General features: G+C 42.7%; 2 protein-coding genes across 7 annotated transcripts; both read right to left on the bottom strand.

The window, feature by feature from the left end:
• Positions 1–35283: 35283 nt before the first annotated feature.
• On the bottom strand, positions 35284–41316 carry LOC107147598 (major urinary protein 20-like). Of its 2 annotated transcripts, XM_048783198.1 has the most exons (8): positions 40818–41316; positions 39319–39414; positions 38692–38828; positions 37649–37722; positions 36866–36976; positions 36435–36536; positions 36219–36264; positions 35284–35502 (listed from the first exon to the last, which is right to left on the bottom strand). In XM_048783198.1, exons 1-7 carry the CDS (start codon positions 41169–41171, stop codon positions 36227–36229), a joined length of 912 nt encoding a protein of 303 aa, XP_048639155.1. In that variant the 5' UTR covers positions 41172–41316; the 3' UTR covers positions 35284–35502; positions 36219–36226. The 2 variants fall into 2 exon arrangements, with proteins under 2 accessions (XP_048639155.1, XP_048639156.1); XM_048783199.1 differs by lacking the exon at positions 36866–36976 and having other exon boundaries at positions 35286–35502.
• Positions 41317–51511: 10195 nt separating this feature from the next.
• LOC125610665 (endogenous retrovirus group K member 13-1 Env polyprotein-like) lies at positions 51512–58963 on the bottom strand. Of its 5 annotated transcripts, none has more exons than XM_048783192.1 (3): positions 58809–58963; positions 53630–53953; positions 51512–53093 (listed from the first exon to the last, which is right to left on the bottom strand). In XM_048783192.1, exon 3 carries the CDS (start codon positions 53042–53044, stop codon positions 51938–51940), a length of 1107 nt encoding a protein of 368 aa, XP_048639149.1. In that variant the 5' UTR covers positions 53045–53093; positions 53630–53953; positions 58809–58963; the 3' UTR covers positions 51512–51937. The 5 variants fall into 5 exon arrangements, with proteins under 5 accessions (XP_048639149.1, XP_048639151.1, XP_048639152.1 ...); XM_048783194.1 differs by having other exon boundaries at positions 53717–53953; XM_048783195.1 differs by having other exon boundaries at positions 53816–53953.
• Positions 58964–72089: the final 13126 nt, after the last annotated feature.

Here is a 72089-nt window from a genome sequence, read left to right as displayed (position 1 = left end):
TCCAGAACATTAGCCATCCTAAGATGGAGCCCAAGGGATTCAAGCACAAATACAATCTGTCATTTCCCTGCTTAGATCCCTTCAGTGACTTCCAGCTACTCCTGGAATAAAGACCAAAGTTCTTCTTTTGACCTTGAAGGCTTCCCCGTCTGACCCTCCCGTGTCCCCAGCCTCCTCTCACTGGTCCTCCACCACGCTTACAATGACCCAGCTTCTCTCCGTCCTTCACTTCCTCAAACTCCCTTAGGGCCTTGGAACATATTTTATCTCTGCTCATCACACTCCACTTCCATTGTACCTGGGCCTCTGCTCCCTTCAGATCCTTCAGATGTTAATTTGGCCGTTCTGTCCTCAGAGGACCTTCCTTGAGCTTCTTGGTTAGTAGGTATTCTGGTAGCAGCTTGTACCTCTCATTTCTACGTTTATGATTTAATGTTTTTTGTATGAGTGTTAGTTTAATGGGCAAATGTCCATCCATGGGTACCGAGATAATGTCTTTTTCTTCTTACTCTCACCTCAGACCTCAGCATGGAGCCCAGGAGCTGACACACGATGGGTGTTCAATAAACTTTTGAAGGAATGCATAACAGAATACCTTACATTTTAAAAAATTTTTTAGTTGTATTGGACACAATACCTTTATTTATTTAGTTTTATGTGGTCCTGAGGATTGAACCCAGGGCTTCGCACATGCCAATCGAGTGCTCTATCACTGAGCCACAACTCCAGCCTCAGAATACCTTACAAAATAAGTGGGAATCCTATTTCTTTCACTGCAGATGTTTTAAACTAAGACTATGTAAACTCAAAGCTTTTGTTTTAGAACCTGAGTCTGTAATTCCAAGAACCTGTAATCAAGGTCTCCTTGGCTAAGAAAGTGGTAGTGAGTTCAAAGAACGACCATGTCAACCTTTGAACCATCGAAATATCATGCAGTTGGAAAAAATACCTGAGGGCCACCTAGTGAGCAGAGGAAAGGATTTTTTTTCCACTCATTGCTCATTTATTCTATTATGCACTAATAAAACCGTTCTCACAAACTACAGTGTCAGTGTGCCCTGTGGTGCGTGGGCAAGATGGCATCTTTGGCCTTCAGGGAAGTCACAAGCTTTGGGTGGACATAGGTGAACAAAAGCTCACAGGTATTTGCGATTAAGGTGGCTGGAGGTGTGTTTTCAAGAGGAACATTGCTTAGTGTGGTTTTTGGGAAGGATTTTAGGCTCAGGGAATAGAGCCAAAAAGAAGGAACTGATAGAAGAATTAGGACAGAGAGGGATCTGTGTCAATAATGGATCAAGATCCTCCATGAAGAAGGAGGGATGGTGGGCTGGCCTCCCTTTGAGCTGGAGAAGTCTGCAGGGCAGAAGGTAAGACAGACCAGAAGTAGATGAGATGCAACATGGGAGGAGAACATTCTGGAAGTGAGCATTGTCTTGATGTTTTGAGACAGTTCTGAGCTTTTAAACTACCCAAAGATAAATACTTTCTCCTGCCCCTGTCCCCTGTGGGCAGTGGGAATGGGATTGCCCTAGGAAGAATGGGCTGGCTGAGAAATAAAAGCTAAGGGAAATAAAATGCCAAAAAAATCCCCACAGAACACAAAAAGTTTCAAAGACGGATTGAGCTTCTAGACAAAAATGGAGCCCGTGCCTGCTTTATTTATATTGGGAAACATCAGAGAGATTCTATAGAATGTTCTTCTCCAAAAGAGGTTAAAGGTGGGCCTAGGCCCATCTCCGGAGATACTATGAGGAACCTTCCTGGCAGAGCAGAGGGAAAGATATGGGAATGGGGCAATCTATTGCTGTGGGAGAACCAGGGAAAGTTCCCAAGCCAGGCCTGCCTGTCCCTGGCTACCATGCCCACAGGAGATCCTCATGTATTTCATGGATGGCTTCCGGCACTTTTCTACTGAACATGTCTTGGGAAAATATCTTGCAAGGCAAGTTTTCTCAAACTTCCTGCTTCACCCCAAATGAGATCTGCTCTAGTTGATATCTGGAATAAGTCTTTTTTTTTCCTCTTCCCTTTTACATTTATTTATTTATTTATTTAGATTCTGGGGATGGCACCCAAGCCCTCAGGCATGGGAGGCAAGTTGTGTATCACCAAGCTACTTCCCCAGTCCTGAAGTTAGAGATTCTCGACTCTTTCTCTGACACATAGCAAGCCAGGCATAGAATACTTTTTTGGGTTTTGGGCTCAAAGGAAAAACTAATTTCTCCTTTTCTCCTGTAGTGGATAGTTGAATCCTCTACTCTAAGGTTCCTCCTTTTCCAAAACCCCATCTCCTAGCATCCTGCTTTGATCTTTGGTTCTCGGCCCTTCTTAGCTCAGTTTTTTCTTCACAGGTAAAGGATGGGGCTCCGGAGTCTCTCACTCTCTCAGGGCCTCATCTATTATGTGCTGGGAGAAGGGGCCAGAAACTTGATCCCCCTGGTTCAGGAGTTTGTTATCAGTTGTCTCTTCCATGTCTACCATGAAGTCTTGCCTCAGAAGAGGAGGGGTAATCATTTCTGGGAGACTCAGGGACAACTGGACAGAGAGGGTACCTGCATGCCACTGTGGAGGCCATGGGAAGAACAGTGAGTGTGTGTGTGTGTGTGTGTGTGTGCGCGCGCGGGCACATATATGTGTAGGAGTGACAGAGATGTTGAGTCTAGGATTGGAAAGGGGGTCCAGGTGGGCCTTGGGAGTTTACAATTCCTGCAGGTTAAGGAGCAAGAATCTAGAGTCCTGGAGACTGAGAGATTTGGGGCTGAAAGTAGGCCCAGGGTGTATGTCCACAGTCTAAAGTGTACACGGTCTTGCGGTCGGGAGGTAACATGCCTCCAGGGGAGGTGCCCAGAACGGGGCACAGGTCAAGCTCAGAAAAAGCAGGTGCTGTGTGCATTGAGAACAACCCTTTCATCTACCTCTTGACCAGAGGTTCTTGTAAGTACAGTATGGGGCTTCTCCATTGGCACTCCACGGGCCAGTGCCTAGTAGTCTTAAAATCATCTCATTCCTTACGCTTAGTAAGGAGTGTTAAGTAAATCTCCCAGCACGTGGGGGAAAAGCTGACAGCTTGGCCAAGATTAGGAAGCATTAAGCTGGTTACTCATCCCTTTCTCTATAAGCCACCCTCATGCATATTCCATATTCCTACCTCCTACCTACCCCACTTGGTCTCTTGTTAGCTCTGCTGCCTCACTTAGGTAGCAAAATAGCTTTACTTAACTTGTTCTGTAAAAGATAAAAATGAATTGAGAAAGAATTAACCTACATAGAATTAGGGATAATAAAGTTTTAAGAAATATATCATTAAGAATAAGATAAATATTCCCAGCTTTAAAAAATAGGTGTCTTGGTTGGCTTCCCCAAGAAGTAGACTCAGAGAGAGAGATTTATGTGCAGGAGGTGTGTTGTGGAGACCTCTGGGGATCAACACCCCTAAGGGAACAAGAGAAGCAGTGTCTGTCAGGGAGGAGCCTATTGTGACTCAGTTACAGTAAAGTCCCCCACTGATTTTATGGGGAGCTGAGATGATTCTTCAAAGTTGTTCCACTTGGAGGCAAAAGGGCCAAGCCTTTATGCTCCCTGTCATCACTGGATTCAGGCTGTCTGGGAGAGAGGAGGTGTGACATTGGCCTAGGTCTCTCAGAGAGAGACTCAGACAAGAGCTGTCAGCCGTCAACACAGAGGATAATGCATCAGCCTTCCAGGGTGATCTGGACAGAGCACCACAGCAGCCACTAAACAGGCAAATGAGAAGAGACGGTTTACATAGGAAGAGATCACTGTGACAGAAAGAATGTAAAAACAGATGTCCAACCTCATTAGTAAGGAAAAGTGACAAATTAAATAATATGTCAGTTAGCCTATCAGATTCATGATTTTAAAAAGATACTGGCCATGGATAAAGAAATCAAAACCAGCATACAGTACTTTGAGATTCTGGGGCGGTGATGGGTGATTGAAAATTTGGACTAATCGTGGTTGAAGCCATGGGAAAAAACACAGCAGCCAAGAAAAAAGTGTATGTGAAGAAAACAAATAACTCCTCCAGCTCAGAGAAAAATTAAGACGGGAGACATAGTACTAAATGTATAAAAGTGCCCAGAAGGCTTTATCCCATGGAAATTTACAGAGGTTACCTTTCTATCTATCAATAACAAAAGACTGGGGTTATTCAACCCCAATAACTTCTGGGGTTAAAATATAATTTATTCTAGAGATAGAAGTAATATGAACTTTTGTTATCTTGCCCAAATTCTCAGTCCCATAAAGGATAACCGTACTGGGTAATGTGCTTACTGGAGACTGCTTATGCCAGTCAGAGCAGAGAGCTATCAACTATTCAGAAACCAGGTTCTGATGTGCTGTTCAGCCCTTGTAGAGATGGGACATCAGCCCAAGAACCATCAGATGACCACAGAGTCAGGATTATCCATTATGCATTGTTCTTTTTTTCCAGACTACTTAATTTTAAGAATGGGTAGACCCAGTAGTAATGATTCCTTCGTGTGATACAGGGAACAAGTAGGGTCAGAGGGCACCAGCAAGCTGTAAGAGCAGGTAGCCCTCATCCCATGCCATTCAGTGCCTCTCCCTCAGCACCAGTCACACAGGGGATCTCTTATGATCACTGATGGAGTGGGGAAAAGGTTGAGGCTGGTTCACAAGTGGGTCAACTCAATATGTCAGCCCAAGCCAAAGGACTGCTGTTACACCACAATCCCACTCAAGGATGGCATTGAAAGGTAGCCGTGAGAAATCCTCCTGCTAGGGACCTCTGTCCTGATGGAGAGGTGCACCTTGTCATGTAAGTTTACCAAGGATTGCATGGGTTCATGAGCAGTAGCAAATGGTCTGGCTTGTGAGTTAGGGGTCTAGAGGATGTAGATTAGAAGATCAGGAACAAGGTGGTCTGGGGAAGAGGCATGTGGGTGGACTGACAGGAGATGTGAAGACCTTTGTTTTCCATATGCATTGGCTCATGAAAGCATCCATTATTGAAGAGGTCTTACCCAACCATGTAGCTCAGGTGACTCAGCCAATTGACATCATTACCTACCTGGGTGTTGGCATAATGAGTTCATTAACAGAGTAGCCATGGTAGTTGTAGTGGAGGCTACATATGGTCCAACAGCTGATCTAGCTATTGCTTCTGCTGAAAATCCAACCTATCAGCAGCACCAACTAACAAGGAACTCTGATATAGGATCATGCTCTAAGGAAATGAACCAGCCACTTGGTGGCCACTTGACTATATCAGATCTTTTGCAAAAATAGAAAGAGGAGCTGTCATCTTGACTGGGATCAAGTGGGGCTTCAACCAGCACCAAAATTGGATTCCTGGAGATCATCAAGAGATCAAAGCTAAAGATCCTACCTCAGACAAAAGAGGAAGGGTAATTGGCACATGACCATGGGAGTCACTAAGTCTATCACATTCTTCATCACCCAGAACCTACCAGACCATTAGAATAGCAAACAGCCTCTCTAAGAGCAGCCAAGATCTCATTTTAGAGTTAACACCCATGAGGATAAGCTACCACCCTTCTAGGCAACCTAAGTCAAGGTCCCAGGGTCTGGAAATTAAGGAATAGAAGTAGATGTGGTTCCACTTTCCAACATTCTCAGCAAACCTCCTAGGGATTTACACTTCCCTTCCCTATAGTGTATTAACTCTGCAGGTCTAGAAGGAGACACTTCCATCCAGGGACACAGTGAAGATCCCATTGAATCAGCTACGGCCATTGCTGGGGCACTTCTGGTTCCACATGTCAACAAAACAGCAGGCAAAAAAATGAAACACAGTGGGGTGTGGTGGAGCACCCTGTAATCCCAGCAGCTTGGGAGGCTGAGGCAGGAGGATTGCGAGTTCAAAGCCAGCCTCAGCTAAAACGAGTCGCTAAGCAACTCAGTGAGACCCTGTCTCTAAATAAAATACTAAATAGGGCTGGGGATTAGCTCAGTGGTTGAGCCCCTGAGTTCAATCCCCAGTACCCCCCTGCCAGTGAAACACAGGAATAATTAGAGCTAAGGCCACTCAATGGGGGTAGGAAAGAATATGTTTGGTGCCTAGGAGATTCATGGTGACTTTTTGGTGTTCTTGTGCACAATTTTAATGGCAAATGGACAAGGACAGCGGCCACAGCCTCTGAAAGACAAGGTTAGTTGGAGTTTGGATCCTTAGGGTATCTAAGTGTCCAGTACCTTAGACTCATCTAAGTGTCCAGTACCTTACACAAGCACAGTATCCAAAACAGTTTTCCTTCAAGGGATTGGGAATTTGGGCAGGTTAACAATGGTTTATATTATTTGTTTCTTTGGCAGAAGTTATATTGTAACCCCAGAAGTTATTCTCCAGTCTTTTGTTATTGGTAGATATGAACGACAACTGGTGGTTGCACACCTTACCTCATCATTAACTTCATCACTACTATTACGCCTTTAAGCTCCCAACTCCTAGTCTAAAGAGCTGAATTTCCTTACCCTGCAGTTAGGAATTTCCACTAAAGTGCCCGATGCCTTTAGCACTGTTCTCTCTTCTTCATTTTTCCCTGAGCTGGCGGGGTTATTTGGTTCTTTCCATATGCTTTTTCTGAGTGGTCATGTTTATTATGTTCCCAACTACAAGTATTCCAAAACTTCATCCATGGCCAATATTTTTTTTTTAAATTTTTTATTGTTGGTTGTTCAAAACATTACATAGTTCTTGATATATCATGTTTCACACTTTGATTCAAGTGGGTTATGAGCTCCCATTTTTACCCCATATACAGATTGCAGAATCACATCTGATAGGCTGAGTGATATATTGTTTAATTTTTCACTTTTCGTTACTAATGATATTGAACACATAGTGTCAAAATAGCTCTTTGTGAAATGGAGAAAACCATTAGGAGAGTTTATCCGAGATTTTCTTTCAGGGAGAGAACTGTCTTTTGGTACCAAGGATTGAATGCAGGGACGCTCAACCACTGAGCCACATCCCCAGCTCTTTTTTATATTTTATTTAGAGACAGGGTCTCGATGAGTTGCTTAGTGCCTCACTATTGAGGCTGGCCTCAAACTTGCAGTCCTCCTGCCTCAGCCTCTTGAGGCACTGGGATCATAGGCATGTGCCACCATGCTCAGTGAGAACTGTCTTTTGGTTAAGGGCTTACATCGGTAAACTGAAAGAGGATGGGATGCAAACTATGGCTTCAAAATTGAATGAATTGCTCTGCTACAATGGAGAATACTTGGTAGGGAAGGATAGAGAGGAAGTGATGGAGAGAATATGATGAGATGGGATGTTTTACACAGGAGAATCAACCAGTAGCTCGTGGTTAAAGGATATTTTTAAAAAACAGGGATATCTCAAGGTCAACATCAGGTTGTTTCCATTACTGAACTTGCTTTGAACTTTTGAGGAAACATAACATACTCAAATGGATTGTGTAAATTGGATTTTTGGTATAAATTGTGGAAGGAGCTGGAGGCATCCCACAAGGAGGCTAAAACGTGGAAGCCAAGCAAACATGAGAATATATTCCCGGGGAATTTGAGAAATGTTGATAAAAGTTTGATTTTCCAGACTGTGGAATAAGTCCAACCTACCGTTGTCTCAGACTTACAGGTCTGGGCTACGAGGCCCTGCCTAATGGCTGGATTACACTACTGCAGAATTGACCTAGCAGGGAAGTTTGAAAATAGAAGTTGATTTTAAACTTTGGGGATTGGGAAGAGAATACTTATAGCTTCAGCAAATTTTTGCAATGCTTGAGGCTATCGAATCAAAATGGCATCATTCTGTTGGGGACTAACAGGGTGAAGGGCAATGATCCCAGGTCTGGATAGTGAAGTCAGTATTTCTCTGGTGATTTCTGAAGTCAGAATTTCCTCCTAGGAGGAAACCCAGTTACAGATCGTCAAGAAGCTGAAATACATCAGGGATATGAAGTTCTTTTCCAGTGTAGTCTCATTGTGACACTGACGCTCTGTTCTCTGCTAATGATCCTGTGACAACTGCCTCACAGCAATTCCTCTGGCAATGGGGAATTAACTGTCCCTGAGTTCAAAGGTACAAAAAGGGACAGAGAAAAACATTTCTTGGTATCTCAGGGATGGGGCGAGGGCCTTGAAGTCATATCCATGGACTTTATCCTTCTTTGGGGTCATCAATAGCATGATCTGGTATAAAGAGGAGACCTTATTTTGTCTGGTAGCTAAGAGAGTACTATTGGGTCCCTGAGGTTTCTTGGAGTGGTCATTTCTGATTGTGTGAAGTTTTGCCAACTGTGGATGGAGGGCGTGTCTCTCTTGTGACCCCCTTACCAGGCGGGGTATCCTAAGGACTTGGAGAGCCCCCTCCCAGTAACTGAGGGCAAAGTCCAGACTTCCTTTTGGGTAAGGTTAATTTTTAGCTACACAGAATGTTCTAGGTTCTGGGGATACAGCATCCAGAAAAACAGACACAAATTCCTGTCTTCCTGGAGTCCACTGTCATATTTAAAATGATCTCAAAGTTGCAACTCCAAGCCCCACACTGGCTTATTAGCTTGAAATACGTTATTTTCCCAGAAACAGCATTGCAAATAGTCCTCGACATTTCCAGGGACACTTGCAAATGGAACTCACATGAGGACCACTTATTGTCCTGATATCCTGAGTTAAAGAGGAGAGAAGAGATGTTTTCCTCATAGGTGAACAGAATGCCTGCCTGCCGTCCCTTCCATTGGGGCTCCCTCTTGCTGCTCGGCTGGGCTACCAGTGACACAATCTGTTCTTTTGCTTCATAGTGGCCTAACCCTGGATCCCATGCTCTGTGCTTGGAGTGACTGCTCACTCCAGGCTCCAGGTTTGTGGTTCCATCTGGTTTGTCCTGCCCGTCTTCTTATCTGTGGTTACTCTCTTTTCCAGTTTGGAACCTATTATTCCAGACTCTCTAACCCACGTCCTGCGTGGGCTACAGAACCAGAGTCACTCAGGTGTACTGAGCTGGCATGAATGAATCACACAGACACAGAGGATACCTTTCTCGGGGTGTTTCAGTTCAGCTCCTCTGTGTCAGCTGTAAGGTCCCACAAGGGGGGACGGCAAGAGAAAAACTCAAGAGGCAGCCAGGGGTGGGGAGGAACATCCCAAACCCTGGTTTTTATTGAGGAGCCATTCGATAGAACATTTCTTCCAAAAAAGGTCAGAGGGTAGTATTACAGGGGGGCAGCTCACTCCCATTGGGTAACACCCACCCCCTGAGCTGCACTCCCCTGCTGAGCGGAGGTGAGATCCACCTGCTTTGGGCTGCAGCGGAAGCCAGTCTCACGCATCCAGCGCTCAAGGCCAAGGGTGCTCAGCTCCCTTGTGGCAGCTCCTGAGGAGATCCAGTCCATGACAGGTCAACACATGTTCTCTGACACTGGGGGACCAGACGACCAGCCCCCTCTTCAAAGCTGGGAAAGCCTCGGTGGCCCTGGAATGGAGCAGAGCCTGCAGTTGGAATAGCAGTGTGCTCCCTTGAAGGGCAGCACACAGCCAGGAGGTCTCAGAAGTGTCAGCAGGAATGTCAGCTGCACTGACCAAGGGTCCTGTGAAGGAGAATGGCTGCCAGGGGTGATTATGGGATGTACTACTGGTCAAAGGAGCCGGCTTATAGCACAGGAGTGGTTGTCAGGGCTGCCTTTCAGGGGATCCGTGTGAGACAGGGTCAGCTTTCAACAGCGGCCAAGTCCAGCACAAAGCCATCTTGCAGTAGCGTCAACTCAGCGGGAACACTTTTGCTTCTTTTGGTCCTTCCCTCTCCTGTGGTCACTCCATCCCAGAGAGGCCAGAAGCTGCTGTTAGAAATCTGAGAGGACAGCGATGGGGGCAAGAGAAAAGGACACTCCCCAGAAGCCTGCAGTTTGCCTGCAGTGACCTTAGCCTGAGCAGCAGGGAAACATCGTGAGGACAAGCGTAGAGACATGGATTCCTTATTACAGAGGACATGCTAATTTCAGAGTCACGGTTACCTATGTGACGTAAAGTAAACCTGGCATATGAAGATATTTTATTAAATGATCTGGTATCTATGAGGCCACTGTGTACAGACAAGGGGGGGGGATATTTATGTCTGCTTCTCTTCCTTCTGGCAAAACATTTGATCTTACTTCCTTGGCCTGCAGCACCCCCCTCACTCACAGGCTTTTGAGCTTTGGACCAGTGGGTTCAGCATGATCCCCCAGCAGTATCTCCCAGCCTCGTCTGCTTCCAGCTTGGACAATGTCCACCAGAACCACTTTAGTGGTGGTGGGGGTGGGGGGATGTACTTAAAGTGGAAAATATGTTAATTAACACTCATCTGCCCTTATGCAAGGCTGTATAAATATGTCTCAGTGTTTAGATGTTGTCTATAAAGTTAAAATGGTATAAAATTAACTTTCTCATAATCCATTATTACATATCATGAATTCTGCTCATTTTATAATCAAATATTTGGAAAGTATAATTTTTGGATTTGTACCTTTAAGGGGAACTGGTATAAAGACTTCTTATTTAAAATCATGATTGGGCTGGGCACAGTGGTGCAGGACTATAATTCCAGCAGCTTGGGGGGCTGAGACAGGAGAATCAAGAGTTCAGAGCCAGCCTCAGCAATGGCGAGGCACCAAGCAACTCAGTGAGACCCTGTCTCTAAATAAAATACAAAAATAGGGCGAGGGAGGGTATGGCTCAGTGGTCAAGTGTCCCTGAGTTCAATCCCTGGTACCTCAAAATAAAACAAAACAAAAAGAACATAATTGGGACTCAGGGTGTAGCTTAGGGGTAGAGTGTCTGCTTTGCAAGTGTGAGGTCCTGGGTTGAATCCCCAGCTCCAGCCTCAAATCAACAACAAAGTAAAAGAAAAGAAACCCAAACATAATCTGAGAATCAACAAAATAGGTGCCCAATTTCAACATTTCTATGTAAGAACCCCATATTTTCCCACCAATTCCAAACCTGTAAGGATTTCAGAATTTGTGTTTTTTTTTTTGTTTTCTGTACTAGGAATTGAACTCAGGGGCACTGGACCACTGAGCCCCATCCCCAGCCCTATTTTGTATTTTAATTAGTGACAGGGCCTCACTGAGTTGCTTAGCGCCCCACAGTTGCTGAGGCTGTCTCAGCCTCCCGAGCCTCTGGGATTACAGGCGAGCGCCATAGCACCCGGCAAGGGTTTCAGCATTTGGTAAACAAAGTCCAGAGACATATTAATCTAGCTGTTCAATCAAATTAATGCATAATACTAGGATATAATGAAAAACTCTATTGAAGCAATTACTGTATAATCCACACCACCCCAGACCGTTTCTGTCAGGGCAAGTCTGTTTGGTAAACACAAGAGAAAAGATGGCTATTAAAGGTATTTGCTCCTCTTTATTTGAGGCAATCACTAAATGAATTATCTTTCTCACACAGATGGTGGCAATTTGGAGAAATCTCAGAACAAATGGGCATTCCAAATCAATGATGCCACATGAATTTTTGTCTTCTTTTTAATATATATTTTTTTTAGTTGTAATTGGACACAATACCTTTATTTTATTTATTTATTTTCATGTGGTGCTGAGGATGGAACCCAGTGCCCCATACTTGCAAGGCAAGTGCTCTACCACTGAGCCACATTCCCAGCCCCAATTTTTTGTTCGAAGAAGGGACTTGGCTCAGGTTGACTGTGGTGGCAGCAGTACTGGGGCTCTAATTTGCATATGGTGATCTAATTTGATTTACAAGCTAGACTGAGAATTTTTTTTAAATTATGCTATATTTTATGCCTAAAGGTGATCTGCTGCTGAGGGATGGCCCCTTTAAAATATTGCCCATGTGTGACAGGAAGTGTGCCCCCTGCCCGCCCCGTGTAAAACCCATTAAGAAACTATGTGGGCAAATTGCAGAACTGTGTAATAAATTGTTTCTACAGACATATCTAAAGGGAACAGAAAGGCAAAGTGTGTGCCTAAATAAACAGTTTAAAGGCAAGGATCCTGATTACTGGGTTTGGGGCCACCTTCCTGGCCACACTCACTTAAGAGTGGACAAGCTCGTGGCTGGACCCTCAGGCACTGAAAATCTGTTTTTCTCCTTTTAAAAAAGTCTTTATTTTATTGTGGTAAGAGCACAGCCTGAGATCTCCCTCTGAACAAAACCCTGAGAGTGCACTCTCTCCTTGGTGGCTACAGGTACAAGCAGAGGGCTGATCAGCCTTGGAGACCTGTCCTCGTCCTCTCTACCTGGACTCCTGCATCAGGTGGCTGTAGGTCCCTGGCTCAGTGCTGTCCTGCTAGAGCCCCCTCTCCAGTGCCCACAGGGTACCTGCCCAGGCAGAGCTCCGACCACCTACTCCCCCGCCTAAAACCCTTCTTGGCTCCCCATTTTCTGCCAGAAAGAAGCGCCCACATCCCTCAGCATCAAGACCTCTGGTGGTTTAGCTTCTGTAGGGGTCTGTTTTCCTTTACTGTGTCCCCGAGGCTGGGCTCTTCACAAAGAAAAAGAGTGTTATTTAGCTCACGGTTGTGGAGTAAAAAGTCCAAAAAAACATGGTGATGAGATCCATGTCAACATTTTGGAGGCCAACCTGTCCATTTCCTTGTTGGGTAGCTTATAAAAGAGCTTTTTCAAAAAAGTTTATGCTCTTTCGCATCCACTTCTACTCCAAGAAGTATATTCTATAGAACCATGCATTTGAATGTATATACACACATTATTCATATTCTTATAAAACAAATATTACAAGCTTCTATTTATTGATAGGAACACCACTCTACAATGATAAAACTGTTAGCAATATGTTTTGGCCGTTTTTAAAAATATTTTTAGGGAAAATTTAATTGTGGCAAAGTATATGTAGCATACAAATTTTCCATTTTAGCCAATTGAAGTATGCTATTCATTGGAAATAATTACATTCACAATTTTGTGCAACCATCACCTCTGTTTACCAAATATTTTCATCAACTTAAATAGAAAATGTAATCATAAAGCTATGGCTCTTCATTTCCTCCTTGTCCCCAGACTCTGGTAACCTCTCATCTACTTTCTGTCTCTATGAATGTGCACATTCTAGATATTTCATGTGATTGGAATCATGCAATATTTGTCTTTTAGTGTCTGGCTTATGTCACTTAACATGCTTTCCAAGTCCATGTATTTTGTAGTAGTATTGGCACTTTGTTCCTTTTAAGGGCTGAATAGTATTTCATTGCATGTATATACTACATTTTATTCATCTGTTGATGGACACTTGGGTTGCCTCCATATTTTGGCTGTTGTGCACGATGCTGCAGTGAACATTAGCATTCAAGTATCTCCATGAATTCCTGTTTTCAATTCTTCTATTTATTGCCTAGGAGTAGAATCGTTAGGTCATATGGAAATTCTATGTGGAGCATTTTGAGGAATTGCCAGTTGTTTTCCATCTTGGTTTACCATTTCATTCCCTCCAGTGATGCGAAAGGTTTCAATTTCTCTACATTCTCACCACTTGCTATTTTTGAAAAATTATTGGAGCCATCCTAATTAGTGTGGAGTCATGTTTTGTGCTAGGTTATAAAATAAAAATAAAAAATCATATTTAAGGTAAGGTACAATGGTATATCCTTCCAGAGATTATATACCACCAGAGGTGAACTTTCTGGATCCTTCTCTTCATCAATTTTTTAGTCCAATAAGTAATTCTATTCCTTGGACTTATTAAAGGCAGCCTAGAAGGAGAAAGATCCTTTAGAATTACTTAGGGTGGCTTCCTCAGTAGGTTGGAGAGGGTTCCCTTCGAGTCTCTGAGTGAAGTTGCCTGTGTGTGTGTGTGTGTGTGTGTGTGTGTGTGTGTGGTGAGTGGTGTCTACTCTTATTGTCTGGGGAAAGGAAAACAACCTGACTCTGTGTTTTGAGGGCTTAAGAGAAAAAGTGGAGTGGATATTAGGAAAGAAGGCAGTTTGTGAGGTGAGGGACATTTTCTTTTTTTCTTTCTTTCTTTTGTTTTTTCCTTCTTCTCCTCCTGCTATTTTATTTATTTTTTGCAGTACTGGGGATTTAATACAGGGGTGCTCTACCATTGAGCTACATCCCCAGTCTTTTTAAATTTTTTTGAGACAGGGTCTTGCTAAGTTTCCCAGGCTGGCCACCAACTTGTGATCCTCCTGCCTCAGCCGCTGGTGTCAATGGGATTACAGATGTATGCCACTGAGTTAGGTGGGAGACACTTGACCTAGATCTGATTCTGGACTTCTAGGGCCCACTAGGATGTGGGAGGTTGGCTGGGGTTGGGAGAAGGTAAGGTGACCATTCAATACTGTGCCATTGGGAGCACGGAGCTATTTTGCAATTGGCTCTTCTCAATCTTCTCCAAATCACAAGCTAATGCAGTTGTTTTGTAGATTAAGATATTAAATCAAAGAGAAGTTGATTATGCTTTACCACTGGAGAGATTGCTTTTTTTTTTTTTGGTACCAGGGATTGAACCTTGGTGCACTTAACCACTGAGCTACATCCCCAGCACCCCCAACCCCCTTTTTGTGTTGTATTTAGACACACGGTCGCACTGAGTTGCTTAGGGCCTTGATAAATTGCTGAGGCTGGCTTTGAACTAATCCTCCTGCCTCAGCCTCCTGAGCTGCTGGGATTACAGGCTTGCACCACATGCCCAGCTGGAGACACTGCTTTTTAGCTGAAGTTACTGCAGGAAGCAATAAAAGAAAAAGTATCTTGCAGTTCTCCATCTCATCTTAAAAAAAAAAAAAAATGCAACCCTATCAGCCATAGTAACTTTCATTAGAAACTTCAAGTAACAGATCAGCAGCCAACCATGCCCTGAGAACAGACTTCCCACATTTATTCCTACATCACTGACTTTCTCCTCCATGGTATAAACTTTTGAGGAGACAGTTGTTTTTTCAAATGCCCCATCTCTGGGTTTTTCTGAGTATTTCCTCATACTGCTATGTAACCTTTCCGAATCTCTCGAATCTCCTGTAGATTGAAGACAAGTGACAAAGGCTTCACTTTGACTTAACCTTTATTTATTTATTTATTTATTTATTTGAGCAGGCATTCATCACAGGTGATGCAGTGTACCTCACACAGCACCTCAGAAGCAGATGATGTGAGATTGTCCTAGTCCTGGTGATGCTTAATCACGCCATTCAGACGGCGACCGCCAGAGGTCGCCATTGTCACACAGCTCTTTCCTTCTGCAATTATCCAACGACCTTTGGAGTTGCTTGAGAAACATTCTTGTTGACTAACATTATTGTTTAGAGTTTTAAGGTACTGCCACCCATGCTTTCGTGAATCTGGGACTGTCTTTGCCATCTTGATGCAGCGCTCCGGAATTTATCTTTAAGTAGCTCAACGTAGGAAAATCCAAATGCCAAGCCCTGACTTCAAGGAGCGCATCTACTTGATGGAGGAAGGATCACCTTAGCGTGAGAATTCAGTAAGCTGGGCTGGTCCTCCAAAGTGGAGGCGTCAGAGACCCTCTGATCTGCAGGACACAGAAATAAGACCAAGTAGGAGGGAGGATTTTCTTTTTCTCTTTTTAGTTAGGGTCTATTTGGTTCTCCCTGGGCTGTCCACTACAAAGATGAGGTCTAATCTTCCTGAAATGTAAGCTTCAACCTCAAAAGATAAAGTTTTGTATTATTTGGTTGATGCCTCTATAGCCACGCCTCTCAACATGTTTTGGGTCATGAACATTCATAGAAAGTGATAATATTGGCATGAAGCACTGGGCTGTACTAGAGTGTATTTCGGGGCATCCAGGTGGGATTTGATGAAAATATTTATCAGTTATTTTTATTATACAATTATGATAAAATATGAAATAAAATATTAGAAATATTAAATATACAATTTATATAAAAACTTCAAAGACAATCTTGTAAATTTTTTTTCAAATGAAAACCTCCAACATTTTTACTATCAATTTTTATACTTGGAAATGCCCACATGAAAGCCATAAAATTCTGAGTAAAAATCTCTTGAAATTGTTGCTAGTTCTCATTAATGAAACACTGCATCAATAAGTGATAAAATATTTAACTACTTCTCCTTGTAACCATTCAAAATTTCCCCAAAGTTGAAGTTGTATTTAGCATCGCTTCTTTCATTGACCAATGTAATACTGAAATTTTACGGGAAATCAATTTCAAGTCCAATGGAACTTCTTTTATATCTGGTATATCAAAGTTGTAAAGTTCTTATTAGCATATAATACACGCAAGGTTAGAATGGTGGTTCTCAAGCTAGCCTGGGCCACACTGAAGACATTTCAGCTACAATGTCTCATCTACATTTGAAGGTGGATTTGGGGTCCCACTGCTTAGAATTTCAAAGAAAAGCAGAAGGAGTAATTTACCAAACCTCTCCCTGCTGTTCATCCAGCTTCGGTAATTAGCATTTGCCAATCTTCTGTTATGTATTCCTGCTCCATGTTTTAAAATATTTATCAGAGTAGTGTAAAGCAGGTCCTGCCATTGCAAACACCTCGCCATCATTACATTTGACAGAAATCAACACAATTCCTTTATATTAGGTAATATTCAAATTTCTCATTGTCTCACGAGAAGCATTTTATTCTGCTGAATTATTTGAATCCCAAGTCCACCCAACGGCGTCTGAACATTGCTTTGTAACTTTCTCTCTCTCTTTATTTCTCTCTCTCTCTTTTTTGTATCCCTACAATAGTGCCCCCCCTCCATCTTTCATTAATGGGGAACTGAGGCATTTGTACTGTAGAATGTCCAATGTGACATTTTGAATCTGCTGGCTGCTTCCTCGGCCTCCTGACATGTTTGCTAGAGCTGGAGTAGATTCAGACTCAATTCCTCTTCAGGCATGAAGGCTTCGTGGCTTGAGCCTTTCTGGAGGCACCACGTCAGGAGGCAGAGTGTCCAGTTGTGCCACTTTGGCAGATGCAAAAACTAATAATTCCATTCACCAGGTGACGGTCTGATCCGTCCACTACAAAGGCCTTGGCACCTCTTCTCCTATGGTTTCAGCATCCCTTGATGACTGTTTATTAGATGCAGGATTCACTGGGAGATGCAAAATACCAATTTCTCACTCTGTCCTTCCCTTTTCATTTATTAGCTGGAATGTTTCTGTAAGTAGGAACTTCTTCTCCTCAACTCCAATACAGATTTTACAGAAAGGGAAGATGAATATTTGATTCCTTCCCCTTATTTATTGTTTTTCATGGTATTGACTTGTCCTACCATCCTCCAGCAATAAGGTTTAAAAATTTTTTTGGAAGTGCCATTTCATAATGACACTTATGTTCATGCACTTCAATCTGTTGCCATCATCTTTCCCTTTGGTGCTGACATTGTCCTGTTTAAGCCAGTGGGATCCTCCTCTGTTCGTTCCTGAGTGCTTGTTGACAAGTGGTCTTTACAGTTTCCTTGCTTTTTGGTGTCCCAGTGTGTAGTCTGTCTTATTGAACAGCTGTTTCTCCAAAGAGTCTTGATTGCGTAAAGACGATATTCATTTAACAGTCCCACCCCATTATATTTGGATTATTAATAATAATTACTTAAACTTTAAATATTCTCATTTTTTGTTTATCTGATCTGTCATTTTCTGGGTGAAAAAATTCCATTATGATTATAATTTCACTCATTTCCATTTATTATTCCAGAGATTTATTAAGATGAAAATAACTATGGAAGTGAAGAAACATATGCAATAGATGTATGAAAAACATAAACTAAAAGGTTGATTTCCCAGGGAAGACTAGTTTTTTGAGAGGGTTGGGGGCATGCAGGAGACTTGAGGATGGTGAACACTAGATTGTGAGGATTATTCATCTTTCCAGGATCAATTAAATATTTAAGTCACTGAAAAAGTGTAAACGAGGTTTTCCATGGAATGCTGTAGAGGAAATATATTTTGACAGGTGGCTAAAACCAGACACTGAGACTCTGCTTGAGGGATTTCAGCAGGTTAAAGAACTAGTGAGTCGTTTCTCTGCTAATCCTTTGCAATCTTCCACGTAGGTCCTGGACCAGCCTCGTCTAATTCCCTACACAAGAGTCATTCCTTATCAGAACCACATGACAAAGCTGCTGTTGATCAAGTAGAGTCTGGATTTCAGCTGTCCAGCCTGAGCCATGAGATCTGAGATTGCACTGAGAAGTGGGAGGTGGAGCTGTAGGAACTGGGGCAGTGGTCCCTTTATTATGGGACTACTGATTCACCAGGATTCAGCTCATTTTATGTCACTGAAAACTAGTTTTTTGCCTGAAAATTCTTGAAGATGCCTCGATGGGTGGCCAAAATCAGACATATTTTTTTTGCCAGTAGCTGCTTTCAGTGATTAGGGTTTCCTAAGATTGGGGTTCTTCAGTTATGATGGAGCTACTCTGCAGCATCTAAGCCTGCTCCATGGTGCTGCCATGGGACTTGGGATGGGGGAAAGGAACACCTGCAGACTAGAAGCTCATGCTGCCTGCCAAGCAGTAAGTAACAGTCTTTTATCTCTGACCCAGGAGGGTCGTGTTCTCTGTCTAGCACCCATGAAACAGTGACAGGCTAATTTGTCATTTTGTAAGTAGATACTCAGATATTTCATAGGTCTCAAGTTTTAACATCGAGACTGGGATGTTGACAGACGGCTTTCTGGTAGAGAAGAGACAAAGAACTTTTGTAACCTGGGTTAGGGGATATGAGAAGCAAGTACCCTAGGACATTTGCTCTATCTGGGAGTGGATGTTTTGCCCATTTGATAGGGTAAGTGTCTCTACTGTGCTGCCTGTTAAGATGGAGGAGTGGGAGATAGGATTGAGACAAGCAGCCCCAATAGTGTTTTGGGTTGTTCACACTCTTCCCAGTGGGAGGGAGAAGGGTCAAGGGGTCCCCTAAAGGGATACAGAGTGTAAGGTGAACAACAAAAAAAAAATAAGTCAGTTTAAGTTATGAGCAGAAACAGACAATAAATGAACCTTGTTTCCCAGTGGAGGGCCATTCTCTCTACATGCCCTGGGCCCTCCCTTCTCTCCACTTGCAGGGCAGCCATTTAAATGAAAAGGCCAAGTATGCTGGGGAACTCTGGGTAAGGAAAGGACAATGACCCTGTTGAACACAGGCACCAAATCACCCTACTACTTGACCTTGTGCTGAAAAGGGTGTCTGGGTGTTTATCAAGAGTGATGGGTTTTATCAAGGTTACACTGTGATCTGTGGAAGGGCCCTTGGTGTTCACACTGTAGATGGTTTTTATTGTGTCCACATGTGAACGTACAGTATGAATCAATTTGTTATGTGTATGTATCTCCTCATCCCAGAAGGGACTGTCCTGATTGGGGAAGAGTTACATATAAATGAGAGCTAGGGGGACAAAGTCCACGGCCATTGCCACTATAAGGGCATCAGGACTTAGCCCAAGAACCCGTACCCTTTGACGTTCACTATATAGATATCCTGTTGGCTGGCAAGTCAAATATCAATGACCCTGACAGCCATGTGATCACACCTGTGTCAGCAGGTGAGGCTGGCAAACCTGTATTTCAGGGTGCTATGTAAAGTTTCTTAGGTCTATGTGGGTGGGCTCACGGTTTTTAATGTCTGTGGAAGTCAAGAGAAAAAACATACTCTGTCTCTAGTCCATCTCTCCAAAGGAGCCACATGCCTTATTGGATTCACTGGGCATTGGAGACAGAACAAGTCTCTGATTTTTTTTTTGGTACCAGGGATTGAACCCCAGGGCACTTAACCACTGAGCCACATCCCCAACCCTTTTTGTATTTTATTTAGAGACAGAGTCTCACTGAGTTGCTCAGGTCCTTGCTTAATTGCTGAGGCTGGCTTTGAACTTGTGAACCTTCTGCCTCAGCCTCTGGTGCCATTGGGATTACAGACATGTGCCACCTCACCTGGCTGTATGTCTCTGATTTTCCTCAGTTGGAGCCTCTAACAAAGGGAAGCAGTCTCCCTTGGGAGGTACCATTGGGGTTTGGGGCTTGTAGTCCCTCTGACATGGCTACCTGGGTAGACTCTTTTTGGAAAGCAGCTCTTGGTCGTTACTAAGTTCTTGTTGAAATGGAACACCTGATTCATGGCCTTGTGACTATTGTCTAGAAATTTCCATTGGGGATGGTTCAACTTGAGTTCATAGATGAACAAGGTGGTAGAGCTGTGGTTGTAGCTCAGGGGTAAAGCACTTGCCTTGCATGTGTGAGGAAGTGGGTTTGATTCTCAGCACTACATAAAAAAATAAATAAAATAAAATAAAGGTTTAAAAAAAGTGTATTTTTTTTAATCATGAACAAAGTGGGATGGTTCCAGAAGCCTCCTTAAATATGGACACGGTGTATTCAAGAATGTGGCTGTCCTGACTCAGTGGCATCTTCATTTTTCATGGGAAAATTCCTCCAGGGTAACGTTATTCCCCTGCTACTGTGCTACCTGAATCACGGCTGCTGGCCCAGTGTGTCCTCCATTGGGCTTGCCTGGGCCTGGCTCAGTGAGGTCTGGTTTAGTTGAAACCCAACAGAGTCTAATGAGCTGATGTGAGTGCTTGGCCCAAGCCAGCCATGCAGAGTGGAGGGTGGATATGGTCTTCCCACTCAAGGAGCATGAAATTGGTCTAGTGGGCTGTTGCCAATGGGGTTTTGTTCTGCCACCTGGAAAAGTACAGATCGGCAGACCAAAGAGGCCCTTAAACCTGGAAACAAACACTGTTTGCACACTGAATGATCTGGGTTCCTCACTCTGATTCTATGGCTGGTTCTGAGGCTGATCAGAATCAGGCTGCTGATTGAACCTGCTGATTGAACCTGTTTTTGGTGCAGAGTCTGTGACTACAAGCCCGATTGCTAATTCTGCCCAAAGTTGACCCAATTGCCTCTTGTTGGTGGGGGGGCACATCATGAGGGTGTCTCCCTCTCCTCTGCCCAGCACACTGACTCTATTAGCTCTTGGAGCCCCTCAGGGGCTAAACGTGCTGTCTTACCATTGTCAATACCTCTGCAGATTATTGATGAACTTGGACTACAACAAACACAGATGCCGAGCGGGTGAAACTTGTTAAGTTTTATAAGAATGTCCTCCTCTCTTTCTCCTTCCCAGGCAGAAGGTGTGGGTGTGAGAAGGGAATGACTGAATAAAGGGTGAGACTGAAGCCCCTGGAATGGGACTGCAGACTCAGTGCAGGAGAGGGACAGCCACCAATCAGCCCCAGCACAGGGAGTGCCTGAGACTGGGAAGTGAGCAGGGAGGAGGGGCCTTTCCCAACTGTCCTGGACTCTTGACAGGAGGAAGACAAAGGGTCCTGCAGTTTTCTTTACAACTGATGTCAACTCCTTTTTAAAATTTTGCCCAGTTGCTGGGGCCAGAGAGCAAAGACAGCATTCTTTGTCCTTTCTCACGTTGCACGTCTTACCCACTGTGACAGCCTGTTTCTTCTCTTTCCAAGTGTGTCCAGAAACTCGCTGCTGCTCCTGTTTCCTGCTTCCACCCTGGAGCCAGCGTGGACTGCGGCAGGGATGGTGCTAACGTGCACTTCTGACCCAGCCTTCCTGATGTCCCCTTTGCCAGCCTCTCTCCTGGGCTGGAGCCTTTGTCCCAAGGATCTCTGCTCTTCTGGGTGTCCCCTGCACATGTGAGCTTCAGTTTTCTCTGCTTGCTCTCGGCCCTGGGGCATCTGCTGACCATGTTCTAAGGTTAGAGTCATCTGCTCTGCTTTTATTTCCTCTTTCATGTTTTTCATCTTTGAATGCTTCTGCTGCAACCTCATTTCCCTCCCACAGACCTTTTAATTCATGGTGTTTTAATAGGGTTTCAGCGAGGAGCACAGACAATCATATACCCCCCACCCCCAACTTGGAGTCCTAGTGGTAATTTCTTAATTATAACCAGATTTAGCACACAGCTAATTATACTATTCCCTTAACATTACTTCCAAACATTTTAGGTATAAAAAGCCATGTCTCAAAAGCACTAGAAACACTGCTAGAATGTTAAGCTTCAAACGAATGTTGAATACACTCAGAGAGTGGCCTGAGGAAGTGGAAGTCCCTTGAAGATGGAGCTAATGGTTCTGACATGGAGAATATGAAGAATCCTTTGGACACAGAACTCAATTGCCTGGGAAACTTGCACCTTGTTCTGTTTGTATCTGTGTACTCTGATAATATTACTCAGCAGTGAAAAGAAATGGACTATTGATAAACACACAATGAAAGTGAATGTCAATGACGGCAGAGTGGAAGTAGCCACCTCTCAGAGAGTACCTGTGATGATTCCATTTGTATAAATCTACAAAATGCAAATGATAATGACTATATGACTCAGATTTTTGTCGCTGTGGCACAACACCTAAGAAAAACTAAGACAGGAAAGATTTATTGTGGCTCACAGTTTCAGAGGTCTCAGTCCACGGTTACTTTGGGCTTGAAGTGAGGCAGGACATGGTGGAAGGGTGTGGCAGAGGCTCAGGAAGCAGAGAGAGGAGGGGGAGGGGAGAAGGAGGGGAAGGGGGAGAAGGCAGCTGGGGAACCCCTTCAGCAGGGACTAGGGAAAGAAATAGTCCCCAAGGGCAGGCCCTCCCAAGGACCCACACCCTTCAATTTAGGCTCCATCTCTACAGTTTCCACCACCTCTCAACAGTCCCTTCAGTTATGATCCCACCAATGTATTAATCCATCAATGAGGTTAAGGCCCTCATGATCTAGTCACTTCCCCCAAGCCCTGTTTTTTAAAATGGCCGCATTAAGGACCAAGGCTTTAACACAGAAACGTTTGTGGGACATTCCAGATCCAGAGCATAAGAGTGATAGAAGACAGATCCCTTGTTGTCTGGGGTTCAGGTGGCACTGCAGGGGGACGAGATCACAAAGGGACATGAGAAAACTTCTGAGGATGGCAGCTACACTCCTGATCTTGACTGTGGTGAGGGTCTCAGGGGGACAATTCATATGTATTTATTTATTGTTTTTTTTTAAATTTCACAGTAGGATGCATTTTGACATATTGTACACAAATGGAGCACAACTTCTCAGTCCTCTGGCTGTACACGGTGCAGAGTCACTCCAGTAGTGTAATCAAACATGTATAGAAGGTAATAATATCTGTCTCATTCTACCATCCTTCCCATCCCCACAACCCTTCCCCTCACTCCCCTCTACACGAGCCAAAGTTCTTTCATTCTTCCCTATCCCCCCACTCCACTATGGATCAGCATCTGCTTATCAGAGAAAATATCCAGCTTTTGGTTTTTTGGGATTGGCTTATTTCACTTAGCATGATATTCTCTGGTTCCATCCATTCACCTGCAAATGTCATAATTTCATTCTTCTTTAAGGCTGTAATATTCCATTGTATATTCATCTGTTGAAGGGAATCTAGGTTGGTTCCATAGTTTAACTATTGTGAATTGAGCTGCTATAAACATTGATGTGGCTGTGTCACTATAGTATGCTGATTTTAAATCCTTCCGGTATAAATGGAGGAGTGGGATAGCTAGGTCAAATGGTGGATCCACTCCAAGTTTTCTGAGGTATCCCCATACTGCTTTCCATAGTGGTTGCACCAATTTGTATTCCCACCACCAATGGATTAGTCAATACATATTTAAACTAATGAAAGTTGACACTTCATGTACAGTCCATTGTGCACTTCAAAAAGTTATTTCAAGGGGTTGGGGTTGTGGTTAAACAGTACAGTGCTCGCCTAATGTGGGTGAGGCACTGGGTTAGATCCACAGCACCACATACAAATAAATGAATAAATAAAATAAAGGCATCGTGTCCACCTACAACTACATAAAGTTATTTCAAAAAATAGCACATAGCCTTTCAAATAGCATTTTCACAAAGAACCTCTGATTTTCATGAACAAATTTCTGATGTGAAGCAGGAAATTCCTATATTTGGAAGACAGAATTCATGACTTCCCCACACTGCATTGACTCCCTTAGAGGGGCTGCTGGGATGAGGCCCTGGGCTCTTACAGAGGATGGCCCTTGGTTCCTCAAGGCAGTTCTGAGGGAAGCATCTGTATCTGCCTTTCCTCCCCGGCCCTGGAGCCTGATCGGTCTCTGCATCCCTGTAGCCCCCTTGGGCTGCATTTTACTCCATGCTCGCGCCGGCCTGGCTTTTCAAGTCAGTAGAGAATCTGAGAAGGCCAGCGTGAACCCTACCTAGGGCTTCTTAAAAATGCCTGGCCAAGGGACACCGGCTCAGTTTCTGAGCAGCGCGAGGCAGCAGCGGGGAGGAGCCTGCAATGCTCGCAGTTGGCCGAAAGAGGGCGCCAGCCCCCCGTGGACGCCCTAGGAGCGCGGCGCTGGTCACCGACGTCGGTCTATCTGCAGGAGCATCCGGCTGTAGCATAGGAGAAACCTGAGCCAGGGGCGGCATGGAGGCCACCTGTGAGCCCGCCTAAGGTCTTTGTATTTTGGACCCGGGATTGAACCCAGGGGCACTTAACCACTTAACCCCAGCTCGCCCGTCCTCCTTACCTCCCTCCCTCCCTCCCTCCCTCCCTCCCTCCCTCCCTTCCTTCCTCCCTCCCTCCCTCCCTTCCTTCCTTCCTTCCTTCCTTCCTTCCTTCCTTCCTTCCTTCCATTTTGAGACAGAGTCTCCCTAAATTACTTAGGGCCTCGCTGAGTTGCTGAGGCTGGCTTTGAACTTGCGATCCTCCTGAGCCATGATACAGAGATTCCTTCCGCAGAGGTCAAGCTCTGCTGGCGGTGTCTTTCTGGACACCCCCATCCGGGCTTAGAGTCTTGTAGTGTAACCAACTCATTCCATCCTTACCTAAGAGTCTTTCACCTTTGGCTGCACTGTTGAGTCGCCTGGGAAGCTGTTAAAAATCATGATGCTCAGGGGCTGGGGTTGTGGCTCAGTGGTAGAGTGCTTGCCTCCCACGACTGGGGCACTGGGTTTGATCCTCAGCACCACATAAAAATAAATAAATACAATAAGGACATTATGTCCACACACACACGCGCGCGCGCACACACACACACACACACACACACACAAAATCCTGATGCCCAGACATAAGTACTTTCCACTCACTCTTCACTGATTAAAGCAAGTGATAGGACCACATCGGACTTCAACGTTTATTATAGCATATTGTTTTTATCTATTTTATTAGTTATTATTGTTAATCTCTTACTGTGCCTAATTTATGAATTAAACTATCATATGCACATAGGAAAAACACAAGGCGTTCTGTACTATGATTTCAGATGCACCCTGGGGTCAAGGGCTGTAACCCATTTAGATAATAGGGGAATATGTAGTTGTGTTAGGATGTGGGAATCCTGACAGCTGGGTGATGGGCCTTGGTGCTGCTGACCAGCTCGAAAGACAACATCCACATTCTCTGCCTCAACCTGGCATACCAATTCTCTTGGCCAAGTGGTTGGCCAGTAATTTTCTATTATCCTCCTAACTGAAATCATCTACCATAAACTTTTGAAAACCCATAGAATGATGTTTCTGAAATACTAATTTTCAAGAACAATAGCCCTGTTTCTTGGGACTCAGTTCCTAAAGTTCTGTCTCAGGATGACAAAGTCCTCTAAGCCAAGATCACAGACTTGGAGTCTTCCCCATTGTCCTTGAAACTCCAAAATAACCCCAGAGTGTTCTTGTTTTATATTTACTATGAAAGTTTACTTGACATTTCTTGATTTTCTTCCACTCAGGCTAAGGATATTTGTGATATTTAAAGGGGAACAGTAAGAAGACTACTTTTAAAAACTCAAGTCACACAATCACATGATTTAATAACCATTATATTCAAGGCATTCTAAAGGGCTCTGCTTGACAGATTTGTTTATTTAGGGGAAAATGTAGCACAAACAGCTACCATAAGCAAAGGAAAGGCCAGCATATAGAAAAGAAATCAGCAAACATTATTTTCCCTAAATGGCTAAATAGTAAATATTTTAGGCTTTGCAAGTCAAGAGGGGAAACTGAGGATATTATGTAGGTATTTACCTAGCAATATGAATTTGGGGTCTACCAGGATAATATCACAGGGCTGTGATATTGATGTAAGAATGTACCAGTTGATCAAGGGGGCATGTTGAGAAATTAGTGGCATCCTATGTATGTTTGTATATGGATTATTATATGATAAAGGGAGCAGTAAAAATGATTGAGCAAAGACAAATTATTTAGTAACAATGGAAGGGAAACTAGATTTTTAATGAATCTGACACACAGAGGTGGATTTCAGATAGACTAAAGACTTCACTGTCCTTTGAAAGAATGTCACTGAAAGGTCCGGATATTAAAAGCTTGGTCCTGCCAGGTGCTGTGGTGCACACCTGTAATCCTGGCAGCTGAAGAGGCTGAGGCAGGAGGATTTAGAGTTCAAAGTCAGCCTCAGCTACAGTGAGGGGCTAAGCAACTCAGTGAGGCCCTGTCTCTAAATAAAATACAAAACAGGGCTGGGGATGTGGCTCAGTGGTCGAGAGCCCTTGAGTTCAATCCCTGGTAATACCCCCTCCCCAAATAAAAGATTGATCCCGAAATGGCCCTACTGGGAGATAGTAGAACTTTCAGGAGATAGGACCTCATGGGAGATCCTTAGGTCATTAAAGGTGTGCCCCCACAGGGGATTTGGGGACACTCCATCTTCTTGTATTCTCTCTCTGTTTCCTGTCTGATGAGGGGAGTGGTTTGCTCTGCCACACACCGCTGCCATGATGCGCTGGAGTGATCCTGGACTGAAGCCTTCAGAACTGACAGTCAAAACAAACCATATCTCTTTATAAGTTAATTATCTCAGGTATTTGTTATAGTAACAAAGCCAACTAATACAGTCATAAATATGAAAGATGAGCTCTGAAGTTAATTGGAGAACATATAGGAGGATATTTTGCATTTTAGCAAAGAACTTCCAAAACAAAATTTTAAAAGCACAAAACATAAACAACCTCTTCCCCACTAAAAATGATGGATCTGGTTACATCAAAATTTGTAATGGTATCAAAGACATTAGAGTTAATAAACAGTGGCAATTGGGAGAAGACTAAACTATAATATTCCAGGCCATCCAATATACTCTCAAAAAAATAAAGACAGAAATTTCAATAGAAATATGAATTGGCAGGTTACAGAAGAGGACACACCAAAGGCGAATGAATGGAGGAAGAGACTCTCCAACCCTCCAACTCCCTAGTATCCAGAGAAATAGAAATTCAGTCCACTTGGAGACACCCATTTATGCCCATTACACTAGCAGGAATGAGAGAGCTGGCTAAAACCAGGTTGGCAGAGAGAGGGGACTAGAGGAACACTCATGTGCCATTGGTGGAGGTGGATGGGAGCAGGTCTACAGTTCTTATCAAATACTCTTTGCACATATGCCCTCATGCAGACTTCCCTCCGACCCGGGGTTTATTATATCCAGAGAAATTCTGATGGAGACGCTTAAGGGGCAAACATATAACCACCCACTGCAGCTTTGTTGTGTTAGCAGGGAGTTGGAGGATCTGACTTTCCCTGCTGGAGTGTGTGTATACGGAGCAAGAGCATCACGACAGTCTTCTTCCACTTCTCCCCTCCCAGCCCTGGTGTTCTTTTGGTCCCACAGTTTACACTGACCTGTTAAAACTGCACACTACATTGTTATTACGTTGTGTGGAGTCAATTATTTTTTAAATAATTAAAAAAATATGCATATGTAATTACTGTTTCTGGTCTCCTCGCTACTTTGTGCAGATTTCCTAACTTTATCTGGTATCATTATTCTTGAACCTTAAGAATTTCCTTTAATATTCTGGTAGTAGTATATGTTTTATCTCACAATTGTTAGTTTTTATCTGAGGAGTTGAGTTATAATTAGGATCTTAATGTCCCCGTTGAACCTAATCTCTGTGTCAATTTTAATTAATTTATACATTTTTCCTCATTGGGATCATATTTTCCTGCTTTTTATGTGCCTCATAACTTTTTAAATTGAATACCAGACATTGTGATTGGATCATCTTTATTTTTATACATATTTTGGAGGGTACTGGGGATTGAACTCAGGGACACTCAACCACTGAGCCACATCCCCAGCCCTATTTTGTATTTATTTAGAGACAGGCTTTCACTGAGCTGCTTAGTGCCTCATTGTTGCTAAGGCTGGCTTTGAACATGTCAACCTCCTGAGCCACTGATATTACAGAAATGCACCACTGTGCCCAGCTCTATAAATATTTTTGAGCTTTGTTCTGAGACATTGTTAAATTACTTGAAAACAATTTGATCCTTTTGGATCTTGCTTTTAATATTTGTCAGAATGAACTAATTGTTCATTCTGCTGAGAGGAAATTTCTGAGCACTCTGCCCAGGGCCCTGTGGATTCTGAGGCTTCCCACAGGCTTTCCCCAACTGTGTCTTGTGAGTACTCTCTGTACCTAGACTTGAATTGGTCTGTCATGTTCTAGTTGTCTTTTAATTGTGCCTTTTTGTTATAAGGAGGAGAAAAAGAAAGAAGAGGAGGAGGAGGAAAGGAGGAGAAGGATGTTACTTTCTAGAAAATAGTGGGAGAAATAACCTGAATCAGAAGAACAAAGACAAGCCGAGGCAGGAGAACACGGGGGCTGGGTTGGAGGCTGGAGCAGGGCAGGGAAGACTCCCTAGCAGAATGAGGTTCCCCCAGACATGTGCATGTGCTAGCACCCTGTGAGCATGTTAGGCTCCATGGCAGAGGAGGATTCCATTCCCCATCAGCTGAATTTGAGGTGCAGATCATCCTGTGCTATCTGGATGGGCTTGGCAAAATCCAAAAATCATTCCAAGTGGAAGAGGGAGATGGAGGAAAGAAGCAGAGAGAGGGTCATGCCAGAAGGACTTGGCCTGGTGCTGGCTCTGAAGACAGAGGAAGAGCCACGAGCCAAAGAACTTCAGTCTCTGGAAGTGCTAAGAGGGAAGAGGTTGTTCTAGAGCCTCCGAGAGCATGCAGCTTAAAACTCTGCTTTCTTTACTCCTTTCTTTTATTCTTTTCTCTCATTTTTTGGAGAAATTTGAAAAACACAAAACACAGGAAGCAGAAAATAATAATTACTGCTACAGTTTGGATCTGAAATGCCCCCAAAGGCCCGTGTGTTGAAGGCTGGGTCCCCAACATCTGGTGCTGTGAGGTGGGGAATTGTCAAGAGCCAGGCCTAGTGAGGGGTCTTCAGGTCACTGGAGAAGTGCCTTTGAGTGGCCCCAGCCTGTGCCCCCACTTTTGTCTCCCAAGCAGGAGGCAAGCAGTTTGCCCCACTGTATACTTCTGCCATTCTGTGCTGCCTCGACACAGGCCCATCCAATTCTGGGCTGAAAAATCAAAAGCTTGGACCAAAATAAACGTTTTCACTTCATGAGCTGATTTTTCTCAGGTATTTGCTTTAGTAATGGAGAACTGACTAACAGTTACCCACACATCTACCACCCAGAAAACAACATGGCATCTTGTCTTTTATCCCTACTTAGTTTATGTAGGGATAAAAGACAAGAAAACCACCAGTAGTAAAAATCACTGATATGGATGGTCCCCTCTGATTACCACCCCCAACTCAGGAGTTAACTCTATGGAGAGCTCGTATTATTGTTCTAATCCATTTTCATAATTGAATGCCTTGCTGTTCAAAATGTGGACCATAGAGCAGCAGTTCTGGTATCACCTGGGCGTCTGGGAGAAAGCCGAATGTCAGGCTCCACACCAGACCTACTGAATCTGAGTCCAGGTCTCCATGAATAATGAATTGCATTGTCGTCTGTTCTGGCCTGCGACCTGCACAGGTGGTGGAATTAGGGTTTCTTCAGCGGGCAAGGGGCTGGCTGCGAAATAAAGCACAGAAAGAGAAAATGGTGAAGAAACCACAGGACCCAGGAAGTAATTTTAGAAAGTGGGTGTGGGACAGCTCTTCTATCACCCACGTCCCGCATGGGCCATGGAGTCAGGGTCACTCAAAGTGAATTGGCCTGGCCACAAAAGGACCACATAAACACAGAAATACCTTTTCCAGGGTTCAAGGAGGGCTCTGAGGCCTCAGCTCCCACGCTGGAGGGCAAGGGGAACAAGGGAGGCAAGAGGCTGAGAGCAAGCACACCCCAAACCCCTGTTTTTACTAAGGGAGGGACATTCCATAGAAAATTCCACCCAAATAAGGGAAGGGGATTGTGTTACAGCAAACAGGGGGTGTGGCCCTGTCGCATTGGGTGATGCCCACTCCCAGAGCTGCACTCCCTAGTGAAGGTGAGGCCCTGCCTCACACTTCAGGGGATGCCAGTTGCACACCCCATTACTCAAGGCTAAGGGGCGTGCTCAGCTCCTGTTCAGGGCAGCCCCAGACACTCTTCCACCTTAAGGGTCCAGCTTCCAAACTGGAAAAAGAGAGTCTGTGTTTGCTTTATTTATATGGGGGAAGCATCAAAGATTTTTCCATGGAACGTTCTTTTGCCAAATAAGGTAGGAGGCGAGCTATCCAGTTCCCAGTGGATTACGCCCAAGTCCAGAGAGAGCTGACCCACTAGTAGAGCAAAGGCAGAGATCTCACGCTTTGGGCAGTCTACACATGGAAAAGCTGGAATCATTCCTCAAGGGAGACCTAAGTCCCCCATGGCTCAGTACTGAGTAAAAGACCACTCAGGTAGCTTCATGGGTGGCATCTCACACTGTGTGTCATGTAAATTTTATATATGATATTGTACTACACTTACTCATTCAGATGTTTTCGAGATTTAATTATGTTAATAGAGAACAACAACTTTAACTTGTTGAAGAAAATATACATTATCTTGCTGATAATGAAATCTGTTATCAGTATGTTAGTGACGTTGATCTATTGCATTTGGGTACAAATACTCCCTCGTTTTTTAAATTTCTTTTTAGATGTTGATGGACCTGTATTTTATTCATTGATTTATATGTGGTGCTGAGAATCTAACCCAGTTCCTCACACATCCTAGGTAAGTGCTCTACCACTGAGGCACAAACTCAGCCCCAAATACCCTTTCTTTAAAAAAAAAGTAAAGAAAGAAAGAAAGAAAGAACTCATTCTCCAGAGACATCACAGTCACCAGGAGCCCGCATTCCCCAAAGAAAAGCCATTACTGTTTATGGCCATAAGACTAATTGCTGTGGACCTGGGGCAGGAGGAGATGCTGAGTTTATAAAGTCCTGAAGTCTCAGTGTCATGGGAATGTTCAAAGTAAATTAAACAAGCAAAATGTACATAATAAGGGTTATCTATCTCATTTGGATTAAGATTCATGTCCTTAATATCTTTAAGGAAACTAACCAACAAACACAATTTGTGTTCTTTATAGAACACAAATTGCTCCATGTTTTTGAACCCCTCTACTGACCTAGACCTTCATCTTCATTTGTAAGTGCAGTGTCTGGCTTTATCATGATCCTTATTAGCCACGTGTAGCTGCAAGTCTAGCTCAAAGAATATGCCACAAGGTGGAGACTGACTAGTTAAGGCAATTGATCAACTTCAAAATGCATGGCCAGTAGACTCTCAGAAGGTAGGTATTGGGTATCAAAAATTCAGGTGTCACCGAGCACCATGGTGCACACCTGTAATCCCAGCAGCTCAGGAGGCTGAGACAGAAGGATAGTGAGTTCAAAGCCAGCCTCAGCAACAGCGAGGCACTAAGCAACTCAGTGAGACTGTGTCTCAAAATAAAATACAAAATAGGGCTGGGGTTGTGGCTCAGTGGTTGAGGGCCCCTGAGTTCAATCTCTGGTACCAAAGATAGATAGAGAGAAAGAAGAAGAGGAGGAGGAGGAGGAGGAGGAGGAGGAGGAGGAGGAGGAGGATTAAGGAGAGGAAGAGGAGGAGNAGGAGGAGGAGGAGGAGGAGGAGGAGGAGGAGGAGGATTAAGGAGGAGGAGGGGGGGATATGAATTCAGGTATAACAGCCTGGAAACCTGCTACCTCTAGTTATATGTTGGCAAAACCTTTGGTCAAATATTTGCTTGCTGTTCTATGGAAGATGCAGTGTGTGCCGACAAAGGCACTGGGAACTAGATTAAAAAAAAAGGGTGTTGAAAGTCTGGTGTGGTGTTGGCAGGTTCTTGTGCTTTCAGCAAAACTCACAAGAGGGAGGGGCTGGGGCTAGAGGCAGCCAAGCTGCAAGTGAAGAGGCACAGTAGCAGAGCATCACTAAAAGATGCCTTCCCTACCTGCAGCCTCACTGGAAGTTGACTGAGTGCCACTGCTTTGGGATCCCAAAGTGAAGCATTGTAAGCAGTGACAGGAAGTGGGTGTCCAGGCTTAGTAAGAGATAAAGCTGCTGCTGTGACAGGTAGGGAGACCGCTGGTGAAGACGAGATTGAAGGACCCATCCTACCCAAATCTCTTGCTTTAGATGTTGTCAAACCACTGTTAAAGGAAAGGAAAGGGTGGGCAGATCATAGAGGCTGACCTAGACCATGGCAGAGTTTTCAGGCTTAAATATTTTCTAAGAGTACAGTTATCTGTCCATGGGAGAAATCAAGAGGTTAGTGCACCAGAAATCTATTAAGCTTTTGAGGAATTTATATTGCCAAAAGAAACTTGGGCCTAACCAATAGCAAATTATATGGTATTTTAATTCTGAAAGTAATCTCTCTAAACCTGTGCAAGCAGGAAGTGGGTAGTGGCCATGAAGGAGGATGAACTTGGAAGAACCTCCCAGGGCGGAGTGGAGGGAAGTCCATGCTTCCCCACCATCTATTTTTGCTTACCTCTTACAACTCAGCTTTAACCCCTGCGGATGAGGACATTGTCCTAGGGAGTAGTGTATAGAAAGAAGTGAGTTCCTGAATGACTGCAGGGAATATTCACTTCAGATGTTCATAGGGGAGAAATAAATCCCATCTTCATTAAACCATACTGGATTACACCTGCATCTCTTTCTGATAGCAGCCCACCTAGATAGACTAATGGTATGTTCAACAGAGATATGTAGCTTTCCCCACTAAATTCATCCCCCCAACTGACTGGATTAAATGGCAGTTCCAGCTTTCCATTGCTCAGGCCAAAATCCTTGAAGGCATTCTGTGTTCTGGCCCCTGATGGGTATACAGTGTCAAACCGAGCCTTGCATTTGTGATTCAGCCTGGTGCTTCCCCTGCATGGAGGACACCTGTGTTCTTGTCCTAAAAATGTTAATATCCTTCCACCAAAGACCACTAGGAACACATGTGTAAGTCAAGAAGTTGGCTAGTAAAGCCAACTTTACTGCTAGAAAGAACAATTACCAAGGGGAACTGGGCATCTCAGAAAGAGTCATAGGAAGAACCTTCTATAGGATTTGGGGAGGTCCAGAGGAGCTCTAAGTTGGGTGCAATCAGAATTGCAGGGACAATTCAATGGTTGGAGAGCTCAATAAAGCTTTCTAACAAGAAATGGAGATAGACAGACATAAATCTGCAATTGATAGAGAAGTAGCTGTGACTCAATTTAGCCAGGAGAGAATCGTGTTAGTGGATTGCAAAAGTATTTTGTTTTTCTGATCTCAGAGTGCCCTTATTTCATGTTGCTGTTTTATGAGATGGTTCATGTCCACCAGAACAATCTAGAGCCCAGCCAGGATAGTCAGGCCAGCTGTGAAAACACTGAAGCCTAAATGTGAGAGTCGGGCCAGTCCCAGGAGATTAAGGGGTGCTTTGCCTAAAGTTTGGAATTTGTCACTTCTGCAACCACAGGCCCACAGCCTCTTTCTGTGACTCCAGGTAGGGGAGAGGAGCTGTCAACTCCCTTGGAGTTAGGGGTGGGTCTCTCTGGCTCAGCTCCTGGACCTTGGAGGTGCATCTTCAGCCCACACCCTTGCCTAGCTTTTGTGACACTTGCCCCCAACCATGGATCATTGTCTCAGATCTGTCCTCAGATCCCAGAGGACAGCATTGCTCCGTTTACTCTCTGGTTCCCACGTGGTTTCCCCTTTTCTTTCTTTAGAAAGGGCTTGCTCTGCTTCTGATCTGTAGACATTCCCCTCTGTCTTTGAGTGTTCTGAATATTTCGTGTCTCATTTGCACAAAGTATTTGGAGTTGAAGGGATGGGTCTAGGTGTGAGCTGTCTTGATCTGGGGATAGACACGGGTTTTCATGACTTTCTCTGGGCTGTATTTTTTTTCTTTCTTTTTTTTTATTGGTTGCTCAAAACATTACAATGATTTGACATATCATACATTTGGTTCAAATGGGGTATGAATTCTTATTTTTCCCACGTGTATAGATTGCAGGATCACATTGGTTATACAGCCACGTTTATACATACTGCCATACTAGTGTCTGTTGTATTCTGCTGCCTTTTCTATCCCCTTCCTATCCCCCTTCTCCTCCCCTCCTATCATCTCTCTCTACCCCATCTACTGTAACTCATTTCTCTTTTTTTCCCCCCTTCCCCCTCACATCCTCTTATATGTATTTTTGTATAACAATGAGGGTCTCCTTCCATCTTCTGTGCAATACCCTTCTCTTTGGGCTGTATTTTCTCTGCATGTGGTACGGCCCACTATTTCCCATCATCAATGTGGCTCTTGCTACTGTTATTTATTTTCTAAGTATTCTCTGGGAGATTGGATCATGCAGTCTGGGCCTCAGCTTTCCTGTCCCTTAAATGCCATCATTAAGGAATGGCAAGTCAGCTGTGGTGGCATGTGCCTGTACTGAGGAGGCTGAGGTAGGAGGATGGCTTGGGCAAGGAACTTTGAGGCTAGCCTGGACAACATTGTGAAACCCATTTCAAAAAAGGAGGTGGGCAGGATCCTACCATAACTGGTGGGCTTTCTACATAGCCTTTTGCCATATATTGGCAACCAGACCAAGTATTTGAGGAGGAATACACCTGAACCTGATTTAGTTTTCTGATCTGGAGACATAGAGAGATACAGGGAGCTTCAAATGTGTTGATAGTGTTCTCTCATTAATCTTTGAGCCTATGATGACAGAGCCTTTATTTTTGCACAAGACATGCCCAAACCACATTGAGCTGGTGTCTGTCACAGCACTGCCACTCTTGCAGTGTTACACTGAAAAAGAGAATTCTAGGATAAAGAAACTATGGAGCAAGTCTTATATTCTTACAGTACACAAAAGGGTCTTATGGGGTCACTAAAATATGCAAATAAAAGGGCAAGCAGCCTTCTGGGGACTTGGGATGATGGTCTAAGGATTACTGCAGGAGACGGGAGAATCCTGAAACACAGAGTAGACTCTGAGACACTGGAGGAGGACTTCTGGTGCTGGGACCAGGAGGTCCTCTCATCCTCCCACTTTAGCCTCCCATTCTCCCAGAACAAGGACAAGTCACAGGACTCCAGGGCTGATCATTTATTGAAGGGGTAGAGAAAGACCTTCTTCATGTAGAGTTGACCTGGGTGTGGCAAAGAGAGAAATTTAGAGAAAGCCTATGATTCTTGGTGAATGGATGAATCTTCCTCAGCAATCTGAGAAGATCCTCGAGATCCAGGATGACACATTCGTATGTGACAGTGGTGGAAATCAGGTGACAGAACTTGTCATAAGATGGCGTAGCAGTGAGGAAGGAGATAGATGATGCTGGAGCCCAGGTGGGGAAACTTTCTCTCTGCCCTGGAGAGAACACAGAAACTCATCACTCATTCCTGGGATTGAACTGAGGACAAAGGGAAGTTCTTATTTTTTTAAACCCAATTCTGTTCTTCAGGTTGGAGGACAATGGAAAGATCAGTCAGTTCCATTCTGGAGTGAGAAGTCAAGGATGTGCAGAGTCAGAGAAGATATTCTGATCCTAACTGGAAGGTGAGATGGCTTCCTGGGCTTGGAAGATGGACCACAAACACAGATTCATATTTATATGGGTTTCATACTCACACCCTATTATTGTTATTCCATTTCAACCTTCACGTCCTGATAACCTTAAACTCATTATCAGTAACTGAGCCTTTTCCACCTGCATCCCCTGCTCGCAGCACTCTGTAAGGAGCACGTCACTGCTTCCTTTTTTGGTTGCTTAGGCCATTTGTGCAAATGTTGATGGTCAACCAACTCAAAATTTTGTACAATTTGGTCATGTGTGCCTCCTCTGCAACAAAGATAGTTGGAAGGGGAAAAAGTATATTAGGTAGGAGAGCTTCTCATTGCCTGCCATCTGTGTGACATTGCCACAGCACATTGCCCAGGGCAGAGCACCAGTGGGCTTATAGAGAGTACAGAAAGCCCTCGATGTTGTTTTCCTTCATGCAATCGTTGGGCACAAGTCCCTAATGGTTTTGGAAGGCACTGTTCCCTGGTCCACCCCCTCTGCATGAGGGTCAGAGATCACCTACCTGGAGACTCAGGACTGTGTTCCACCTCGGGCCTGGATACAGCGGTCTGCAGAGGCACAACAGAAGACATTCAGAGAGACCATCCCTATTATTTTTCCCTAGAAGAAATTGGATGCTTCTCCATGTTGGCACAAAGGAGGCTGATTATCTTCCCTTGGATTTTCCTTTTCTGTGGACATGAAGTTCAGGAGGAGAAAGCCAGCTAGCTAGACTTACCAACAGTGGTCAGGTCCAATATGTTTTCCTTAACAATTCCATATTTTTCAGAAACATTCACAAATTTCTGCTTGAGTTCTGAGCTCACATCTGGTGCTCGACCTGTGAGAGTAGTGACATTACTGCTGTGACTTATGTCTTGAGGATAGAGGAGAATGAGAGGACAGGGCTCCAGGAGAACAGGAAAATGGATGGTGACAATTGTATGTCAGGACCTGTTCTGAATCTGACATCAATAAGACATCTTTCTGGCACAATGAGAGATCTCCTGATCTTCCCTTCAGTGAGCCTGAGGACTCCCAAAGGTATACATCTGTCTTCAGTGGGGAAGAGAGGGTCCAGGATAACCTCGGTGAGATCATTTTGTGTCTAGGCTTCCTTCCTTCCCTTTCCTCCCACCCAAGATGAGTGTCCGAATGAAAATACTCTACCATAAAGCTCCATCAGTTGGAATGTATTCCCATTATTTTTATTTATGAGGTGAAAAATAATGTAGTCATCATAGTCCGTTTCGAGTACTTTAAATGTATTATGTCCATCATCTGTGAAGGAAACAGAATACAGCTCAGAACCTCTTTGGTTTTTGGGAGGCAATGAAAACTTTTTACCTATTCTTTCCCATGAAAAAATACAATGCATCTTCTAGAAGACACAGTGAAGATGGCTAATGCCTTCCTTTTGTAACTCCCCGGGCGTCATGAAGGACTTCTAAAAAGGACACTGGTAAATAGACCATGAGTGTAGAACATTCAGTCTCAGCAGCAACTCACCCTGTATCGTCCTGAGACCTGTCCACCTCCCTCACCATCTCTGTCAATAATGCTCTCTGTCTTCCCAATAAGCCCTCTGGAATTACATATCTGGTGCTACATCCTGGGCTATATGTGTGGCAATGCCCCCAGGCATCATCACACAGATGGCAGAAAACGAGCAGTTATCCTACCCAGTTTACCTTTCTCCCTCCTGCCAATTACCTTTATTGCAGAAGGAGCTACGTCTGACCAGACTGCATTCTTTCTTTGATGGTATTATAGGAATTGGCTTTTGCACATACGTTTTTCCTATATTCAGGACATTGGCTATTAGATGGCCCCTATTATATTACTTTAATAAGAATTAATGAGTCATTGATAAATATCCTGATGATATTGGAGTTCAGTGAATTCCTTGCAGTTGGAAATATAATTTAGAAAGAACATTTGTGGTCTACTTACATTCAACAGAATATACACCATCCTCTTCTGTTTTGTCACAAACAAACGCAATTTCAGCACATACTCCATTTATACTGTAAAAAAGAACGAGTTGATGCCAGGACATATTGTTGAGGCTGGCTTCCTCATCCTCTATTTTACCTATAACCTGGGTTTCGGATTCCACCTAACTTTTGAATATTTTTTGTACAATTACCAAACAGATTTTCTTCATAATTGTTTCATTTACTTTGATACTTGGGAAATGACTTAAAAAGTGCTTGAACTGTTTGTCACCGTTGTTACTACTAATTACCATACTTACTACTAATATACCACCACCACTCGTTAAGATCATTAGCTAAGTATGCACTAATGGTGCCTCTCAGCTGAGTTCTTTATGAACATCACCTGACTCAGCCCTCGCAAGAAATCAAGAGGGAGAATCTTTATCACCAGCTTTTGTCCATGGAAAATGAAGGTGGGAAGGGATGAATTTTCTTTTAATGGTACTGGGGATTAACCAAGGGGTGCTTAACCACTGAGATACATCCCCAGACATTTTTTATATTTTATTTAGTGACAGGGTCTCACTAAGTTGCTAAAGCTGGCTTTGAATCCATGATACTCCTGCCTCAGCCTCTGAGCCACTGGGATTAAAGTTGTGCACCACCACACCTGGTCAGGGATGGGTTTTCTTGGTCAACAGGTGGTAAAAATCAAATTCAGTCTGTTGATTCTAAATCCCATGCTCTTGAACTATTCCATATTGTCATGCTAACCTTGATTCTGATACTCCTCTGCCCTCTGCATCCCCCACTTCTAATCAACTTACTCCTGTAACCAACTCTTTATCCATGAATCTTGAAAAGTCCCAGGTCCATCAAGTCCTGGGTCAGTTCAAATGAGGGACTGTGATTTTGGATGCAGGCTCAGTATGTATGTGCACATGTCTGTGTGCATGTGTTGGTGTGTGTGTGTGTGTGTGTGTGTGTGTGTGTTTAGGTTTAAGATAATACCTACTCTTTCATTTTCCCTTTCCCAAGTAAAAAAGCCATACTTACATTATATGGAATTTAAAGCCTAAGGAAGATTTATTCAAGGCATGGATATATTCCACAAAAACCCTCATGCTACCGTTTTCTTCTATCTTTTCCTTTTGATCAGAGGCCAGGAGAATGGAATACCACTCCCCTGAATACTGTAATAAATAAGAAAAATGGTTAAGTGAGAAAAGGGGAGAGGGAATGCCACACAGACACTCTTCCCCTTGAACTCTTGGCCTATGGGGCAGGGCTCAGGATGAGAAGAGGGAATTAGAACTCAGATCATTTGGCAGGACACCTAGGACATTTCCACTGTCTCTTCAGTGAAAATGGAAGTCCCCGGCACTGTTGCATTTTTTTTTTGAAAGAGAGAGAGAGAGAGAGAGAGAGAGAGAGAGAGAGAGAGAGAGAATTTTAATATTTATTTTTTAGTTTTTGGCGGACACAACATCTTTGTTTGTATGTGGTGCTGAGGATCGAACCTGGGCCACATGCATGCCAGGTGAGCGCGCTACCGCTTGAGCCACATCCCCAGCCCTTTTGTTGCATTTTAATACGGCACAGTTGCTCTTAGTTCAGGTCTGAACCCACTCCTTTAACATGCCACCCTTCAACATCAAAAGTTGTAATGCTCCACAGTTTTACCTTGGACGGATCAAAGTCGCTTGTCACAGCATCATGGGTTCCTTCTGTGTGAGCCCAGATCAGGGTCAGTCCCAGACTCAGCAGCAGGAGCTTCATCTTGGTAAGGAATAAAACTGTCTCCTCACAGTCCCCAGGAGTGAGCACTCCCCACTGTAGCTCCACCCCAGCTCTTCTACCTTTTTATCTAAACGCATTGGGTTTTTTTTTTTTTTTTTCTCTGTCCAGGTGCCTCCACCTTTCCTCCTTCCTGTCCTTGGAATGGTCTTTCATTCCCTGGGGTGAAGCCAAGGATTGTTCCTGCCCTTTTGAAACTTGGCAGTCCTCCCTCTTTTAAATTTACTTAGTGACCTTACATTTCTCAAAACACAGTCCCATGAAGAGTCATGGATGCTCTACAGAGCTTCCAGTTGGAACCAGATTTAACTGTAGGTCTGGCTTGTTGAAATCAGAAAGCTCATTGTAAGTTGTGGGAATGAGCATCATTGGGAAATGAAATGTATGGAGGGTCTCTGCTCTGCTGTTCTCCTGGGGTATGGCGTTAGGTGAATTAGTCAATTTTCCACAAACTTCAGAAACAATGAGACTGTCTCTACCAAAGATGCTGCATAGGATCTTTGTTTATCACAAGCATTAAAACAGGGTTGAATAAAACAATGTCCTTAATGTTTGGTATCTTGTATTGAGAACATTAAATTCCTTTTCCTTGTTCTCTGAACCCAACCACAGCAACCTTCTGTCTCCCCACAAGAAATCACAAGTATTTAATTCTGAGTAACACTATGCCATTGCCCACATGAGAATAGAAGCACTAGAGAGATCTTTTCCCTCAGAGAACCTTCAATGAAGTTGAAGGAGTGCTTCATGAGCTCAGATGCTTAGTTCTATGAGCACATGAAATGACCCAACTGAGTGACCCCAAGTCCTGACTAAAGTACTGAATGATGCTGGCACCATACAGAAGGGGCTTACAACCACAGGCTTTGGAATCATGCAGACCTGAGTGTCAATCCCATCTCTGCCATACCAAAGCCATAGGAAATACTTCAGCCTCTCTGAGCCTTAGTTCCCTCTTTATAGAGACAGTCATTCCTGACAGATTACTGGAGGTCCAATGGGACAATGCCTGTAAACCCCTCAGCATAGTGTCTGGCAGAGGTGGAGCTGGTGGGGTCAGAGCATACTTCTGGGAAAGGTGGGGCTTGGGGTAGGTTTCTGAATGTTGGGGAGGGGGATTTGCAGATGTGGAGAGCATGCGGGAACCACATTCCAAGTGAGAAAAATACTGTGAATCAGATCCTATGCTGCCAGCGAGGTTGTTAAAAGCTCTGGTTCATTCCTGCCCCATGCTATTGGGCCCCCCAAACAGAAAGAGGCTGGCATCCTGGGAGAAGGTGGCACAAGGCAATATACCTTGTAGCTGTGGCTTTTTACTTGTGGGACAGTTTAAAAGTCATCCCCCCCACCAAAAACAAAAAACAAAAAACAAAAAAACAAATCACCCCAGCCTCCTGTGTGATCATTCTTCCTTTGTGCTCCACTGACATCCACTCACTGGTATTTTGAAGCCTATGTAACTTCAGCCACGATAGGTGTCTCTGTGTTGTTCTGGCCCCATAATGGAAGGACTGAATTTGACAAATGGTGACAGAAGGCATGCCGTTTATTTCCACCAGTTTGTTCTCTGCAAATAGATCACAGACCGTGAGCCAACAGGTTTTGAAAGTGAGCCCCACTGTTCTAGGTGTCTGATGCTGGGCGGAGAGCTGACTACCCTCGCTGCATACACCACTGCTTACTCGGTCTTGTCTCACTTCCCCACCGCTCCTAACTGACTCTGCACTCCCCAGTGCCATGTTATACCCCTCTGTTTTTATTTGGTGTGAGAAAGCAAACTCCCTTCTGAAGATTTTTCTTGTTCACCTTTATACCTGTGACGTAGTGTCACCTTTGGCATGTTTGTCCACAAAACCCTATTTTTAAAGCACTAAGGATTCTTGTTACTAGAAAGAAACTTCTAGAAAATGCTTTTGTAAATAGGAATATTACCATCAGGTAATGTTCAATGACTCCTAATTTATATTATTGGCCACAATTCCTGGCCAGTGTAATGGAGTGATTTGAATGCAACCCAACTACAAGATAAAGAGTGAAAAAAAATGGTATGGGGAAAATGGGAGCCAATATAGAGGAAAAAGAGGAGAAGAGAGAAAACATGATTAGGTCCAATTAAACGTGGATCCCCCAATGCCTGGTACAGAGCAGGAAGATGAGCAGACCTTTACCTAAGGAGCACAGATTCCCAAGCAAGCTGCAGTAGACTCTGGCTCTCTCCTCCCACATCAGAGAGGGAAATGGGTGATCTCTGGGAAGGGAAGAGTCTGTGCTCCTGGTAGGGGCTAAGGGATGGGATTTAAGCCCCCGAATAGAGCACTTCTTCCTTCAGCCATGTGAAGATCATGCTCTGGTGAGCACGTCTCTGTGGGCACAGTAGTAGCAGAGGGACAGAATGTATAACTATCATCTGTCACCACCCCAGAGAGCTAGTCTTCAGAACTTCTCTTTCATGGGTCCAACTAATTATGGGCCTTACTCTTCTCAAGAGTCATTCCAGGGCTGGATTCCATAATGTATACATATATCAAAATATCATGTTGTATACCATAGACATATACGATTCTTACTTGCTAATTAAAAAAAAATGTAAAGATTACCAGAAAAAAGTCATCGCAGCCTCTTAGGAACAAAATATTGACACCTGAATCCAAACTACTATATTAACAGTCAAGTTACAGCAACTAGTTTGAGGTCTTTAGAATTCCACAGACTTGAAGCCATCTGGTACTCAAAAGAATGATCTTGTTCAAAGTCATATTTGCTGAGGGAGCTCCGAGCATAGCCTTATGTCAGAGTCCTTGTTCAAAGACAAATAGGTATAATGGGAAAATACAAAAGTAGCAGTACCGATTCCATCTGTCCTGGGGCCAGAAATATAAAAATAATACTGTGACGCTGGAAATAAAGTAGGAATTCAAGGAAGAGGTAGATAAGTGCTTTACAAATATTACTTCATTGAATCCTCATAAGGACTCTTCACGGTCTGTGCATTATCCTGTTTTACAGTGATGTAGATTAAAACTCAGAAAGGTTAAGTAATCATACCAAGGTCTATCAGATCCTAAAGCTCCTCCTCTTATTATTAATTCCAGTACACGGATTAGAGCTCCTTGTTGCTAACATGAAGGGGAGAGTGTCATGCAGAAGGAACAGGAGTAAGTAATACTGTAGACCCTGAGAGGCCACTGCCTGGTAGTTGCTACTAAAGAAACCCCTTGGAGACTTCTTTAACATGCAGTACCATGGTTGTCACTGTGAAAGTCTGATAAAGTGAAATGTGAGTAACGACTCTCTTGGTTCACAAGCATTTGATGTGTGGGTGGATAATTTGGGGGTTATTGCTTTTCTAATAAGGACTTAGAAGTTAGTTACATAGCAAAAAGCAAGAACTATTCCCTTCCATTCATGACTTTGAATAAAGTACCTGCTCACCAACCGTATTAAAACTCTTCTAGCAAACACCACAAATAGGGCATTTTATGTGACCCAAAGGGATGATGACAGTTTTCCAGGTAGCTGAGAAATGACTGGCCCAATTAATGACTGACCCAGCACAGGGTGAGGAATTTATAGAGCTCAGATATGACCAGATAACAATCCATCTGTAACCAAGTAACTTGACTGACCAAGTAACTTGACTGAAACTAACACTAACTAGCTAATTGGAAATGAACTTAGTGACCTTGTCCTCAATCACACCCTTTCTTAAACAAATCATTCATTGAGATATACCAGTGGAAACATTTAAGTCATGTTACATGATGACAAGGCAAGAAGAATAACAATGCACACAAGCTTGTTTGATTTGGGTGTAAAATGGAAGTATATCATTGGTCCCCTCAGGGCCAGGATGATCATACAGTCTGCTGGCGCTGCCTCAAGACCAGTTCTAACTACGTGCTCTCATCAGGGACAGAAGGAGGCATGGTGCTATCGACATCCACCTAGGTCAGTTGGATCCTCTAAAAAGACAGACCTAGGAGCACAAAGAGTACCAGGGAGTAACTCTAGTGAAAGGAGCAAAAAGGAAGCAGAATTAGCAAAGCAGCTGGAGGTAGATATAACAATATTTCTGTCAGCCCAGGAAAATTCTGGAGCATGTTAGAGTGGTACCACAGTTTTGTTCAGGCACTTGCTGGGGCCACCCTCAGAAAGGCCTCAACTCTAAAGTTGAGGTGGATCTGGGTGAGTTCACAGTGGAGGCCATCAGCTAACCACACTCCTCACAACTAAGCCACAGGTCTCTTCTTGGAAAGGGAATCAAAGTGATGCATCTACGTTTGACAAACCATCCTATTATCTCAAAACAGGTCATTTTTCCTAAGATGTTCAGACTCCTCTCTGGGGAGAGGGAGAGGTGGAAGGATCCCCTTTCCTCCTTTCTGGTTGGAAATTTTTGCTACAGTGAGGGTTCGTGTATATAAGAGAACCAGGAATCCCAGTTCGTGTTGTCTCCAGGTCCCCTCATTAATAACCATTAAGTGCTTACTTATATGCAGCCCCAGGTACCCAGAGTAACATCCTGAAGTCTCTCAATAGTTGATCATTTAAGACTAATTTAGTCTAATGGCCCCAACACCACCAGGTTTGGGGAGGGAGAGAGAATACAGCAGGGGAAGAACCAGTCTTGCATATTGAACCCTGGAGGAAAAAGGTCAAGGATTCCCAAATATAGTCACCAGTGTTACAATTTTACCACAGGGGGACTTGATTTTAAAAATAAGAAAATTTTGCTTCATACTATCATTGTGAGGGTTTGATGCAATTAGTTACCTAAAGAGGTTGGGACAGAACCGGTACAAATGTGTGATCCATTAATGAAAGCTAATCGTATCCTTTTGTTTTGATTAATTTATTTATTCAACAAATGCCTACTATGTGAACCTACAATGTCTAAGCACTGGGAATACACTACTGATCAAAATAGCTTGTATCCCAATAGTTTCACACTTCTAGAAGCCAAGCTGTGCAAAAGCTGAAATTGTACATTCCACGTGAACCCTTCCCTGAGCTGGGCCCCTCAGAGAAAAGCTGTGCCCAGGCCAACACCAATAGCTTGGTCACAGTTAGATATGGAAAACCCCAAGATAGTGTGACCTGGGAAAAGGGAGTAAAAAAGAAAGACACACATTGAGAGCTTTCATCTCTCCCCAAGGTAAATCCTTTTCAGAGGCTGGCCACTGGTGGGGAGAAAGCATTTCATCAAACCTAGAATGACAATCTCTAGGAGACACTAATCTTTTCCAAGATAAGTCCTCCCCAGGTTCTGGCCACTGACTCTCAAAATTTCCAAACCCCAAATTTCTAAGTCCCTAAATTGACCTGCTCACTAAATCACCTCTTAGTATAACCTGTATAAGCCCAAACTCTTCCTTTGGCCAGTGGCTCATTTTCCACCAGGAGAGTGGGTCCATTCCTGTGGGTGTAATCTCTTTCCTGAATAAAAGGCTGAAATGATCCATGAAGGTTGCGTCTGGCCTGGTCCTTTTGTGCTAACAGTCACCAGCAGCAGCCCCACCTGCTGCTGCACCAAGGCAGCCAGGTCTGATGGGCCAGATGACAACTGTGGCTGTGGGCTCTGCTGTTGAGCACAAACTGGGTCATACCATCCTTGGGTCTTTAGTGGGGAAGTAAAGCTGAGCCCTCAAAGCCTGATATCACTTACCTGTAGCCTCGGGGAACGCAGCCAGCACAGCAGCAGCAGCTTGGTGACCCTTAGCTTTTAAAAGATAAAACAATTTTTGTAGTGTGTCCAGAACCAGGGTGACATTAAGTTTTGTGAGGGATTCAGTGAGATGCCGAGACAGTGCAGCATTGCAAAAGGATTCATCTACTTAAGAAGTTCAATTGAAGAAGTGGAAAATCGGCTCTGATGACCAAGTTACTTTAGATTAAAAATGTAATTGATAGTGAAAGTATGAAATGTAAAACCTCTTAATAGCTTCATTGTTTCTGAATGGCAATGCAAGAGAGTATTCTAATGGCATAGAAGCTCACTGAGTTGGTACAGAATTGGAGTTATTTGTGTGGCTTCTTTAAACCAGCAGTTTTGATGCAGTTCTTTGTGAGTTAATTAGAAAAGGGATTTTCTTAAAATAAAATAAAAACTCCAATCCTTGCCTTTGTGAGTTTCTACAGTAGTCTTTTTTTCAGGTGGTGGTGGGGTCTCACCCATGTTTCAGGCAGGTGATGTAATTGGGGTCCCTCTTCAGGGAATGGGCTGGCTGTGGAATTAAAGCTAATAAAGAGAAAATGGCAAAGAACCCCCACAGTACATGAGAAGTAATTTTGCAGAGTGGGAGTAGGACAATTCTTTGCTCTTAGGGATAGAGCTTCCACATTGGAAAGAGAGCGATGGAGCCTGTGCTTGCTTTATTTATATGGGGGGACATCAAAGAACATGGAATGTTCTTTGCCAAATAAGGTAGGAGGTGGGCTGTCCAGTTCCCAATGGGTATGCCCCACTCCGGAGTTATGGAGTTGTCTCATTAGTAAAGCAAAGACAGAGATCTCATGCCTTGGGCAGTCTGATACACATGGGAAACCTGGAATAGTTCCCAAGGAAAAAACCTAAGTCTCCTTGGCTCAGTACTGAGTAAAGACCCCTCAAGTAGCTCACGGGTGGCTTCCACACATTCCCCCTTTTTACTTTGCAAATGTAATGTGCTAAGAGCCATAGCCAAGTAGTATGATGCATGGCATTTTTGGTTGAGGGGTGGCGCCAGCAAGCCATTGAGATGATATGATTATGTTAAGATCTGCATTCATGTGGATATTGGACTCCTGCTGTCCATCTCGGACTGCTAAGGGACTCCTGGAGAGTTCCCATTGGTTGGGGAGGTGCGGTAGGAGGGAATTCCGGAGGAGGGACTTCCTGTCCGGTCCAGGAGAACGCCGCGTGTGTTGGTCGGCAATTTTTCCTGGGAGCCTCCGGGGCATTGGCGGCAGTTTCAAAAATAAAGTTTTGTTCCTGCTTGAGTGGCTCGTGATTTTGTGCCCAGCCAGACTGCGGCAGTAATGATGAGCTGTTATTTCAAGTTCCCAGATTCTTGTTCTGAGCAAGTGACAACCTATTATCACAGTACAAAAGAGAATTAATAGCATACATATTATTCCAATCATATACCATGCAGAATGTTTCAGCATGTTTCCAGGATTAAAGCCTTTTAATTCTTGAAGTATTTGATTACCTAGAGCCACAGGATCCAAAAGATCAATTTTTTTTAATATCCTGGATGTGGCCTTGTAACTCAATAAGATCCAGGCTATAATTATTGCTCTGCCAAATACCCCTAGATGACTTTAAATCTTTTCTCAATCCCATTGGGAAGCATTATATTTAGCCACAGTAACACAGAAATGTTTATAATTAGCAGAGCATTTAAGCCTTCCTTAAATGTGGTAGAAAGCTCATTACCAACATCTATGACAGTAGCTTCCAAGGCATCCAATTTAGTTTCAATATTTTCAACAATATTTATCTGATCATGGAGGGCTTTGGAAGTATTTTGAGTCAGATTTTTAGGAAAATTTGCATGCTGAATGTTTTGAGATATAGCCACTGAGGATGTAACTGTAGAAGCAATAAATGAAATTAAAGCAGCCACTACAAGAATTATGAGACCAAGAGCTCACTTAAGTCTGGCTAACTGAGCACGCATCCATTGTAAAACCTGAACACCAGCATCTGCATACCTTGGTTTTGAGATACTGGCTGGTAATATGACAAAGGAAGGTTGGTAAAGGATTAATGTTCCTTAGCCTCTGTTATATCTAGTGATGAAACTAGTTAAATTGCATTTTTTACAGGCTATAAGATATTTATCATCCCTTTTCTTCACTCTTACATGTCCAGTAATTAAAGCATAAGGAGATTGAACACAGGCCCCGCAGGCCAAAGCAGGATGCCTCTTTGCAATTCCTGCCTACAAAGTCAGGCAAAGGACTATCTGTATAATGTAGATAATCTGAGGCTGCAATTAAGTGCCAAACATCTTTTTGGTTATTGCCTTTGCTAAAGGCTAGGATATTATCAATGAAACTTTCAGGAGTCATAGCATCATGAGAGAATGGCTTATGTCCAGAAATATAGTCAATATGGAGACAGACATAAGCCTGAAAGAATACATTAAAATATGTAGAACCCAAATTATCATTAAATAAGAAATGACTGTTATAAATCCAAATGTGAGTTATTGGCCTTTCAAAAGTAGCATCAATCAGGTTGCCAGGTTTAATTTGGCCTTTATCATATGGCTGTAAATAATACCCAAACAATAAGGAATCATTTAAATCTTATGGATTTTTAAAGAGTTAAAATGTGTGGGAGGCCAACATAGCATATGACCAGGGTTTGCTTCCTCTCCTGATCTGTGTGGCCCTGTCGGTCACCCCATGATCTGGTTGCTTAAGTAACCGAAGATGGTAGCCCCTATCTTGAGGTAGACAAAATGCAAATGTGTCTTCGTGCATGGGCGTGCCTTCCTACATCCCCAGAGATGGAGCTATGCTCACCTGTTCCTTTGTGATATTACCCCTTGCCCTGTTTGGGATAGAATGTTCCATGGAGACGCCCTTTGTGTGTCCCCTTCTCTTGCTCTGCTCTGGGTGTGGCCTTCCTAGATGTCATTCAACCTGCTGACAGCAGACATCATGAAGCTAGACTCAGCCCCTTGAAACCTGACCCCCTACCTCATTTGTATGGCTTCTCCTCAATACAAGAGACCAGCATGTGGGGGCTTTCTCTCTCTCTCTCTCTCTCTCTCTCTCTCTCTCTCTGCAGACCCTTAAGGTCAGAGGAGCTGTCACAGCTCCCCCAAAGAAAAAGGTATTTCTGTCTCTTGTGCAGTTATTTTGTGCAGCCCAGTTCCCCTGGAGTGACCCTTGAGTGTTTTAGTCACATGCAATGCAGCAAATGGCATCTCTGGGTGAGCAGGTTTGAGTGTTTAAGTTGCCAGGAACGTGAAAAAAAATGATCATATATCTAATCTTATTTTTGTATTCTGAAAATAGTTTTAGATAACTCAATCATATTTTTAGCTTCATAGATCTTTTGATAAGTTAAGAATCCAAATTAAACATTATCGATTGCAAGTTTCCTTTAAGAAGTAGAAGTGAAGCATTCAGTGGCAGTGCTTTCACACCAAGTCCTCCTGGCTTTGGACTTTCTATAGGAAGTGGCATCTTGATATGACTGTCTTTTATCAATTTTTGGAAGATCAATCCAAAAACATGTATGTGCAAAGAGCATAGGAAAAACATTTTATGTAATGTTAATAATAAAAAAATGAAATAGAAGATTGAATGGCCTTTTATTCACCAATCTAGGAAAATTACTATTATCATTAAATCTAATGTTGATCTAAGCTTGGGGAATCAGTACCTTAAATATTGATGGGTAAAATCAAGTCAGTAGTATTATTTAGGACAGTGATGTAATGAATTATTTGGGAAAATTTAGAATTTGATATGACATTGACCCAGCAATGACAGTCTCAAGGGACTTACACGTCAAAATAATCTCTATGTATGAAGATATAGTTGTATGAATATGTTTAATAAAATTAAGGTAGTAAGATCACTTCAAATTAATAATGTACAACTTATAATGATTTTACAAATTGAGAAAATGTCAACATGTCCTGTAGGGCCTAACCTTACACCCACATGGAGGAAAGTTCATCTTGCTCTTTTTGCAACAGGGAAGTCCTAACATGGAATATTTCGTTTTGGGGCAAAGTGCTGTCAGAACACTAGCAAGTGCAATTTCCCTGACTCAGCCAATAGACTTCATTAGCAACCTGAGTGTTGGCATAATGAGTTCATCAACAGAGAAGCCATGGTAGTTGGAATGGAGGCTACATATGGTCCAACAGCTGATCTAGCTATTGCTTCTGCTGAAAATCCAACGTATCAGCAGCACCAACTAACAAGGAACCCTGATACAGGATCATGCTCTAAGGAAATGAACCAGCCACTTGGTGGCCACTTGACTGTATCAGATCTCTTACAAAATAGATCAACTCATATTCTATATGTGGGTTTGTGGGGCTTCAGCCAACACACACAAAAAATTGGATTCCTGGAGATCAGCAAGGGATCAAAGCTAAAGATCCTACCTCAGACAAAAGAGGAAGGGTAATTGGCACATGACCATGGGAGTCACTAAGTCTATCACATTCTTCATCACCCAGAACCTACCAGACCATTAGAATAGCAAACAGCCTCTCTAAGAGCAGCCAAGATCTCATTTTAGAGTTAACACCCATGAGGATAAGCTACCACCCTTCTAGGCAACCTAAGTCAAGGTCCAAGTGTCTGGAAATTAAGGAATAGAAGTAGATGAGGTTCCACTTTCCATCACTCTCAGCAAACCTCCTAGGGATTTACCCTTTCCTTCCCTATAGTGTATTAACTCTGCAGGTCTAGAAGGGGACACTTCCATCCAGGGACACAGTGAAGATCCCATTGAATCAGCTATGGCCATTGCTGGGGCACTTCTGGTTCCACGTGTCAACAGAAGAGCAGGCATATGACCATGGGAGTCACTAAGTCTATCAAAAAAAATGAGACACAGGGGGGTGTGGTGCAGCATGCCTGTACTCCCAGCGGCTTGGGAGGGTGAGGCAGGAGGATTGCGAGTTCAAAGCAGCCTCAGCAAAAATGAGGCGCTAAGCAACTCGATAAAACCCTGTCTCTAAACAAAATACCTAATAGGGCTGGGGATTAGCTCCCCAATGTTTGGGTGTCCCTGAGTTCAATCCCCCAGTAGCCCCCTGCCAATGAAACACAGGAATAATTAGAGCTGATGCCACTCAATGGTTGCAGAATGGATATTTTGGTGCCCAGGAGATTCTAGACTTCTTGGTGTTCTTGTGCCTAATTTCAATGGCAAATGGACAAGGACAGCAGCCACAGCCTCTGAAAGACAAGATTAATTGGAGTTTGGATACCTTAGGATATCTAAATGTCCAGTACCTTTGACTCATCTAAGTGTCCAGTACCTTACACAAGCACAGTATCCAAAACAGTTTCCCTTTAAGGGACTGGGAATTTGAGCGGGTTAACAACAGTTTATATTATTTGTTTCTTTGGCAGAAGTTATATTGTAACCCCAGAAGTTATTCTCCAGTCTTTTGTTTTTGGTAGATATAAACTGACAACTGGTGGTTGCACACCTTACCTCATCATTAACTTCATCACTACTGTTATGCCTTCAAGCTCCCCACTCCTAGTCTAAAGAGCTGAATTTCCTTACCCTGAAGTTAGGAATTTCCACTAAAGTGCCCGATGCCTTTGGCACTTTTCTGTCTTTTTCATTTTTCCCTGAGCTGGCGGGGTTATTTGGTTCTTTCCATATGCTTTTTCTGAGTGGTCATGTTTATTCCGATGTTCCAACTATAAATCTTCCAAAACTTTTCCATGGCCAATATTTTTAAAATCATGAATCTGATAGACTGAGTGATATATTGTTTAATTTTTCACTTTGTGTTACTATTGAAGTTGAAGAAAATAGTGTCAAAATAGGTCTTTATGAAATGGAGAAAACCATTAGGAGATTTTATCTGAGATTTCCTTTCAGGGAGAGAACTGTCTTCTTCAGTGTCACTCGGGTGAATTGGGCTGGCACGAACGAATCACACGGACACAGAAAATACCTTTCTCAGAGTGTTTTAGTATGGCTCCTGGGCCTCAGGGTAAGCTGCCACAAGGGAGCAAGAGAAAAACATGGGAGACGGAGGGGAGAGAAAGAGAGAGAGAGAGAGAGAGAGAGAGAGAGAGAGGAGGGAGGTGAGAAAATGCCCAAACCTTGGTTTTTATTGAGGAGAGTGGTTGGATGGAACATTCCAATCAAAACAGGTCAGAGGGTAGTATTACAGGGGGGCAGCTCACTCCCATTGGGTAGCACCCACTCCCAGAGCTTCACTCCCTGCCAAGTGGAGGTGAGATCCACCTGCTTTCCCACACAGCGGGGGCCAGTCTCAGGCATCCAGCACTCAAGGCCAAGGGTGCTCAGTGTGAACGTCTAGAGCGTTCGGGTCCCTGGGTAAGGGTCGCGAAATAACCAGGACACAGGGGATGCAGAGCCAAGGCAGCAATTGCTACTGCATGCTGAGGTTTATTTGCAAGTTCCTTTTATACACTTCTTCTAACAAAGCAAGCACTTCTTTAATATCACGTTGCCCACATTGCCCAAATATCATGCCTCAGCGGATACACAGAGCTAGATTCAGATTGTTCCTGTTTGTTTGATAAGTACCCTCCTAAAGTTCTTTGTAGACATTATCTAGTCCCCTGAGGATGCATTTGTTTCTTTAGAATGTACTGTTCCCAGGATAAGTATGCAGGAAGCTTCTTCCTCTTGGCCAAACCATGCAGAACTTGTGCCTTGCGATAAGGGGAAGAGAACGTTTCCTCCTCCTAGCTGAGGTTTGCCTCAGCTGACCTAAATCACAGCCACAGCTCTTGCAAAAAGTCAGGCCTGAGGGAGCTAAACTCTGCACACTTAAACCCCAACAATTTCTTCTTTTTTCTTTTGTTTTTCTAAAACAGCTTTCCACAAAGTTAATATAGAGTTTTGAGATGGTCTTATGCACATGCAATATATAATTATAAACAGGATAATAACTAAGCATAACACTATTCCCATTCCTCCAGCCGTATGGGTAAGACTTTGAGCAATTCCTTTGGGATTTAATCCTTCTAACTGTTTTAAAAATAATTCAGCTATTTGTGCAGCATCATCATGTTGAAACCCTTTTCCAAAAATTTCAAATATATCTTTTTGTAAAGAATCGATCATTAATTGAGCTGTTTCATTACCATCGAGATAATTTTGTATGATACTCCATTCGTGTAAGCTTTGATTATATTGTATATTAGTTATACAGAAAGAAGTTGAATTCCAGTCACATTTTAATCTAATTTTTTGTTCTAAGGTGAGTATCTTTTTTCCTAACCAATTAACTGTCTGTCTTAAAATATCTATTTGAGTTTGAAGTCTAGAATCAATTTGAGTCTGGGATAGCCATAACTCATGCGAATCTTTATGCCATTCCTCAACAAAATGTTTTGTTTGTAAAGAAGTATGTAAAGCTATCCCTGAAACTGTAGCAACTGTAGTCACTGCAATAAGACTTAGAATTACAGCAACAACAACTCCTACAAACCGTTTAGTACGTTTTAACAATTGTCTAAAAAATTCCAGAACCAAAGTATTTACAGGATCTTGGGACCATGTTCTTTGTAAATTTACAGGAAGCCAAATGTGAGAGCGCTGTTGTAACAGCATAATGGAATAACCAGGAGGAATAGAAACAGATGTATTAATACAGGTATACAATTTACAATTAAAGCATAAAATTCCCTCATCAAAAGTAACATTTCCAATTAAGAACAGGTATGGCATGGGCACACATGTGGTTATATTATATTCTTTAAATACAGTAAAATTATAAGAAGCAGCAGATTGACTAGTCCCAGAAAAAGAGCCATTAGATAAAGTTACAGGTTTAGTTGCAGCAGCAATTTTCCATAAATGTGTTTGTAAATGATGAGGGTACTGCACTGAAGCCAAGCGTGGATCAGCAATTCCGCCATCACCCCAGGCCATCAATTTGTCGTTCCGAATGGTTTCATTCCATCTCTCTTTCGGCGGGATTCTGTATGTAGAAGATAAATCACAAGCAGTAATATTCCATTCTGAACAATCTTTTAAGAACATCCCGTAAGGACCCCACATGATAATATTCTGAAATATCTTCCCAAATTTGCCTAAACATTCCTGCCATATGAAAGGGGAGTATCTCAAGTCCTGATAAGTAAAATCGGGGCACTCGGGGAACATAGGGTATTTTTGTTCAGTTATATTATCCCAGGTCATATTGACGGACCATGCAGATAACCGTTGTAAACGTGTTCGAGAACTATTACTCCAATTTCCAACTAGTATCCAATGTTGCCAATCTAATTGTAAGCAAGGAGGAACGCCCAAGCATATAGGTTTACTGTTATTATTCTTATAAGTAAAATTAAATGGTGTTCCATCATTAATATTCATATATGTTAAATTGTTCCAAGGGGGAGATAAAAGAGCAGGAGAAGTATATAAGGTAATATCCATGTCATCCCAAGTAACAGGTTCCAGCAAAGGTGGATTGGGAATATAGGCCCAATAGTGAGTATTATTATTTTGTACCTCAGAAGTGGAAGACACTGTTAATAATGCACACATAGCCAGAAATAAATTTTCTGGGGTGCAATTTTTCCCTGTTCGTTGCAGCACCTTCTGCTTTTCCCCACTCAGCTTTTTAATTTGACCCCACGTAGGTAAGGGAGAAAAATTAGGATGTCGACGACGTCGGGCCCCAAGATGAAGACGCGCCATTGCTGCCACCGGAACATCAAGCTCAGGATCTTGATTCCTTGGCTGGGGTAATGGATAGGGTGCCCCCCTTGGTGCCATTCTGATTGTGACGGGTCTGGATCCACCGCCCTGGGAGCCACTGCCGGTGTCCATTTTCTGTTGAAACATAAGTATAGCCCTTTCCTCTATAAAGTAAAATCCCTGGCTGCCATTCAGCATCTGCCGCAATTTTTATCCAAATTGGTTCATGAACTGTTTCTAAGGTTTTTTGCTCAAAATGTCGTTCTGCTCTTGTCAATATTTCTCCTTGTGGAAGATTAAGAAAATTTAAAATAAATAAGGCTTGATGTAACAATGCTTTAGGTTGATTTTGTAAATGTCTAAACAAGTGCATATTTAAATCTGTCATTTTCCTCCTTTTTAATTTTTTAATTTGTGTTTTAAGCGTAGCATGTACACGTTCTACTAAAGCTTGTCCTTGTGGATTATATTCTATTCCAGTTAGATGAACAATATCATATAATTTGCAAAAATCTTTAAAATTTTTACTAGTATAAGCCGGACCATTATCAGTTTTAATCATAGCGGGAATTCCCATAATAGCAAATGTTTCCACTAAGTGTTGAATAACATGATGGGTGGTTTTTCCAATTTGAGCCGTAGCCCACAAAAATTTAGAGTATGTGTCAATAGTAACATGAACACAAGAATAACGTCCAAACAAGGGAACATGTGTAACATCCATTTGCCATAATTCATTAGGTTGAATCCCTCTAGGATTTACTCCGGAAGGTACAATCCTAAGATGTAAAGGTCGACAAACTGGGCAATTTTTAATAATTTGTTTTGCTTGTTTATATGGAATCTTATATTTAATGTGTAAATGTCCGGCATTAGAATGAAACAGATTATGTTCTTCTTGAGGAGTTTTGAACATCACTAATTTGTCTACCTGAGCATTACCATATGTCAAAAATCCTGGTAATTTAGAGTGTGATCTAATATGATCTATAAATATGCGAGCATTACGAGCTTGTAAAAGTTTTTGTAAAGTAAGAAAAAGATTTTGTAGAGTAGGTTTATTAGAATAGGCTACTGCAGTAAATATATTTTTAACTACTCCCATCGTGTATGCAGAGTCAGTAAGAATGTTAATGTCTTGACTATCAAAATCATTTAAAACTTGAATGACTGCAAATAATTCATTTTGTTGAACAGATTGATAGTTTGTTATTTGAACCCAATATTGATTCTCTGTCCAATAAGCACTTTTAGTTTTTGATCCATCAGTAAACACAGTAACAACATTGTCTAAAGGATATTCACTAATAATATTATTGATTACAAATTGTTGACGTTTTAACATGTCCCATAATTTGCCCTTGGGGAAATGATAGGAAATACTTCCGGTATATTCAGCCAACGCTATTTGTAGCATTTCAGTCATTTGTACCAAGTAAGTCCATTGGTCTTTAGGTAATGGGGTAATTATGTGAGAAATGTCATTGCCCGTCAAAGTTATACTTCTCTGTCTTCCTTGTTCAATTAATAATGCGATCTGGTCAGCATATGGCATAATATTTTTGGAGAATCTATGTTTTGTATAAATCCATTCTAAAGGAAGCTCATGCTGTCCCAGAACTGCAGTAGGATATTGAAATGTATTTAAGATATAAAGAGAAATAGGGGCTTGTAGATCTATTCTCTGAAGGAATGCATTTTTAATGCGTTGTTCTACAAAGGTCAATTCATCAGAGGCTTCTTTAGTAATTATACGAGAGCTATTAAGTGCAGAATCTCCTTGTAACAATGAAAACAGATGACTTAATTGATAAGTAGGTATCCCCAAAGAAGGTCGTAACCAATTAATATCCCCTAATAATTTTTGAAAATCATTAAGTGTTTTTAAATTATCTCTCCTGATTGATAATTTTTGAGGAATTATCTTTTGTCTAGTAACTGTATATCCCAAGTAATTGATGACATCCTCCTTCTGTATCTTTTCAGGGGCAATTATTAACCCATAAGGTTGAAAATAAATTGGCAATTTTTGTAATAAGTCATCAAGTTCCCGTGTATCAGGTCCTGAAAAGAGAATATCATCCATATAATGAGAAATATATAACTGAGGCCAATTTTTACGGATAGGTTTTAATGCTGCATTGACATAAATTTGACACATCGTAGGGGAATTCATCATTCCTTGGGGTAATACTTTCCATTGATACCTAAAATGAGGTCCTTTATGATTAATTTGCGGTAAAGAAAAAGCAAAACGCTTACGATCAACAGGATGAACAGGAATGGTAAAGAAACAATCCTGTAAATCAATAACTACAATATGCCAATCTTTTGGTAACATAGTGGGAGAGGGGATTCCAGGTTGTAAAGCCCCCATGGGGTACATGGAATTATTTACTTCCCTTAAATCAGTTAATAATCTCCATTTACTAGACTTCTTTCTTATGACAAATATAGGTGAGTTCCATGGGGATGTAGAAAATTCGATATGACCTTGTTGCAATTGTTCCTTGACCAACAGGTGAGCAGCATCTAACTTTTCTTTTGTTAAGGGCCATTGTTCAATCCATAAAGGGTCCTCGGATTTCCACATAATTCTCAGTGGCTCCATCTAGAATTGGTTAAAATTGAATATAAGCTCCCCATTGTTCTAAAATATCCCTTCCGATTATATTAAGAGGAACTTCTAGAATGTAGGGTTTTAATACAGCTATTTGTCCATCCTCTGATTGAATAGTTATATGGTTTAAAGCTTGGCCAATACTTTGGACGGGAGCCGAGCTAACTCCCTTAATGTGACAGGGTATAATTTGATACTGAAAATTAGACGGCCAATCTTGAGTTTTTATTATAGTAATATCAGATCCTGTATCAATTAAAGCACTAATCATTTTAGTCCCTAGCTTTACTTTTATCAGGGGTTGCATTTTAGTAATTTGTGTGGCCCAAAAAACACTTTGTGTGTCAGTACTGCCAAATCCGCCCTGCCTCTGATTAGAGGAATCCCCTATAGGGAGATAAGGTAATAAGAGAAGTTGGGCAATTCTTTCTCCTTTGGAAAAATGAACATCAGCAAGAGAAGACATTAAAATCTGAATTTCTCCTTCATAGTCTGCATCAATAATGCCTAAATGGACAGTAATACCTTTAGCATTAAGGCTGGAGCGTCCTGTGAGCAAAGCGAAAGTCCCTGGAGGTAGTGGCCCAAATATTCCTGTAGGTATTCTTTTAGGCATAGCACCACCCTGGAGATCAAAATCACTTAAGGCTGGGATGTCCACGGCGGCACTATGTTGGGTTGCGGGTTGTAGGGAAAAGATTGTAGGTTGCCCCCGTTTATTTGTCCAGGGCCTGGGGTCCGGCCCGATGGACCGTTTCCCTGAACTGCAAGAGTGGCTGCATTTTTCGTTCTACATTCTCGAGCCCAATGTTTACCCTTTTTGCATTTAGGACATATTCCGGGTCCCCTAGTTTCCTTTTCATTCTTTCGCTTACAATTTTTCCTCAGATGTCCAGTCTGACCACACCCAAAACACTTCATGTTAGCCAAATTTAGATTAGTATTCTGCAAAGTATGCCATGTAGAGGCCATGGTTTCAGCAAATAATTGCATCTTTTTCGATTCTGATGTTATATCTTTGCATACCTTTAAGTATGTGTGAATATCTCCTGTATCTTTAATCGGTAAAATGGCTCATCTACAATCTTCATTAGCATTTTCATAAGCCAGCAAACATAGTAATTGTTGCCTGGCAGCCTCTCCTACCACGGTTCGTTCAATTGTCAATTTTAATCTAGACAAAAATTCTACATAAGGTTCATTGGGTTTTTGTGAAACTTTTGTCCATGAGCCATAATGTTCTCCAGTAGGTCTAATTTTGTCCCAAGCTTCTAAAGCTATTTCCTTCAATTGCTCATGAATCTCAGGAGGAATATTAATTTGCTGTTGAATGTCATCATACATACCAGTGCCAGATAACATAGGGTATCCTATGGCACTAATAACAGGGTTTTCTCTAGCCTTAGTGGCACATCCTTCTAAAAACCATATGTGCCATTGAAGATATTCAGGTTCCTGTAAAAGAGCACGGCCTATAATCTTCCAATCCTCAGGAGCAAAATTATTGTAATAAGTAGCAAAAGCATTAAGCAATGCTTTTACATAATGGGATTGAGGTCCATACATTGTCATTGCCTTTTTTAATCTGCTAATATGATCAATATCAATCCCCTCATACCGAGGTGGCTGTGCCATTCCATTAGCTGGATCAGGCCTGATTATAGGAAAAGCAAAGAAGGGAGTTTCATCCTCATCGTCAGAAGGTTCTGAGTCCATTTCCTGGACAGCCTTTAAAGAAGCTGCCAAAAAAGGATTGGTGGCCGGAGGGGCAGAGGGCCTGGTTCCTGATAAAGGCTTAGGGTCTATTTTAGCTTCTAATTTATTAAGACATCCCAGAACCTCCTCCATAACAAGTTTGAATTGCTCCGAAATGGAGCGATCATCAATCATCGTTTTTACTTTCGTTTTCTTTTCCGTAGCAGTACCAATTAAATCATCAGAATTTTGTGAAGAATTATGAGTCAATTGTTGCATATCTTTTATTACCTCTTCTTTTTCACTAACATCCAGAGGGAGATCTAAAATAGAGGGAGCTAACTCCTTTTGTAAGTTGCCAATTAATCTTTCTTCCTCCATAGCTTTAAACATTGTATATAAAATAGACCAGATAGACCAAAACCGAATTGGAATTTTTTCACCTTGCCTCATGGCCTTTTCAACATTGTGATGGACCCGTTTCCAATTATCTACATCCATAGATCCTTCCTCCGGGAATTAGGGATTCCATTCCCTGACCACCTTAAGATACATCTCTATATCAGAATGAGAAATACTAATACCATAGACAGCAAGTGAATGCCTAAGAATACGTAAAAAAGGAGAAGATGAAGATTGTCTTATCACCCTGTAATATAAAGAAAAATAACTTACCCTTCCTGACAATCCAGCAGGGTCCCTGTTCGGGCGCCAATTGTGAATGTCTAGAGCGTTCGGGTCCCTGGGTAAGGGTCGCGAAATAACCAGGACACAGGGGATGCAGAGCCAAGGCAGCAATTGCTACTACATGCTGAGGTTTATTTGCAAGTTCCTTTTATACACTTCTTCTAACAAAGCAAGCACTTCTTTAATATCATGTTGCCCACATTGCCCAAATATCATGCCTCAGCGGATACACAGAGCTAGATTCAGATTGTTCCTGTTTGTTTGATAAGTACCCTCCTAAAGTTCTTTGTAGACATTATCTAGTCCCCTGAGGATGCATTTGTTTCTTTAGAATGTACTGTTCCCAGGATAAGTATGCAGGAAGCTTCTTCCTCTTGGCCAAACCATGCAGAACTTGTGCCTTGCGATAAGGGGAAGAGAACGTTTCCTCCTCCTAGCTGAGGTTTGCCTCAGCTGACCTAAATCACAGCCACAGCTCTTGCAAAAAGTCAGGCCTGAGGGAGCTAAACTCTGCACACTTAAACCCCAACAGCTCAGCTCCCTTGTGGCAGCTCCTGAGGAGATCTAGTCCATGACAGGTCTGAACACATGTTCTCTGACACTGGGGGACTAGACGACCGGCCCCCTCTTCAAATCTGGGAAGACTCAGTGCCCCTGGAACGGAGCAGAGCCTGCAGTTGGAATAGCAGTGCGCTCCCTTGAAGGGCAGCACACAGCCAGGAGGTCTCAGAAATGGCAGCAGGAATGTCAGCTGCACTGACCAAGGGTCCTGTGAAGGAGAATGGCTGCCAGGGGAGATTATGGGATGTACTACTGGTCAAAGGAGCCGGCTTATAGCACGGGGGTGGTCGTCAGGGCTGCCTTTCAGGGGATCCGTGTGAGACAGGGTCAGCTTTCAACAGCTGCCAAGTCCAGCACAAAGCCATCTTGCAGTAGCGTCAACTCAGCAGGAACACTTTTGCTTCTTTTGCTCCTTCCCTCTCTTGTGGTCACTCCATCCCAGAGAGGCCAGATGCTGCTGTTAGGAATCTGAGAGGACAGTGATGGGGACAAGAGAAAAAGACACTCCCCAGAAGCCTGCAGTTTGCCTGCAGTGACCTTAGCCCGAGCAGCAGGGAAACGACATCATGACGACGAGTGTGGAGACATTGATACCTTATTACAGAGGACATGCTAATTTCAAGTCACGATTACCTATGTGACCTAAAGGAACCCCTGGCGTATGAAGATATTTTATTAAATGATCTGATGTCTATGAGGCCACTGTGTACAGACAAAAGCAGAAATGGGGGGTGTATTTATTTTCCCTTCTCTTCCTCCTGGCATAACATTTGATCTTACTTCCTTGGCCTGCAGCCCCCCCTCACTCAAAGGCTTTTGAGCTTTGGACCAGTGGGTTCACCATGATCCCCCAGCAGTATCCCCCAGCCTCGTCTGCTCCCAGCTTGGACAATGTCCACCAGAACCACTTTAGTGGTGGTGGGGGTGGGGGGATGAACTTAAAGTGGAGAATATGTTAATTAACGCTCATCTGCCCTTATGTAAGGCTGTATAAATATGTCTCAGTGTTTTGATTGGTCTAGATGTTGTCTATAGATTAAAATGTATAAAACTAATCACCTCATAATCCATTATTAAATATCATGAATTCTGCTCATTTCATAATCAAATATTTGTAAAGTATAATTTCTTGATTTGTACCTTCAAGGGGAACTAGTATAAAAGCCTTCTTATTTAAAATCATGATTGGGCTGGGTGCAAGAATGTAATCCTAGTGGCTCAACAGGCTGATGCAGGAGGATCCAAAGTTCAAAGCCAGTCTCAGCAACCAGTGTCTCTAAATACAACACAAAAATAGGGTTGGGTATGTGGCTCAGTGGTTGAGTGCCCCTGAGTTCAATCTCTGGACCCCAAGACAAAACAGAATAAAGAACATGATTCAGTCCTGGCCATGTCCCATGTGGGTGGTGGACATGGGATTCCTCTGTGTGCAGTAGACTGGGAGTGAAAAGACCACATGACACCAAAGTAATTTTTTTGTAAACCAGGGCTAGGACGGCTCTTTGACCTTATGGCTGAGCTTCCACACTGGGAAGAGAGAGAGAGAGAGTGATCCCTCAGTTTGTTTTATTTTTCTATGGAGCATACAAAAAGTTTTTTTCCATAGAATATTCTTCACCAAATAAGGCAGGGAGTTGGCTGTCCAATCTCACTAGGTTATGCCCAAGTCTGGAGCTATGAGAAAGCAGACTACCTAGTCCAGTTAAAGCACTGATCACCTGGGTCCTGCAGAGTGCAAGGAGCCAAAGTGCAATGCCAGACCAAAACCTTCTTGGCTCAAGGCCCAGTGAAGATGCCATCTATAATAGCTCAGGGAGGCCCCCACAATTGCTATTGGGTGTGTAGCTCAGCGGTAGAGTGCCTGCTTAGCAAGTGCAAGGTCCTGGGTTGAATCCCCAGCTCCAACCTCAAATCAACAACAAAGTAAAAGAAAAGAAACCAAAACACAATCTAAGAATCAACAGGATAGGTGCCTAACTTTAGTCTTTTCTATGCAAGATCCTCATATTTTCCCACCAAATCCAATCCTTTCAGGATTTCAGCATTTGATTAACAAGGTCCAGAGACATATTAATCTAGCTGTTCCATCAGATTAATGCATAACTAGGATACAATGAAAAATCCTCTTAAAGCAATTACTGTCTAATCCACACCACCCCAGACTGTTTCTGTCAGGGAAAGTCTGTTTGGTAAACACAAGAGAAAACATGGCTATTAGAGGTATTTGCTCCTCTTTATTTGAAGCGATCAGTAAATGAATTATCTTTCTCACACAGATAGTGGCAATTTGGAGAAATCTCAGAACATATGGGCATTTCAAATCAATGATGCCACATGAATTTTGGTTCAAAGAAGGGACTTGGCTCAGGTTGACTGTGGTGGCAGCAGTACTGGGGCTCTAATTTGCATATGGTGGTCTAATTTGATTTACAAGCTAGACTGAGAATTTTTTTTTAAATCACGCTATTTTATGCCTAAAGGTGATCTGCTGCTGAGGGATTTCCCCTTTAAAATATTGCCCATGTGTGAAAGGAAGTGTGCCCCCTTGTAAAACCTATTAAGAAACTGTGGGCCAATTGCAAAACTGTGCAATAAATCATTTCTACAGACATATCTAAAGGGAACAGAAAGGCAAAGTATGTGCCTAAATAAACAGTTTAAAGTCAAGGATCCTGATTACTGGGTATGGGACCACCTTACTGACCACACTCACTTCTGAAGAGTGGACAAGCTCGTGGCTGGACCCTCAGGCACTGAAAATCTGTTCTTCTAATTTTTTTTAAAAAAGGCTTTATTTGGGGGGGGCAGGGTTGTGGCTCAGTGGTAGAGCGCTTGCCTAGCATGAGTGAGGCACTGGATCCAATCGCCAGCACCACATAAAAATAGAAATAAATTTTAAAAAGTCTTTATTTTTTTAAAATATTTTTAAGAGCACAGCAAGAGATCTCCCTCTGAACAAAACCCTAAGAGTGCACTCTCTCCTTGGTGGCTACAGGTACAAGGAGCACAGGCACAGCAGAGGGCTGATCGGCCTTAGAGACCTGTCCTCATCCTCTCTACCTGGACTCCTGCATCAGGTGGCTGTAGGTCCCCGGCTCAGTGCTGTCCTGCTAGAGCCCCCTCTCCAGCGCCCACAGGGTACCTGCCCCAGGCAGAGCTCCGACCACCTACTCCCCTGCCTAAAACTCTTCTTGGCTCCCCATTTTCTGCCAGAAAGAAGCACCCACATCCCTCAGCATCAAGTCCTCTGGTGGTTTAGCTTCTGTAGGGGTCTGTTTCCTTTACTGTGTCCCCGAGGCTGGGTTCTTCACAAAGAAAAAGAGTGTTATTTAGCTCACGGTTGTGGAGGCAAAAAGTCCAAAAAAACATGGTGATGAGATCTATGTCAACATTTTGGAGGCCAACCTGTCCATTTCCATGATGGGTAGCTTGTAAAAAAAACTTTTCTAAAAATGTTTATGCTCTTTAGCATCCACTTCTACTCCAAGAAATATATGTTATAAAACCATGCATTTGGATGTATATACACACACACAAACACTATTCATAATTTTATAAAATACCAGATATTGCAAACTCTTATTGATTGATAGGAACTCCATACTACAATGATAAAACTGTTAGCAATATGTTTTGGCCATTTTTTTCATATTTTTAGGGAAAAATTTTATTGTGGCAAAGTATATGTAGCATAGAAACTTTCCATTTTAGCCATTTTTAAGTATATGATTCATTGGCAATAATTACATTCACAATTTTGTGCAACCATCACCTCTATTTACCAAATATTTTCATCAATTTAAACAGAAAATGTAATCATTAAGCTATGGCTCTTCATTTTCTTCCTGTCCCCAGACTCTGGTAAACTCTAATCTACTTTCTGTTTCTATGAATATGCACATTCTAGATACTTTGTATGATTGGATTCATGCAATATTTGTCTTTATGCTGGCTTATGTCACTTAACATACTTTCCAAGTCCATCTATGTTGTAGTAGTATTGGCGCTTTTTTCCTTTTAAGGGCTGAATAGTATTTCATTGCATGTATATACTACATTTTATTCATCTGTTGGTGGACACTTGGTTTGCCTCCATATTTTGGCTGTTGTGCATGATGCTGCAGTGAACATTAGCATTCAAGTATCTCCATGAATTTCTGTTTTAAATTCTTCTATTTATTGCCGAGAAGTAGAATTGTTAGGTCATATAGAAATTCTACGCGGAGCATTTTGAGGAATTGCCAGTTGTTTTCCATCTTGGCTTTACTATTTCATACCCTCCAGTGATGCGAAAGGTATCAATTTCTCTACATTCTCACCACTTGCTATTTTTTTAAAAAATTATTCTAGCCATCCTAATTAGTGTGAAGTCATATTTTCTGTTAGGTTATAAAATAAAAATAAAATCATATTTAAAGGTAAGGTGTAGTGGTATATCCTACTAGAGTTTATGTACCATCAGAGATTAAATTTCTGGGTCCTTCTCTGTTGGGAGCCACTCTTGAAATACATGCCCTTTGGTCCTGAGCAAGAGACACTAAACAGTTATTGCCCCCGGAAATAATCTGGGCCTTACCTCCACTGGGATAATGAGGCTTGGCTCCAGGAATAGGGTTAACCCAGTGGGGTTGAGTTACACTCACCTGTTCCTTTGTAATCCTATCCTCTGCCCTTTTTCGGATAGAATGTTCTAAGAAACAGCATCCCCCAATAAAAGCCAACTCCAGAATGTTCTCTCTCTCTATCTCTGTCTGACTCTCATCAGTCTCTCATGACTTTCTCTTGCCCCCACCCCTTGTGGGAGCCTGAGGCCAGGAGCCAGGGAAGGCGTACTGAACCTTATAAAAATTCCATGTCTATGTGGTATTTTGTCACCCAAATTCACACGAATGACTTTGGTTCAGTTGCCGTCATTGAAACATCCTTCAGAGATGTTTCCGCCCTGGGGACCGGGAGCTTGGGACTCTGACCAGCCATGGGACTAATTCTAACTCCTGAAATGGGCCCACGACAAATCCCTGTAGGGATTCATGGGCTGCAGCAGCAAATTGCCATAGGCCTAGTGTTGGGATGAAGCCGTTTAACTCAAAGAGGATTTCAAGTATTGCCAGGTGTTATTGATACAAATTTCAAAGGAGAGACAGGGTTATAGTTCAAATGAATTGCGTTATTAGCTTTCTCCAAGGGAGAAATTAACACAATTAATATTCTTGCCTTGTCACTGTGTGAAGGGCCAGGTGAAAACCCTGAGTTCTGGGTCCCCAGACTGGGCTGATTGGGCTCAGTTGATTAGACAGGCACTCCCTCGGTTGGCTCTTAAAATCAATCATAAAAATTTCAGAGATGTGCTCGATGCTGGAGCAGACAAGTCAGTTATTTCTGGCAGGTACTGGCCAAAGAAGCAGCTTTCACCCATGGCACCTGCCAACTTAGAAGGAATTGGCCAAATTTCTCAACTTGCACAGAGTGCTCAATATCTTCAGTGGGAGGGTAAAGATGGTAATTCTGGGGTCTTTAAACCCTATTTCCTAGACACTTTGCCATAAATTTATGGGGTCGAGATTTTCTAAGCGGCTTGGGTTTGTTATTAATAACTCCAAACTCCATTGTGTCATCTCAGGGAAAGTCTGAAGGGAATTCACAGGAAGGGTATTACCTACAACCCAGTCTCCCCAGCGCAGACTAGTTAATTCACGCAGTCAGAATTTCTGGCAGGGGCACTGGCTTTCTTCCTGTCCCCTCAAAACAGCAGAAAAGATTAACTGGCTTATAGAAGAGCCCATATGGGTTTGTCAGTGGCCCTTAACAGGGGAGAAACTTAAATAGCCAATGTGTTGGTCCAGTACAAACTTCAGCCTGGCCATATAGAACCTACTTTTAGTCCACGGAATATACCCATTTTTGTAATTAAGAAAAAGTCTGGTAAATGGAGGTTACTGCAGGGTCTCAGGGCACCCAATCATGTCTTAGAACCCATGGGAGCTTTACAACCAGGGCTCCCTTCTCTTACAGCCATTCCTCTCCATTGTCATCGAATGGTGCTAGATGTAAATAATTGCTTTTTTTCACTATACCTTTATGTCCAGATGATTGTCAAAAATTGCTTTTAGTGTTCCAGCAATAAGTTTTAAAGAACCAGTTAAAAGATATTGCTGGAAGGTGCTGACCAGGTCTAAAGAGAACGTCCAGGTTCTCTGCCTCAACCTGGCATACCAATTCTCTTTGCCAAGTTGTTGGCCAGTAATTGCCTATTATCCTCCTAACTGAAATCAACTACCATAAACTTTTGAAAACCCATAGAATGATGTTTCTGAAATACTAATTTTCAAGAACAATAGCCCTGTTTCTTGGGACACAGTTCGAAAAGGTCTGTCTCAGGATAACAAAGTCCTCTAAGCCAAGATCACAGACTTGGAGTCTTCCCCATTGTCCTTGAAACCCCAAAATAACCTCAGAGTGTTCTTGTTTTATATTTACTATGAAAGTTTCCTGAACAGGCTAAGGATATTTGTGATATTTAAAGGGAACAGTAACTGGCTAAGGATATTTGTGATATTTAAAGGGAACAGTAACAAGACTACTTTAAAAAAAATTCAAGTCACACAATCACATGATTTAATAACCATTTATTCAAGGCATTCTAATGGGCTCTGCTTGATAGATTTGTTCATTTAGGTGAAAATGTAGTACAAACAGCTACGATAAGCAGGGGAAAGGCCAGCGTATAGAAAAGGAATCAGTTAACTGTTTTTTTGTCTTGTTTTTCCCTAAGTGGATAAATAGGGTAAAGTCAAGAGGTGAAACTGAGGATATTACGTGGGTATTTACATAGCAATATGAATTTGGAATCTACCAGGATAATATCACAGGGCTGTGATATTGATGCAAGAATGTACCAGTTGATCAAGGGGGCATGTTGAGATATTAGTGGCATCCTATGTAAGTATGTACATGGATTTATTTTATGATAAAAGTAGCAGTAAAAATCATGGAGCAAAGGCAGATTATTTAGTAAAAAATGGAAGGGAAGCTAGATTTCTAATGAATCTGATACATAGAGGTGGATTTCAGATAGACTAAAGTCTTCACTGTCTTTTGAAAGAATGTGACCGAAAGGTCCAGGTTTTCAAAGCTTGATCCTGCCAGGTGCTGTGGTGCACACCTGTAATCCTGGCAGCTCAGGAGGCTGAGGCAGAAGGATTTAGAGTTCAAAGCCAGCCTCAGCTACAGTAAGGTGCTAAGCAACTCAGAGAGACTCTGTCTCTGAATAAAATACAAAACAGGGCTGGGGACGTGGCTCAATGATGGAGTGCCCCTGAGTTCAATCCCTGGTAACACCATCCCCTAAAAAAACCAAAACAACAAACTTGATCCCCAAAAGGCCCTGGCACGCTGATTTGGTTGTGTGATGTGAGTGTGCTTTTCCTCTCGCTCTGCCTATGATCCCACACTGCACCTGAGATGAGTGTGACTTCCCAAGATGTCAATCAATCTGCTGACCATAAGACATCACAAAGCAAGACTCCAACTTTTGATACTCTATCTCGTGCCTTATTTGGCAAAGAACATTGCATTGAAGCTCCTCTGTGTCTCCCCCCTACACAGAGATTATGGGTGCATGCCCTCTTTCCAGCGTTGTCCAGGGTGGAGCTGACCCTTAAGTTTCCATAGTCGTCCTGCCCTGATCTTAGAAACTCATGCTCCTGTTCTGCACGGTTTCTTTGCCATTTTCTCAGTTTATTGCTGCAGCCAACTCCTTTGAACCCGGCTCATCTCACCAGCCCAGCCAGCTGGCGGGATTTGGAGACCCTGCTTGGATGTCACGGTAATTGGTGAAGTGTATATTGTTAAGCTCAGCCCTCTCTCATAGAAAAAGCTCAATTATTGTGGATTTGGGGGATTCTTATTGTGGATTTCTTCTATTTTGAAATATTATCATGAAATGTTTTTAGATCTATGTACTGGGGATAGATGTTTAGAGAGTAAGAGAAGAGAGGAACGATTTTTTATAGTGGGCCATTAATATGAGGACTTCTCTACTTCTAAAGAAGCAAATATTATTTTTCAACTTTGTTTTTTAGAAATATTCAATTTAAATTGGACCAATAGAATCTGCTGAGCTTGCTGAATGTTTATCGTATACTGAGATCATATAATCTGTGACCCGGTTGCTGCTCTGGGACAGATGTGGGACTCTTGCCTGCTGTTCCCTATGGGGGTCTGTAACTTATGTATACACCCACCGCTGGCAATCTTTTTGCCCCTTAGATAACCTTAGTCTGGCCAAACGCGGGCTGCCCTAAAGACTGATAACGCTGATGTCTGCGACTTGAGCCCACTTTTGGGTTGGAGGATTTTTAAAAATCCCACAGGAGCACTGGTGCTGCGAGGGGAAGGCACCAGGGAATGATGCTGAAGGTGGCTTGCAGACACAGGAACGCAGCTGCCACCACCCGTTGACTCCTGCCCCCAAGGAACGATTCGGCACCATAGAAGGAGCCTTGGTTGGCCCAATAATATTGGCCCTCACAGAGCTAATAAGTAACTCTTGTCAAGTTCCATGGCCAACAAAAATAATAAATCTTTTCTTATTATTAAATACTTGTACTATGTAAAACTATTGTCTAAAACTTAAGACTAATGATACTATGACTTATGCCATCCTCTTATTCAATTTTAATAAATAAAAAAGGGGGGGGGAACAGGACCCTATAAACATGCATTAAATCTTACAAAAATATTTCAAAAATTTTTCTTAGTTATGATACTAAAAGTCCTACTGTGGCTGAACATAGTTCAGCAAGTTAAATCAGATTTCAAAGGATAGAATATAAACTTGTCATCTTAGAAATGGCTGAAAACCTAGCAGAGGAATCTCCAACCACAGCTACTGCTGTGAAAGCTTCACCAGGTGCCAGGGAAGAAAAACCTATGAAGAGTCTTCTGTGGACCCATTCTCCACGTCCACCTTTAGTGTACCTTACAATGTAGACTGGAAAATCCATCCATGTGACTGGATTTATTTATGCTGGTTATAGTGGTCAGCTACCTATATGTTGGTCCCATAATGATGATTATCTGAGGGTATCTTTCAAAGAAAAGACAGCGTATGGGAACCTAAACCAGCTAATCTTGCTGCTCCTTAGAATTTAAGACTATATTTATATATCTGGAGAGTTGTCAAAATAGAAAGTTTATTGAAATAGAAATTTTCCCATACAGGACAGTTATTTACATAGAATATCCACCAATATATTATTGCCCTAATCATTCCACAATAGAATTTGGCACCTTTCCTAAATGGATGAATTGTGCAAATATCTTGCCAGTACAACATAAAGTGTCTAGAAATACTGGATATATTTTAGATTGGTCTCCTAGAATTCACAAACAACAATTACATAAGGATGCCAGGACTCCTGGAGGCTTTGTTGGTGATACTCTAACCTTCAGCAACGTGGCATCCACAAGGATGTTTGGTGCTTAATTACTGCCCCAGAATTTTTTCATTGCTGTCAGATCTATGCCTGATTTTGTAGGCAGGAGTTGTAAGGAAGGTTCCTTCTATGGCCCCTGGCCTGTGTCCACTCTCCTTATGCTCTAATTATTGGAAATGTGAGAATTAAAGAAAGGATGGTAAATATTTTGTGGCCTGTAAAAAATGCAACATAACTAAGTACACCACTAGTTATAATAAAGGGAAATAAACACATTGATCCTTTATCAAACCCCCTTTGTCTTATTACCAGACCATATTTAAGAACCATGGTAAGCTGAAGTTGGTGTTCAGGCTTTGCAACAGGTGCATGCCCATTAACCAGACTAAGTGAGCTCTTGGTCTCATGATCTTTAGAGTAGCTACTTTACTTTCATTCATTGTTTCTACAATTACAGCCTCTGTGGCTATGTCTTAAAACTTACAACATGTGTAATTTCTTAATAATTTGGCTAAAATACTTCCAAAGCTCTCCATAATCAGATAAATTTTAATGAAAGAATTGAAACTAAGGTGGACACTCTAGAAGCCACCATAATAAATATTAGAAATGAGCTTTATGCCCTCAAGCTTAAAGAAAGGCTTGAATGCCATGCTGATTATAAATATATCTATGTTACTGCAGCCAGATACAATGCTTCCCAATGGCATTGGAAAAAGATTAAAAATCTTCTAATGGGTATTTGGTAGAGTGATAACAATAGCCTGGGTCTTTTGGAGTTAAATCATCACCTCTAAGGAGACTCAGGGGAGGTCCTTAGGTCATTAGGGGTGTGTTCCCCCAGGGGATGGAGAGTTTATACTTTATGTACAGAACAAGAGCATCACGACAGTCTTCTTCCACCTCTCCCCTCCCAGACCTTGTGTTCTTTTGGTCACACAGTTTACATTGACCTGTTAAAACTGCACACTACATTGTTATTATGTTGTTTGAACAGTCAATTACTGTTTCTGGTGCTCCTCGCTACTTTGGACAGATTCCTAACTTTATCTGGTATCATTTTCCTTCTACTCAAAGGATTCCCTTTAATATATTTGTAAATGTTTTATCTCACAATTGTTAGTTTTCATCTGAGGAGTTGAGTTATATTAGGATCTTAATGTTCCCGTTGAGCCTAACCTCTGGGTCAGTTTTAATTAATTTATACATTTCTCCTCATTGGGATCATATTTCCCTGCTTCTTTATGTGCCAGGTAACTTTATAAATTGAATACCAGACATTGTGATTGGATCATCTTTACTTTTGTACATTTGTGGGTGGGGGATACTGGGGGTTGATTCAGGGCCACTCACCAGTTGAGTCACATCCCAAGCCCTATTTTGTATTTATTTAGAGACAGGCTTTCACTGAGCTGCTTAGTGCCTCATTGTTGCTAAGGCTGGCTTTGAACACACCAACCTCCTGAGCCACTGATATTACAGATATGTACCGCTGTGCCCGGCTCTAAAAATATTTTTGAGCTTTGTTCTGAGATATAGTTAAATTACTTGGAAACAATTTGATCCTTTTGGATCTTGCTTTTAATATTTGTTAGGTGGGAGCAGAACAACATTGAATCTAGAACTAATTGTTCATTCTGCTGAGACAGGAAATTTCTGAGCACTCTGCCCAGGGCCCTGTGGATTCTGAGGTTTCCCACAGGCTTTCCCCAAATGTGTCTTGTGAGTACTCTCTGTACCTAGACTTGAATTGGTCTGTCATGTTCTAGTTGTCTTTTAATTGTGCCTTTTTTGTTATAAGGAGGTGAAAAAGAAAGAAGAGGAGGAGGAGGAAAGGAGGAGAAGAATGTTACTTTCTAGAAAATAGTGGGAGAAATAACCTGAATCAGAAGAACAAAGACAAGCCGAGGCAGGAGAACACAGGGGCTGGGTTGGAGGCTGGAGCAGGGCAGGGAAGACTCCCTAGCAGAATGAGGTTCCCCCAGACATGTGCATGTGCTAGCACCCTGTGAGCATGTTAGGCTCCATGGCAGAGGAGGATTCCATTCCCCATCAGCTGAATTTGAGGTGCAGATCATCCTGTGCTATCTGGATGGGCTTGGCGAAATCCAAAAATCATTCCAAGTGGAAGAGGGAGACGGAGGAAAGAAGCAGAGAGAGGGTCATGCCAGGTGCTGGCTCTGAAGACAGAGGAAGAGCCACGAGCCAAAGAACTTCAGTCTCTGGAAGTGCTAAGAGGGAAGAGGTTGTTCTAGAGCCTCCGAGAGCATGCAGCTTAAAACTCTGCTTTCTTTACTCCTTTTACTCCCTTTTTTTGTGAAGAAATTTGAAAAATGCAGAAAACTGGAAGCAGAAAATAATAATTACTTCTACAGTTTGGGTCTGAAATGCTCCAAAGGCCCCTGTGGTGAAGGCTTGGTCCCCAACTTCTGGTGCTGTGAGGAGGTGGGGGGATTGTCAAGAGCCAGGCCTAGTGAGAGGTCTTCAGGTCACTGGAGAAGTGCCTTTGAGTGGCCCCAGCCTGTGCCCCCACTTTTGACTCCCAACTAGGAGGCAAGCAGTTTGCTCCACTGTATACTTCTGTCATTCTGTGCTGCCTCCACACAGGCCCATCCAATTCTGGGCTGAAAAATCAAAAGCTTGGACCAAAATAAACGTTTTCACTTTATGAGTGGATTTTTCTCAGGTATTTGCTTTAGTAATGGAGAACTGACTAACAGTTACTCACACATCTACCACCCAGAAAACAACATGGCATCTTGTCCTGTTTTCCTACTTCTTTATCCCTACATAGTTTATGTGGAAAATCACCAGTGGTAAAAATCACTGATATGGATGGGTCCCTTCTGATTACCTCCCCCAACACTGGAGTTAACTCTATGGAGAGCTCGTATTTTCGTTCTAATCCATTCTCATATTTTAATGCCTTGCTGTTCAAAGTGTGGACCAAAGAGCAGCAGTTCTGGTATCACCTGGGAGTCTGTGAGAAAGTCGAATGTCAGGCTCCACACCAGACCTACTGAATCTTGTGTGATGCCACCCATGAAATATTAGAGCGTCTTCACTTAGCCCTGAGCCAGGGAGATTTATGTTTGCCATTGCAACCTATTTTGTGACTCCTCCCACTCAATGGTTGTGCAAAGCATGTGATCTCTGTCTTGGCTCAGCTAAGGAGACTGCTCTCCTGGCTCCAGAATTGGGTGTAACCCATTGGAAACTGGACATTCCACTGTAAGAAGGACAGAGGCAGAAGCAACAAAGTGAAGGGGCA

This window comes from Marmota marmota, unplaced genomic scaffold (assembly GCF_001458135.2).
Source record: "Marmota marmota marmota unplaced genomic scaffold, marMar, whole genome shotgun sequence".
Classification (NCBI taxonomy): domain Eukaryota; kingdom Metazoa; phylum Chordata; class Mammalia; order Rodentia; family Sciuridae; genus Marmota; species Marmota marmota.
The sequence above is the reverse complement of the archived record's forward strand: the minus strand, read 5'-3'. Positions and strand labels throughout refer to the sequence as shown.

Coding starts and splice junctions, on each gene's coding strand:
- LOC107147598 (XM_048783198.1), bottom strand. CDS start 41,171: ATGGCACTGGGGAGTGCAGAGTCAGTTAGGAGCGGTGGGGAAGTGAGA. Junction 39,415..40,817: donor TGATCACACAGGAGGCTGGG/GTGATTTGTTTT, acceptor TTCCTTACCAAG/ATGAAGCTCCTGCTGCTGAG. Junction 36,537..36,865: donor CCAACTGATGGAGCTTTATG/GTAGAGTATTTT, acceptor CTACTCTCACAG/GTCGAGCACCAGATGTGAGC.
- LOC125610665 (XM_048783192.1), bottom strand. CDS start 53,044: ATGGCCTGGGGTGATGGCGGAATTGCTGATCCACGCTTGGCTTCAGTG.